Source organism: Lactuca serriola, chromosome 4 (genome assembly GCF_051521515.1).
Source record: "Lactuca serriola cultivar US96UC23 chromosome 4, Lser_US96UC23_V15, whole genome shotgun sequence".
NCBI classification, from domain to species: Eukaryota; Viridiplantae; Streptophyta; class Magnoliopsida; order Asterales; family Asteraceae; genus Lactuca; species Lactuca serriola.
In genome coordinates, this window is record NC_136411.1 from 123,203,868 (window position 1) to 123,275,956 (window position 72,089).

General features: G+C 35.4%; 2 protein-coding genes and 1 pseudogene across 2 annotated transcripts; 2 read left to right on the forward strand and 1 right to left on the reverse strand.

The window, feature by feature from the left end:
* Window positions 1–40,134: 40,134 nt before the first annotated feature.
* LOC145098777 (secreted RxLR effector protein 161 pseudogene) lies at window positions 40,135–40,872 on the forward strand (annotated as a pseudogene).
* Window positions 40,873–55,307: 14,435 nt separating this feature from the next.
* Window positions 55,308–56,082, forward strand: LOC145102456 (snakin-2-like). Its single transcript, XM_079039852.1, has 3 exons — window positions 55,308–55,448; window positions 55,541–55,580; window positions 55,706–56,082. Exons 1-3 carry the CDS (start codon window positions 55,362–55,364, stop codon window positions 55,885–55,887), a joined length of 309 nt encoding a protein of 102 aa, XP_078895978.1. The 5' UTR covers window positions 55,308–55,361; the 3' UTR covers window positions 55,888–56,082.
* Window positions 56,083–62,030: 5,948 nt separating this feature from the next.
* LOC145098778 (COBRA-like protein 1) lies at window positions 62,031–71,806 on the reverse strand. Its single transcript, XM_079036385.1, has 8 exons — window positions 71,675–71,806; window positions 71,143–71,235; window positions 64,037–64,044; window positions 63,842–63,944; window positions 63,308–63,773; window positions 63,054–63,213; window positions 62,649–62,911; window positions 62,031–62,472 (listed from the first exon to the last, which is right to left on the reverse strand). Exons 1-8 carry the CDS (start codon window positions 71,804–71,806, stop codon window positions 62,177–62,179), a joined length of 1,521 nt encoding a protein of 506 aa, XP_078892511.1. The 3' UTR covers window positions 62,031–62,176.
* Between the last annotated feature and the right edge of the window lie 283 nt (window positions 71,807–72,089).

Below are 72,089 nucleotides of genomic sequence, written 5' to 3' on the forward strand. Positions count from 1 at the left end.
TTGATGAGCTGAAATCCTTTGCTCAAGTTGTCCATTATGAAAAAGTGGAGACATGCAATGGAGAAAGAAATCCATTCCCTTGAGGAGAACAGAACGTAGAAGCTCGAGGTGTAACATCTTGTTTTGAGAAGTTTCTTATTTCGGGTTTGTGGGAAATAAATGGATCAATTAAAGTCCCTGGGCTTCAAGGGAATAGGGTTTAGACCGTATTGAATGTTGATAATATTGGTTAGGTGATATAAGCCCATGGTTTGTGTTTAGGAGCTAAGGGATAAAATGTGAAAAGTTATATGCTAGGCTTCTTGCATGGATTATGGTTTTTAGTTCGACATGTTTTATGTCACATCCCAAAAATCATAAAAATTTAAAATTTTCAAAAACAGTCCATTAACCAGAAAGTATTTAAAAAAACCAACTATTTCAAAAGTATAATAATAATCAAAGTATCCCAAGATCCAATATCATAAAAACAGGAAGTTGTGCATGATCATGACTTCGCCTTTCCCCAATCATCTGAAGTACTTGAAACATAAACGTAAATCGTAAGCCAAAGCTTAGTGAGTTCCCCCAAAGTACCACACACAACCATACAAATAACAGCATGCATACATGAGCCTACAACCTGACTGGACCGCCGCACTGGGCCTACAGCCTATTTGGACCGCTCTTTGAGCCTTCAACATCATTGGACCACCGCGTCGGGCCTCCAACCTATCTGGACAACTCTCTGGGACTTCATCCTGACTGGACCACCTTGGAGGCCTTCAGTCTATCCAAATCGCCTTGGGTATTTTGGCCTTTAGCACAAAGCGGGACCGCCTTAACCCAACCGACCGTAACACATCAACATATATCATAATAATCAATAGCCACCGAATATAGGTAGTCCTATAGATCTACCAGTCTAACACATATCCAATAATACATTTAATCATACAGTTCTACCAGTCTAACACGTATCCGTAATAATCAGGTAATCATACAAATCTACTTCATACTCAACATAACATCTATCAATATACCAGGATATCAAATCCAGTAGGCCGGCCTTCGTGCCTTCGACCCACAAGTACAGTGAGGAAAACTCACCTCTCAATCTGAAATGATCCTGGAACAAGATACAACTCTGAATATTAGCTCTGCTGGTGACTTATCTATCTAATAGTGACCAATTCTCAAATACAACTCAAAATACCCCTATGTCAAACTTGGTCAAACCCTTTGTCAAAGGTCAAAGTCAACAGGTCAATTCAGCAATTCGCCATATTGTGGTTAGCTCCGGTCATGCCGTGGTGACTAGAGGACGAAACAGCCGCATGGCAGCCATCCACCACGTCGTGGTGACAGTTCAGACCAGCTTATTCTAATAAGCTCTTAATCCATCAGACCAACCATTCAAACTTCCCATATGGCATTCTCTCATCCAATGAACTATAAAAATTGTTTCTTTATAGACATGCATGTCCAATGCATGTCTAAACTCAAACTAGGTCAAAATAGAGCAGAAGTACCATGATCACATGAAAGACTTCAAAACTCTAAGAAATTCCACATCCAACACTCCTAACCCCAAAGGGACTTTGGAAATGCATAAAGTTGGCAACTTTATGTATTTCCAACACTCCAATAAGTCCCAACACGAAGAAGAAGGCTTAGAAACCTAGATCTATGCACGGAGAACAAAAAAGCATGGAACTTGAGGACTCATAAAAGTCCAGAAGATCCCAACAAGAATATGAGAAGAGTCCCTTGCTGAATCCAAGACAAAATATCTCCTTCTTCTTCTTATTCTAATACCCAATAATCACCACCAAAGGCTCAAAAGGCAAGTTGGAGGTTAGGGCTTGCTTGGAGGCTGAGAGAGTGTGATGGAGTCTGAGGGTGAGCAACCGTTGACATCACATTCATTTAAATAGGGGCGCACACCCCGAATATTAGGGTTTCTCATTTTATCACCACCACACCATGGTTATAGGATGCCATGTTGTGGTGGTCAATAAAAACCCACAATACAAAACGTTCTGCCACGTCGTGGTGATGCTCCACCACGCCATGGACACCCCAATAAAAATTTATACATAAAAGTTGATTAATACTAGGACTGGATGATAAATTTCTCCCCCACTTGAACTAGACTTTGTCCTCGAAGTCTGTTGATGTGAAAAACTCAGGATAATGCTCTCGCAGCTCTACCTTGGGTTCCAAAGTTCACTCAGAATCCTTCCGACGCTGCCACTGAACCTTTACCAAGGGCACCACCTTGTTTCGTAAGGCCTTCGTCTTCCGATCCAAGATCGCCACTAGTCTCTCAATATAATTCACGCGATCATCAAGCTAAATATCTTCCAAAGGAACAACTGTTGATTCAACAACCACACTTCTAAAGCTGCGAAACATGGAAGGTGGTGTGAATCTGACTAAGCTCCTTAGGAAAGTCCAGCTTGTAAGATAACTTGCCAACCCTGGAAATCACTTGAAATGGCCCAATACATCGGGGCCCCAACTTTCCCCTCTTCCAGAAGCATATTACACCCTTGCAGGGTGATACCTTCAGCAAAACCATGTCACTAACCTGGAACTCCCGCTCATATCGACGCTTGTTGGTATAACTCTTCTATCAGATATGAGCTGTCTACAGCCTCTGTCTGATCTGTGAATAAGCTCTATCGTCTAAAGGACTACTTCAGTCCTACCCATAACCGTGTGACCGACCTCTCCCCAACAGACTGGGGTACGACACTTCCTCCTATAGAGAAGCTCAAATGGAAGCGCAACGATACTGGAGTGATAATTGTTGTTGTAAGAAAACTCCGCCAGAGGAAGGTAGGAGTTCCAAATCTCGACGAAATCTATGGAACAAGCCCTCAACATATCCTAAAGTTTATGAATGGCCTTCTCACTCTGGTCTTCAGTCTATGTATGATAAGCAGTGCTAAAATGCAATCTCGTACCCAAATCCATGTGGATCTTCTACTAAAATCGTGAAGTATACCGAACATCCTAGTCTGAAACAATAGAAACTAAAACACCATGCTGGGCGACAATCTTGTGCACATAAACATCACTCTATTTCTCAGCCAACGAGCTCTCACTGATGGCTAAGAAGTGGGCACTCTTGGTTAACCGATCCAGTATCACCTAAATCGTATCAAACCCCTTAGCTGTCAGAGACAACTTAGTGAAGAAATACATGGTGATATGTTCCCATTACCACATGGGAACCTGCAAAGGTTGAAACTTGCCATGCGGCCTCTGTTGCTCGGCTTTGACAATCCAATGGGTCAAACACCGCTCGGCATACTAGGCTATCTCCCATTTCATGAACGACCACCAATAACTAAGTCACAGATCCCGATACATCTTGGTGGCTCCAGGGTGTATCGAAAATCTGGACTTGTGTGCCTACTCCAGCACGACCTTCCTGACCCCACCAAAATCTGGTACTCAAACTCGACCATACCGGGTCAATAATCCACGACCGTCGGTAGAGCACCCGTCAATCTCACCCCTAATTCACTCTTGCTTCCAATTCCCTGTCTTGAATCCCTTCGCCTGAGCCTCTCTAATCATACCCAATAATGGATAATCAATAGAAATCCTCATACAAATGCTCCCAACAGTAGAACTATCCGTCTTGTGGCTCAAAGCATTAGTGATCACATTCGCTTTTCCCCGGGTGGTACATAATCTCGCGGTCATAATCCTTGACCATATCAAGCCACATGTGCTGTCTCATGTTCAAATTCGGTTGATTCATAAGGTACCTCAAAATCTTGTGGTATGTGTAGATGGTACACTGAGCCCGATACAGATAATGTCGTCAAATCTTGAGGGCAACCACTACCGCACCTAACTCCAGATGATGTGTCAGATACTGACCCTCATGCGGCCTTAGTTGTCTGGAAGCATATGAAATGACTCTCCCACGTGGCATAAGCACAACTCTCAAACCACTGATGGAAGCATCATAGTAAAACACAAAATCCTTAACACCCTCATGGAGAGTTAACACTAGGGCCTCATACAACTTCCGTCTCATAGTCTTGAATGCAGCCGCAGCACAGCCCCCCAACGGAAATCCATGCCCTTCCTCGTCAGACTGGTAAGGGGTACCGCGATATTGGAGAAGTCCTAAATAAATCTCAAATAGTACCCTATTAATCCCAAGAAACTCTTAATATCAGATAGGGATTTTGGAACCTCCCACTACATAACAACCTCAACTTTTGGCCGGGTCGACCAAAATCCCGTTCTGGTTAACAAGATGCCCCAAGAACTGGACCTCTCGTAACTAAAACTTACACTTCAAGAACTTGGCAAATAACTGTTCTCTCCTCAAAACTCCCAGAAGATCTCGAAGGTGCTCCCCATGTTGCTCCCTGGTCTTGGAATACACCAAGATAGCATCAATGAAAACAATGACTGATCGATCGAGCATCAGCTAGCACGATTCATCAAGTTTATAAATGCTTCAGACGCATTAGTGAGCCCAAATGGCATCACCACGAACTCGTAATGACCATAAAGAGTCCTAAACATGGTCTTCTCCACGTTCTCCTTCCTAACCTTCATCTGATGATACCCTGACCTCAAGTTGATCTTGGAGAACCAAGATGCACCCTGCAATTGATCAAAGAGGTATTCAATATGTGGAAGTGGGTAACGGTTCTTCACCGTCAACTTGTTCAACTCCCGGTAATCAATGCACATTTGGTGTGAACCATCATTCTTCTCAAAGAACAAACTCGATGCTCCCCATGGTGAACTAGTCGGTCTGATAAATTGCTTGCCCAACAACTCCTAAATTTGTGAGGACAACTCCTTCATCTTAGGTGATGCCAATCGGTATGACGCCTTAGCAATCAGAGCCGCACCTGGAACCAAATCAATCATGAACTCAACCTGCCTCTCAGGAGGCACACTAGGTAACTCATCCAGGAACACATCAACAAACTCTCTAACAACAGGTACATTCGAAACCGAAACCTCCTTCCCAATCCAGGTATCAAACACATGTGCAAGATAGCCCAAACAACCACGATGAATATACTACCGAGCCCTGGCTACGCAACAAAAAGCTGACCCAATCCTAGTACCCTCTCTATAGATAACTAGTTCTCCCCCACTTGGGGTTCGAACTACCACCTGTTGACCCTCGCAGTCAATCATAGACCTAAACTTTTTCAACTAATCCATCCCTACTATCACACACACATACCTCATGGGAATAGGAATCAAATCCATCGGGTAAGGTACCCCCAAAAATCTCCAAGAGACAACCCTGATAAACATTCAATGCAGAAACCCCGTGCTAGTTGGCGATAGAAACCCATAATGGACACTCTAACTCTCCAAGAGTCATACCAAAACCCCTACTGAAGGACTAAGGTAAAAAAGACCGACTCGCACCTGAGTCAAATAACACAAGAGGGGGCAAGGAGTTCTCTAAGAAGCTGCCTAATAGAATCATAAACATAAGCATACAATAAAATAACATACAAAATAATAAATGGAAACACACCAGTAACAACGTCCGACGCCACCCTAGCATCATTTGTAGTGAACTGGAAAGCACGACCTTGAGTATTTTGCAGTGACTGGTGTCTGAACATGCATGGCGGTAAGTAAGGGGCAATGGGACTTCATATAGCCCACCTGCTCGTAATTGTAACAAATCTTGGGAAACAAAGGAAGGGCCTACTGATGGAAATCTCTCGTATAGTCCCCCTTATTTCCATATTTGTGGCAACCAAAAGAAGAAGATCTACAAAACCCATCATGAACCTTGCCACACTTTCCACAAGTGCGACCCCTCGGACCTCCTGATCGCAAAACAACGGATTTAAAATGCTTTATCGCAGGCTAGGACTGACGGAGCTTGACGTTGCTCCCTCATATGCGTCTCAATCTCAATTTCCCACCTCTTTGTGGCACCCTGAAGCACATCAAGAGTACCATAATGTTGGGTGGACATGAACTAGCGGATATCAGTCTTGAGCGTGCTCAAGTATCGAGTCATCTGGTCCTGCTCCGAAGCCACAAACTTAGTACAAAATAAATTCCTCTCAGTGAACATCATAGTAATCTCCGTCACCATCTCAGTCAACTGCCTCAGATCCAGGTACTTCTGGGCCAATCTCTCCCTATCCACCAGGGGTACATACCTCTTACGAAACATCTCTGAGAACTGCTCCCAAGTCACCACAGCCCTCTGCTCATGAGTGTAAGAGCCAGTAACCAATTTCCACTAATCCTTCGCCCCCGACCGAAGAAGTTTCAGGGCACACTTGACCTTCTAGTCATCCAGACAAGAACATGTGAAGAAACAACCCTCCACATTAGACAACCATCCCATCGTCACAATCGGGTCCTTAATCCCATCAAACTTTGGGAGCTTCGTATTGTCGAAGTCCCAGTACTAGAAATATATTTCCCCTCGAATCCTGATAGTAGCAACAATTGCGATAGCTATAGCAGAAACAACCTTAGTAAGAGCAGCACAACAATCGTCAAACAGCTCAATCATGGCGGTCATAATAGACCCAAACAACTCAAGAATCCATCCTCGGATAGTAGTAGCCACCTCAGTGCCAATCATCTCATGTATATGATCATCAGTTAACCCTGGCCTATCCTGGCCACTTGCTCCAGATCCGAATTAGATCCTCTCGTAAATACCATACTGAAAAATACTCCATAATATATCATAAATGCTGCAATTCATACCATAAAACCATCCCGGACAAGCGAAACCCTTGGGGTTTGTGACTTGTTTGCTATACATACGGGTCCTGTGCTTTTAGTAGTACGAACCCATATTACCTTCCACACCTACCCGTGTATCTCTCAAGGAACATCACAACACCTGAACAAATATTCAACTAGAATACGCATACATCCTATCCCCACTTTACCGAGAGTGGCTTATCATTACTTATCTAGTCGGCTATTCACATATACCCATCCATGAAACTTCCACCAACCCTGCAACCACTCGTGTATGCTAATCATACATAACACTAGATCCTATAGACAATAGAATACTTGATTTTACCCTAAGACCATAACCAGAAAAAAGAACAAGAAGTAAGGCCAATTCAAACATTCCCAGGCTATTTAATCTTAGTTATGTACAAATAGGACACACACACTAAGCAACTACAGTAATGATGTCAATTTCATACAAGAAGTCTTCCTAGGCTATCATGCATCATATATCAGAGGATTCTATCATGCAATTCTTGAAGATACCTAGCCTATCACTAGCATATTGTTCTATCATAATCATCATAAGCAATTAATAGTGTGGGTAACTTGGGGTATACTTTCTGCTCTGGCTGATCGTACACATCACGTCCTTCTATGGTTACTTTTGAAAACTATTTTCGAATTTATTTTGAAAACTTTACAAATCCTTAGTTTGATTCTGGATTCACACAAATGCTCAACCAATTCTCTAAAACCATAGCTCTGATACCAACTAGTAACATCCCAAAAATCATATAAATTAAAATTTTTCAAAAACAACCCCATTAACCATAAAGTGTTTACAAAAAAACCATTGTTTCAAAAGTATAATGATAATCATGGTATCCCAAGATCCAATATCATAAAAATAGGAAGATGTGCACGATCACTCCTTCAACTTTCCCTGATCATATGAAGTACATGAAACATAAACTTAAGTCGAAAGCCAAAGCTTAGTGAGTTCCCCCAAAGTACCAAACACAACCTTACAAATAACAACATGCATACCTAAGCCTATAGCCTGACTGGACCTCCATATTGGGCCTATTGCCTATATGTACCGATCTCCAAGCCTACAGCATGCCTGGACCACCGCCCCAGGCCCACAGCCTATCTGGACTGCTCTTCGAGCCTTCGGCCTAACGAAACACCTTGCAGGTCTTCATTCTATCCGGACCGCACTGGGTATCTTGGCCTTCAGCACAAAGCAGGACCGACTCAACCTAATCGGCCAAAACACATCAACATATATCATAACAATCAATAGCCAACAAATATATATAGTCATATAGATCTACCAGTCTAACACATATCTAGTAATACAAGTAATCATAGAGTTCTATCAATATACCAAGATATCAAATCCAATGGTCCGGCATGTGTGCCTTCGACCCACAAGTATAGTGAGTGAAAGTCGCATCTTAGTCTAAAATGATCGCTGAATAGGACACATCTTCGAATATCAGCTCTACTGGTCACTTATCCATCCAATAGTGTCCAATTCTCAAATATAACTCAAAATACCCTAATGTCAAACTTGGTCAAACCCTAGCCAAAGGTTAAAGTCAACAAGTCAACTCAGTCATTCGCCACGTTGTGGTCAGCTCCACCCACACTGTGGCGACTAGAGGACGAAATAGTCGCATGGAATCCATCCACCATGTCGTGGTAACTGTTCAGACCAGCTTATTCTAATAAGTTCTTAATCCATCAAACCAACCATTAAAACTTCCCACAAGGCGTTTTCTCATCCAATAAACTATAAAAATCATTGCTTTATAAACATGGATATCCAATGCATGTGTTAAACTCAAACTAAGTTAAAATAGATCAAAAGGGCCAAGATTACATGCAAGAGTTCAAAACTCTAAGAAATTCCAGATCCAACACTCCTAACCCCAAAGGGACTCTAGGAATCCATAAAGTTGGCAACTTTATGGAATTCCGACACTGCAATAAGTCACAACATGAAGATAAGGCTTAGAAACCTAGATCTATGCACAAAGAACTAAAAGGCATGGAACTTGATGACTTACAAAAGTCCAGCGGATGCCTAACAATAAGATGAGAAGTCTCTCTTGTTGAATCCAAGCCCAACAGTCACCTTCTTCTTCTTCTTCCTTTGATACCCAAAAATCAACGCCAAAGGCTCAAAAGGCAATTTGGAGGATAGGGTTTTCTTATAGGCTGAGGGAGGGTGATGGGGGATGAGTGTGAGTAACCCTAGCCATCACATTCCCTTAAATAGGGGCGCAAAACTCATAGATTAGGGTTTCTCATTTAATCACCACAATGTCGTGGTAATAGACCACCACGCCATGGTGGTCATTAAAAACCCACGATACAAAACGCTCTGCCACGTCCTGGGGATGCTCCACTACGCTGTGGCCTCCCCAATAAAGATTTATACATAAAAGTTGATTAATAACTAGACCGGATGTTACATTTTAAGCCAAAATTAACTAGATAGAAGTGTGGGGCTCGTCAACACCTTTCCATGGATATAAAGATCGTCGAAAATAGAGTTGAAACAACGAAGTTATGGTTGTTTAAAGTTGAGGTGGTTTTGGGTGAAAGTCATGGCCACGGCGTGGGGATTAGTCAGGCCCAAGACCATGATTTTTAGGGTCTTCAACATATTTAATCTTAATGTTCCACATTTTTGGGCATTGTATCAGCCTCTATCATCTCTAGAACCTTTTGGGAGAAACCCTAGCCTCCACCTTCAAGATTTGAACTTCTATTCTCTCCTCCTTCCTATTTTCGATGCTTCTTATGATATTTTGATGGAGTTTGAAAATCAAGAAGGTTCTTTTGATTTCAAGGAAAGATTTTTCAAGTTTGGATCCATCAAAGGCACTACATTTATGGACTATTGTAAGCATAAAGTTCCAAACTTGCTATCTAGTTCTTTAGATCTTGTCATTTGGGGCTTTTGACACTTTAGGTCCATTTTATGGGTGATCTTGGAGTTAAGCAGACTTTAACATCTTTTGATCAGTTTGTTATGTTTATTGGACCCTATGGACTAGGAAAGTTATGATCTTTTTCCTTCCCTTTTGACCATGCAAGTTATCTTGGTCCTTTAATCCATTTTGGTTTATTAAGGTTTAGATCTTGAATGAGTAGAGCATTATTACCGATAAAGTTGGAAAATTTTCTCCCTCTAGGAATTTTGATGATTAATATTTGAAGTGGGAGACTTATACTTAATGGATTAAGTTGGGAAAGATGCATTTTTTAGTCCCTTTGAGACTTAAAGTCTAGATCTTGGTGGTTTCAACCTTCCTAATAGATAAAGTTAGAAACTTTATACATTACGATCCTGGAAAGAATCAAATATGATCTTTGGAACTCTTGAAATCGGAAGAAAATGGATTAACCTCGTTTGAGCTGTTCAAACCAATCCCCGCGGCGTGGCCTTTGGCTTCCATGGCGTGGCGATTGGGGATTAGCGATTATTTTGGCATTTTGTACCCACGACTTGGCAGAGGAAAGCCACGACATGGAGGGTTGTTGATTGGTAATTTTTACTTTTACTTTGCCCATTGAGTTGTAAACGAGTTTGACTTTTGGTCAAACTTGGGTAGAATCAAGTATTTGAATAAGGATTGGTCTCGATTTGGTTTTAGGAAGTTTGGATTGGCTGCGTTGATGCTAAGGTAGTTTTTGGGATTTTGTGGAGTTGTACAGGTGAGTCTCTTCATTGTACTTGTGGGGTCGCAGGCACCAATTCCAGCCCACTGGATTACATTTGTAGGATGATAGTTGTCTTTAAGACACTTGTTGATATGCTTGTATGTGCTTATTTTCTTTGTGAATCATGCTAATATGCATGTATGCTCATGTATGTAGCATGAAATAGACATTGGGGTTTTGATGGACTCAACACAGATACATGTTGTTATATGGAGTCATAATGGACTCGAGGTTGATACGGACCCAGGCATTGTTACCGACTCGACATAACTACATATTCTTATATGGAGTCATTATGGACTCAGGGTTTATACGGACCCGAGGATTGTTATGGACCCGACACAGCTACATCTTGTTATAGTTATATATATATGTGGTATGTAGTATTTTGGGGAGCTCACTAAGCATTGCGCGTACAGTTTATCTTTAAAATTGTTTTCAGGTAATTCTGGTTTCGAAAGGAAGGGCCCGACTTGATCGCACTGCATCCCCTGGAGATTATTCTGCAATGATCATTTATGATTTTACTCTGATGTTTTGAGAACACTTCTACTCTTATCGTCTTTTGGAATAATGAATGAATGGTTTTGACTTAATTAAAAATGAAAATTTTACTCGGTATTTTTGGGACGTTACAAGTTGGTATCAGCACCCTTGTTTGAGGGATTCAGGCACACTCTTGGGTGTGGCTGAACTCAAACCGAGGAATTAATAAAAATTTTGAAAGAAAATAATTTTTCTAAAAATGTTTCCACAAAGAAAAAGGGTGTCATGCGTGCAATCAGCCGAGCTCAAGTACGTATTTCCCAAAATACCCATACATGTCTTATGCTTACTATTTTGGTATGAATATAGGAGAATTGCATGCTAGGTTAGGGATAAGGATCAGCTTAGGATTGCATGATAGAATGCTAGGAGAGATACTTGTATATGCCTAATGATTGAGCTTATGGAACAACATGCTATTATGGATTTCAAATATTGGATAAAATGGCCTGATTTGCAATGCTTTGTAGCCTAAGAGGAACTAGATACTATGTAATATTTGGAATCTATGTTGGTGGAATTGATTGCTAAGTGTATGTTTTAAAAATTGTATACAATTAGGATCATATAGCCCTAAAAGGACTAATTTGGCCTTAAATCCTATTCCTTGTCTGGTTGTGGGCATATTGTAGAATCATTCATTCGACAGTCTATGTTATCCCGTTTTGTGTATAATTTGCATGATTAAGGCAACCGATAGTGTTGTTAGAAGTTCCTAGCATTATAGAATCAAGTTAGTTGGAGGATGCATTTTTATGTTTTGTGGCCTATGGAGTGTTACTGTCCTGCAACTGCTTGCATTGTGCTTTGTGGGACCCATATTGATTTTAGCTAACTATTAAACGAATATGTTAAGTTACATGCAGCAAATGTTAAATAATTCTAGAATGATTGATTAGGCCCTATTGTGAAGCTCTTGTTTGAGTCTAACCGTTGTAGGGTTGGGTCTTTTATTCGAATGTTTATTTAAGTTTTGTTGCATGTAATTGTATTCATGAAGTAGTTAGCTAATATTAGTAGGGGTTCTTCAGCAGCTGATGGCACAATGAGCTGGGAATCTTGGGAGAGCCTAGGAAGTGCCTTAGAGTAATTGGTGCACTGTTTAGCAGTGTGTATTTATTAGGAGCGGGTATATGTGATTGGATCGGACGGTAGTAAACATGAGTAACAACTTAGAGCATTCGGAACGATTCTTGAGGAAAAGTACAGTTAGGTGTGGAAGGTAGTATTGGGCCCGTATTACTAAAAGCACAGGATCCATACTCAAATCAAGGAGGATTTTGGGGATTCTAAGGAGCTGATGGAGGGTAGATTGTATGGTTTGGAACCAAATCATTTCAGTGTATTTCTCTCTTTATCGGTTATCGTTTATGGTTGTTTAGGCTCAAGATGGTTTCGGTGATTGTTTGGGCCTTAGTAACCATCTCAATTTGGGCTTAAATGGCGCAAACCTAGGTGAATTGGTTGATTTTGAGGTCTCTAGGGCCTTTCTCGGGGTAGTTCCAGTTGAGTAACGGGACTCAAGAAGGGAGAGATCGTAACGATTGACACGAGGATTGCAACTAGAGACTGAGTGATTGGCAGATGGATTAGGATGTCACTATCTTCGACAGGGGTTATGTGTTGGATTAATGTCTAAGTCCATAACTATATTTGGTATGTACTTGACCCGACTCGGCATGGTCCATTTGGGTTGCACTTCACCGACACAATTTATATGGTAAGTTTTTTGAGAATAGTATATTTATGATTTATATTAATATATTATAAGTTCTAATATATTAATATGGAATCATATTATTTAATTAGTATTGATCAAGAATTAATTTATAATTAATTAAGTGATCAAAAGGAACTAATTAAATATGGACTCTTAGATATATATGTAGTGGGCCAAGTTCATTTAGGTTGGGCTAAGCTATCATGGATAGTCCATGGAGCTTTAACCCATGGATCCTAGGAAATGAAAGGTCATGGGTATTAGGGTTTAACCCTAATCCTCCACTCTATATAAAGGGTCCTATGGTTCATGAAATTGGGCTAGTGGCTAGTGTGGATACACTAAAGAGGGAAACAACCAATTTCAATAGTGTGAGCCAATTATCCATATTTTCAAAAGGTTTTCCAAGGTGTTTTGGTGATTTGTGATTCCACTTGAGGCTTCCACACTATTGGGGCTAAGCTCTTAAAGCTTGAAGACATCAAGCTACATCAACAGGTATGTCATCTAACTAGAACTTTGTAGTATAGGTTCTTCATAATATGTTAGTTAGGATAAAACCTTGGAATATCTAATATTTTCATGTATAATAGAGAAAACATAAATCCAAGGTTTATAGGGTTGAATTATTTTATTAAAAGATTTATCTAATATTTTCATGTAGTATAGGTTCTTCATAATATTTGAATCATTTGCTATATGAGTTGAATTAGGTCAAATTTAGTAAAAGATAAAATGATATGATTATTTTATTATTTTTAAAAGTTTGATCCTAAGAGTTTTTTTTTTTTTTTTTTTGGGGGGGGGGGGGGGGGCTTTGAAACCTCCATAAGTTATGGATATGAAAAGGTTTTAAAAAAATTGATTCAAAGTTTTTATGGAGTCACAAAATTTGGTGTTAATGTTTTAAAGAATTCCATAACTTATTCTTAAGTTATGGAACATGAAAAGTTTCATCATAAAACAAGCATTTAACTCCATAAGTTATGGATTACCAAAAGTTTTATGTTTTCTTGATTTATGAGTTAGTTTAGATTAATGGAAAAAATTTTGTGTTTTAGTTGTTTTCAATCCTAATTAATCTAGAGGTAGTTCATAAAATGTTTTTGTGTAACTTGTCCTCAAGTTACATAAAATGTCACATTTATGAATCTTAAAACTCATAAAAGTGCCATAGATTACATAAAAAAATGAAGAGTTTTGTTTTCATTAAATAATATTATGACTCCATAACTTGAGGACAAGGTATGGATGTTTAAAAGTCACTTCTTTAAAAGTGTTATTAAAGAATAAGAGGTTCCATAAAAAAATGAAGATTCTTCATTTTAATGAACCACTAAACTCATAAGTTATGAAATGAAAAGTTTTGAATAGTTTCAAAAACTTGTCCTCAAGTTTTGGAATTTGTAAAGTTTTTCCATGAATACTTTAATTCCAAGTTAAGCCCTTAGAATTTTAAAAGTTAAAATTCAACCCTTATACTTCATAATATTATAAGTTAATAATATTTATATATATGTATAAGAGAAAGTCGTCTTACCATTAGTAGGCTGCATTCACGAAGCCGGTCTATAAGGGGGGTATAAGGTTACTGCCTATAAAATGGCAGTTTAATGGGTGTCGACTCTCACCCACCGCTTCCTTGACTGGTGGAGGGTCGTTAGCCGAACAGGTAGGATAAGGACTAGAATTCTCCCTTCATTAAAAGTATTAATGATAAATATAAAGTAACTAAACGTTTTTTATAATTCCCAATCTTAGTTACTTTAGAAAAATATGAATAAGGTGCTAATCCATGAAATTACACTTTGCACTTTGCTTAAGTCGGTTAGTGGAGTGTATGTGGTTAACCGGCACAATAGCTTGATTTAACAAGGTAAGCAAAGGGTAACTTAATGTTTATCATAGTATCGATGGAGTGTGTGTGGTTAACCGGCACATCGATTGAGGGGTAAAAACTTAAGAGTACCAAGTAATTTGCATGGTAACTTTACACCTTGTTTTGTGATCCTCAGCATCCCAGTCACAAAACCTGAAGGGCACACTCGAGATTGAAACATGTCATTGAACATTTCAATGAATCTCAAAAGATCTAGGAGTTTCAAATCCAATTAAAAACCTAATAAATTATTTCGTTTTTCATGGTGGAAATTGGAGAATCGTCATTCACCTACCTTCAAATATTCTATAGCTTGGACTGCGGCATCCCTCTTCCAAGTTATAAAATATTGTGTTGGGTCCTAGCCTTAATATTTCATATTGGGTGTTATTAAGGACTTTAAATCAACTATCTTGAATGTCTCCCAAAAGACGTCTAATTCAGACATCTATGATCTTCCCAAATCTCTTGGAACTTCACTTCCTCCATCTCCTCCAATTATTATCGCTAACCCACAAGTTCAAGGTCACTTAAGCCCTATTGGCAAGCATAGTCTATGTGTGCTCACATCTTGGAGATAAAGTCACATATTGACAAGCCGGGAGAGTTGGGTGTCAAAGTCTTGAGAAAGTTGGATGTTCAATCACTTTCTATGTCACATAGTGAGTTCCTTTGGGACTACTATGGAACAGACTATGACATGACCCTTAATGATCTTATTTATTTGCTTGGTGCTTCTAAATCAGCAATGATTAGGAGGACTAGTAAAGAAAATTTGATTAGAAGATCAACTTCCCACACTACTAGAAAACAGACCTTTAATGACGCGCTTTTTATGACGCACACTGATTAATGATACGAAAAAGGACGTGCTCTTAAAATAGTGTCATCTCTTCAAAAAATTTAAGGATTTACGTCACGCATTATTGCGTGCCCTTAATTTAGTGTCTCAAGAAAAAAAATTAAAAACACGGAGGGCACTTTATCTTAAACGTGCGTCGTCTGTACCTGTCGCTTTATAATTTTAATGAAACGCGCTTTTAGTAGACAAGGGGGGAAACGAAATCCCCAAAATTTTGAAAACCCGCCTCGTTTTTTCTATCTTCTATCTATCTTTCGTCCTTGTAATCCACTCTCTCCTCTAGATCTCTCTTCATTCTCTACCTCCCTTCTCTCTATAAACCCTAAGCCATCGCTACCTCCCTTCTCTCTAGCACGTGCTAGGTTTTCCACCAGCGACCTCAGGCTTGTTAAGTGATACCACCAAATTAATTGTTGTATTTAAATTCAACATTCAGGGCGAAGAGAGATTTCTTGAACGAAATTGATAACATCATCAGTAATCCCAACTGGATCAATCTCTTCAAGATTATCCGCTAGATCAAACTGGAGTAAATTGGAAGCGAATTTAGAAATTTCACTCACTGCTTTATTAGATGATAGCAGAGAGAGACCTGTTATAAAGCTACCACTAATTTCAGCGAGATCGTTCTTTATGCCTGTGTAAGAGGAAGTAGTCGACGGTGAAGCCTCGCCGGAATCATCGGACTGCAGTGGCGGGGTTGAAGAAGAAGATTATTGTGGCGGTGGAGCAAGAAAGGAAGCAGCGTTGAACCTTGCTTTCCTACATGCTCCGATTGTTATGGTTGCACCGATGGTGGTTGTAATGGTTGGGAATGTCTCTAAAAGGCCAACCGGTTCTCTATCCTTTGCAAAGAGACCTTTAGGGGCTCGAATTGCCACCGATAAGACTTTTTTTGGTGGTAGTGTTGGCATGTCGGATCAGGATATCGAACAGCGGTTAGCGGGTGTGTCCGTATTCGCTCTCAGCAATTCTTCGGAGGAATTTGTTGTGGTTTCGGGTCAAAATCCTGTGAAGTCTCTAGAGCTATTCTGTTTCAAGGAAGAAGATGACCAGACACTCCTTGGACAAATGAAATCCATGGATCCTAGAATGCGCCCTGGTTCCAAATCATCACTTCAGTTAGCACTTAGCACCCGGTTTCAGACAGAACAAACGTAGCTTTCCATCATCAACAAAACCCATCTCCGATCTGATCATAAATCTTGCACCAGCGAAAACCCACTCCAACAGGTACTTCTGTTTACCTCTCTCTGGGTTAAATAATTTCATTGGAATTTGGTTCAAAACTAACACCACCGGAGTTCATCTTCTTCCCATTTACGATCCCATATCCCATTGATTTCAACTTGTTTCAAAGAGGAAAACCATAAATTCTACTGTAACACTGGTATCAGATTGGTATCATTTAGCTATTAGAAATGGGATTTGTATTTGAGTAATTTGGGCTTATGGTTAATTGATTCACAGGAAGTGGACATAAAATCAAATCGGGAGTATTCCTTCCTGTGGCGACAAGCAATCCCCGCTTCTATTGAAAACATGGTAAAAAGACGATTTTATCCCTCCTGTTCTTTATCATAGAAAGTGAATATCTGTTTGTTTCTCAGGTATACCACTCTACATTTATCGACGAGGAAGGAATTATGAAAGCTTGTGGGTGCCCTTTACTTCCTTTAAAAAGTCACATAAGAGGACCTGCTCCAGTTTCAGATCAAGGTCAAAACTTTTTGTATCTTCTAATAGTAAATAATAAAATACTAATAAAAGAAATATTATATATTTTTAAAAAGTCACATAAGAGGACCTGCTCCGAGATTCAACAACTTCTCAATATCCTTCTCATTTATGTGCTGAAAGAGATCTAGCTTTAGATGGATCTACATTAAAGGGAGTTGCAGGAGATGTAATTTAAATAAACCTTTTTCAATTTTACTTGAGATAATATATGAAGTTTTTATTATTTTTTAGTTTTTCAGGCTTACTTTATAACGAATATGGAACCAATACAATTTTGGGAGTTCATGTCACTTATTCTTGTAGGTCTTGGTTATGAAAGGTATATTCTTCTTATTGGTTTGTTTTCATGGAAAGATTAAGCTCCACTTTGCCTTTATTTATGATTTTATGTAGTTTGCAGGCCAAGAATCAAGATTCCTGCATCTATGATGATGGCTATTGCATAAATGGTGGAACGTACTTACTTTGTCTGTTAAATCTAACATCTGCCTCAACACCACCATGTACATGCGTATAAAGGTAACTCAATTAGTTTTGTAAATTGTAATTCAGCTTTATCTATCCTTCCTATAGATATTGACTTTTTATGATCATTTAGCTACATGGTCATTGTTTCTAGCATTTGACATGGTTTGATGTGTGATTTTGCCATTATGCAGCTTGTGAAGGGGCAGAAGTGGTTTTCCATATGGTTGCACCTGATTCCTCCATTAATAACTACCAGCTGCATCATTCAATGTTTTTTTAACAGTTGTTTGGCCTAGGAGTAGCTAATATTGTTGGGTCCGTTTTCTCAGCATACCCTGCAACAGGTAAGAAAGGAACAAGTGATATAACTTAATAATAGTAATACATGCTAGGTTTTATAAATATTGAAATTCTTCTAAAAGGACTAGTTTGGAATTAAATATGTTTTATAGGCTCATTTTCAAGGTCAGCAGTTAATAATGAAAGTGAGGCGAAAACCGGTTTGTCAGGATTTGTCATGGGCATTATCATCTGCTCTGCTTTATTATTCATGACACCATTTTCTGAATTTATACCTCAGGTACATATAATACAGTTATTAAAACCTTTTATTTTCTATCTTGACTTCACTTCACCTCTTGTTGACTTTTTTTTTACAGTGTGCTCTAGCAGCCATTGTAGTCTCTGCTGTAATTGGGCTACTAAGTTTCCTTATTTAATATTGTGTAGGACCCATGGATATATATATTTTTGTACACATCCTAAGTTTTAATTATTATTTAATAATAATAATTACAGGTAAAAAGAAAGATAATAAACATAGTTAGTTAATTTCTAAGAGAGTATTAACTTTTGTTTTTGAATTTACATGTACTAAGAACATAATTGATGCTTGTACTAAACTTAATGTGAAGAGGCTTATCTACACAAGTTCTCCTAGTGTGGTTTTTGATGGGATACATGGAATACATAATGGAGAAGAATCATTGTCATACAAGTCCAGATGTGAGTTTGATGATTTGTATTCCCATATTTTATTAAACTTAAAATTGCTTAGTTTTGTAAACTGACATTTTTTATTTTTTTAAAAACTTGAAGTCTTGAAAGTGAAATGATATATATATATATATATATATATATATATATATATATATATATATATGGAATCTGAATGGAAAATAATATGATATTTTATTAGTTTTATTTTGTTTTTTTTTATCTTAATAGGCTTAATGGGTTAAGCACTTAATCCAGAAAGCTACATATACTTGTTTCCTTTTGACTTAATTTGGACATAATGACTTGATGAATTAACCAAAAAAGCCTGCCACATATTTTAGATAGGGGTATTATGGGAAAATCCTACGAATAAAGGGCTTATTAATGGGAGGGGCATTTTGGGTAATTCTTTATATATTTTGTTTGTTGCAACAGAGTATATAAGTGGGTAGAAGGATTGAGGGATGGTTATCTGTCATGATAAAATGAAGATTTTCACTGTCACTGCCTTCTCTGCTATCAGGAATATACATATTTCATGGTCTTTTTTCCTTTTTTAAAGGTAAACATCCATCAATTTTGAATTAACTCTCTCTTTTATCAAATATCATGTTCTTCATTTTAGAGAACATTAATCTCTATTAGTTTTTATTTATTTATTTATCCTGTTATGTGTTGGATTATAGCAGTGAAAGGAGCATTAAAAATAAAAAACGAAAACAAGAATATAATTCTCTCCTTATTATCATATGCCTAATATATTTTGTACTTCAATTTTCAGAAAGATCATCAAGCAATAGATATCCTTTTAACAAAGATCGATATATATATATGAGCTTTTTGCTTTCAAACATTGTTGGGGAAGAAGGTTGAAACTTGCTCTTTGTGAAGGTAATTTTTTTTTCTTAATGTATTATCCTCTATATTCTTGATATTTTCCCACTTATTAAATCTTTTATCAAATTCTCACTTTTGGATATAGAGCTTCATGAGAGAATGCGTGACCTAAATCTTTTATCAAATTCTCACTTTTGGAGGTGGCCATAAGAAAAGGTAAGCAAAGGGTAATTTGGTATTTGTTGTTGTTATTGTGTATTACAATACTTCCATGTATATATGTATAAAGTTTGTTCTTTTTCAGATTTTCCTTTTACCATTGATTTCCTTATTGAGGCATTGTACATTGAAAATGTCAATTCTTACCTTTTGTTCATGTAGGATCCACCAGGAACAGGAAAAACACAAACAATTCTTGGGCTTCTTAGTGCCATATTACATACCAACTGAGTATCTAAGTCTCTTAGTAACTTTGTAAGACATTGATTACTTGAGGGTATTTTTAGTAACATTGTATGAGATTGATTACTTGAGGGTACTTATGGTATATAATATTATATTCTTTTGTTAACATGGTCCTTAGTGCAATGAATTATCTTTATTGTTTATGGTATTTTATTTTGTATTATGAGACTTTTAATGTGTTATTTAATTTGAAAATTAGTAAATCTATCAAAAAAGTATTTTATTCCTATTATGAGAAATTAAATGCAAATTTAATTTAAAAATTAATAAATATATAATTTTTTTAAACATTTAAATTTACGATACGCAAAAATGTGTGTCATTTTCATTTATGACATGGCCTTTCTTGACAGGGGCTTTCTTGATACGCATTGCGTGTCATTAACACGCGCGTCGTAAGGTTACGACACGCGAATGCGTGTCGTCTTCCTTTATGACAGGGCCTTCCTTGATACGCATTGTGTGTCGTAAACGTACGTCGTCTCTCTTTATGACAGGGCCTTACTTGACGCGCATTTGCGCATCGTCTGAGCCTTTTACGACGCGCAATGAGCGTCGTAAAAGGCTGTTTTTATAGTAGTGCCAAACTTCCATGGACATTGACAATGGTACATGGTAAAGGGAATTGGTTACCAAGCTGCCAAATTTACCTGAAAGATCTTCAGGTAAAGTCCACTATCAAATTCTGTTAAGTTTCTATTATGAGATTCTTATTACATGATGTGATTGGGTCACATATTGATGTTTTAAGAATCAAAGAAAAAGTGAAGAAGGAAGTATATGTTGATTCTGATCGCGAAGATGGATTTCGATCGCATGGTTCGGTGATCAGAATTTTGAGCTGTTACTTAGGAGTTATATAATATTGCTTAGGAATAGATAACAACAAGTTTTTCATATGCTTTTCCATTGTAAGGATAAGTTTTCCGCAAAGTTTTAAAATAAAATTTTTGGTTTTATTTATTCTAAGTATCCTTACAATGGCATTTGTAATGTTGTTTATATGATTCCATTGATAGCAATATTGGAAAGTGGATTTGATTCTTTCATTTGTGGTAGTGTCTAAATTTACCAAACAAAGAAAGATTCTCATCACCCAAGTTTCAGTTGGATAGAAACTTGGAATCATACAAGTTGTACAGTATGATGAATGAGAACTTTCAGCTTTGGAAAATTAAGACTAGTTCATTGTTCACATTTATATGTGAGTCAAGTGAAGAACTAAGGGATCGAGTACACATTCTTGTGCACTGATCAAGTCCACCACAAAAGATCTATAAGACTATTCATCATGATTTACTAAAGTTTAGTAAATATGGTTACACTTACAAGTTTAAGTGTAATTCTGATACATTGGAATAATTTCGATGTATGGCATAACGAATGAGAAGAATCAAATTAGGCAGAAGGATAAAAGTTTCTTAAATCTGAAAAGATGGAAGAGTACGTTAGTATAAAGTTGTATGATCATCTTAATGATATAGAAATCATATCACAATTAGTCCTCTAAGGAAATCTTAGTGCATTCTTGTGACTAAGAAGAGGAATCATGAATTGTTGAAATTGTTAAATCAAGAAGAGGAGTCATACTTCGTTCCAAAACAATTCTTAGAGTCATACTCCAAGGTTGTAACTTGAGTGACATATCTTAAAGATAGGCTTATAACACTTGTCAAATGTAATAGTAAAAGTATCCTACTCTTTTACATTTGAAATTGGTAAGTTGTGATGTTTTGGATAAAACAAAGACCAATTAAGACCAATTGTGTTAAGTGTTTATCTTGATAAAGAATCTAAACGATCTCTTGAATATTTCGCAAGTAAGTCATATGTGTCAAGAGGATAGTGGGAGTCGTAAAGATCCTGGAAGAATTTCAAGATCTAATCAAGAATAAAAACCTGTAGTTTAACATTAGCACACGACGTGAGGTTTATAACCTATAGTGTTGACATATTTCTATTTCTATGCCCATTCAAGTTAAAGTTGGCTTTGCACATGAGTTCTTAAAGTTCTCAATTGGTTGCATAACAACTTGGAAGCAAAGGCAGACCCTTGAGCTGCCAGGTGACAAGAAAATAAGATTGAGTTCAGTCCGTATGAGTTTGGATTTGTCATTATCCTTGTCTTGTGACTATGGTTTTGACAATTCACATGGATAAGAACACATACACCATAAAATCTAAGGGTCATAAGGTTTCTCTGCGATTCATGAAAATGATGGTGAGGAAACACTTCCACCAAGTAGATTTGAAGCAGATGGCAAAAGGTCTAAACAATTGAGACTATGATTATGGCATCCCTTTTCATAGTTCTGAAATTGTTTAGACACACATGTGAGCTATCTAAGATAAGGTGTATGATTTTGATAAAGTCTTATCAAGGCAACCTCGTCTCAGAAATCTGAACTTTGGTAAGAAAGTCAAACCTAGTGGGAGCATATGTGTTATTGCTAATAATCATCATCTTAGTGGGAGCATGATAATTATGATAAAGGTTGCAAGTTGGCAATTTTAATTATAGAAAACAAAAGTTTCAATTCGTGGAGTTGCAGGGGTTGAAAAGTTGTTTTGCTATAAATAAGGGAGAGGAAAGTATACTTCATCTCAATTATATAGGCTTAGATTGAGGTTTTAATCATCTTTAGTCAAGGATATATAAGAATTTTGTGTTGGAATGGCTCAACATAAGGAAATTCTATATATGGGTCTATTATTTGCATTCTAAAATTCGATTATGATTACGACATCCATTTTCTTAATCTGAATTATGAGAAATTGGCAAATAGAAATATTGTAGCAAAAGGACTGGTCTAGTATCATGTCTTTATTTCATACATCATGAATTGTGTCCCATATGCTTTGGATATAGGATCGATTGCATGTGCTATAATATTCATCCTTTCTAAAATTTTCCAAATGCATGGGGCATTAAGAAGGGAAAAGGTCTAGAATTGGATATGACTAAAATGATTAAGCAATTGTTGAGGACAATCTAAGGTTTACCAAAGATTGGTTGCTTAGGGACAGTTGGAAGTATAATGTTAATTTTTGGAAGGACCATATTGACATATTCTGAAAAGAGGCAACTCTTGTTCAGAAGTGATATTCAAAATGGGAATATGAGAAGGTGGAAGTTGTTCAATAAATTTGTGTAAGATTAGGAAAATTAATGCAAGAAGGATGTTTCCAAGGAGTTGATCGCCTTTGGAATGCTTTGTAATGTTTGTTTTCATGTCTCTGTGACTTTGTGCATAATCATTGCATGAGAATCAATGCATATAAGTTTAGAATCTAACAGATTTTAGTAAATGGCATGAGTTTGGAATTCTTGCATTTGCAGTAAGGAATTGGGAGTGTGAAATGAGAATCATTGAAATTATGTTCATTTGATCTAAGTTCACAAAGAAAAGGATCATAGACAAACATAGAGTTCATACTTGGTGTATGGCAAAGCTATTGTTTAGAAAAACATAGTGTACATGCTTGGAGCATGGGACACCTAGTGTTTTAATTCAAGTATAAAGTTGATAAAACCGAAACAATGAATAATGAGTAATCATTATGGTGATAAATAGAAAGTGTTTTATTTATATTCATAGGTATTGATACCAAATTAGATTCATTTATTCTTGTGTTTCAGTTTGCATGTTTTGACTTCCATAATAACTAGGTTATTCTTCCAGAATGACTTAGTTATTCAAACCATCCACAGTCGGTCATATGTTGGAAGTAGATATGAATCAAGACTGTCATGGGTTGGCTTGTTGAGGTCCAAGTTGGTGGACAAAGTTGTGCTACAACACTCATGAGTGCTCATAAGTTCTGAGTATTGTATTCAACCCGCGCTCATTGGAATCACTTCATGGATTTTATCACGAGTGATCATGAGATGATAATATCTTATATTCTTCAAACCTAGAGATATGAGTTGTTACTATGACTTGGTTATACATTGATTGCACGAAAATGAATTGGTACCTCGATTTTATAACACGTGCCTTTGTGTATGATTCAACAAGTAGTAGAACAATCCATATGAGTCGAAGTTTATCCATTCCTTTTACCTTCGGGATAAAAGCGATATCTGTGGGCCCCTCGATGATTTAATGATGACACATGTGAGTGATTGGCCAAGCCAGGACTGAATTGATTTGTTCAATTAGTTAGTCGTCATGAATCGGAAATAGGGAAACAACAAATGGAAAGAGATAATGATTTATAATCCATGTCTCAATCCATATGATATCTAGAATGGAGGAATATATGATCCCTTATCTAATGGACAAGTCATTCACAAAGTTCTGAGTTCGACAACGGCTTTAAGAGCTACGATTGCCAGTTAGGTTTTGAAGTCGTACTCAATAATAGTTTTAGACTTATCCAAGTGGGAGACTGTTGGATTAATGTCTAAGCCCATAACTATATTTGGTATGTACTTGACTCGACTCGGCATGGTCCATTTGGGTTGCACTTCACCGACACAATTTATATGGTTAGTCTTTTGAGAATAGTATATTTATGATTTATATGAATATATTATAAGTTCTAATATATTAATATGGAATCATATTATTTAATTAGTATTGATCAAGAATTAATTTATAATTAATTAAGTGATCAAAAGGAACTAATTAAATATGGACTCTTAGATATATATGTAATGGGCCAAGTTCATTTAGGTTCGGCTAAGCTATCATGGATAGTCCATGGAGCTTTAACCCATGGATCCTAGGAAATGAAAGGTCATGGGTATTAGGGTTTAACCCTAATCCTCCACTCTATATAAAGGGTCCTATGGTTCATGAAATTGGGCTAGTGGCTACTGTGGATACACTAAACAGAGAAACAACCAATTTCATAAGTGTGAGCCAAGTATCCATATTATCAAAAGTTTTTCCAAGGTGTTTTGGTGATTAGTGATTCCACTTGAGGCTTCCACACTATTGGGGCTAAGCTCTTAAAGATTGAGGACATCAAGCTACATCAACAGGTATGTTATCTAACTAGAACTTTGTAGTATAGGTCCTTCATAATATGTTAGTTACGATGAAACCTTGGAATATCTAATATTTGCATGTATAATAGAGAAAATATAGATCCAAGGTTTATAGGGTTGCATGTACACCATAGGAGTGTTAGAATGCTCAAAACCCAACATTATGTTCTTCCTATTTTCCATGTTCAGAGGAATGAGAGAGAAAGCATGTGATTATCAGAGTTGGGATGTAGACCCAGCAGGGGGCCAGATGATTGTGGTTTTTGGCGGCAATATGGGAATGTACAAGAGGATTCTTGTTGTATGGTTGACTTGAGATAAGATCAAGGGTCTTATTTCTTTGGATATATGTAGGTCATGTGATATTTGATGGTTTTAGCCTTTTAGGTGATTAGGGAAGGGAATCGAGAGCGACAACTTTTGTTGTCTTTGATGTATCCCAACTATGAGGATGTTTCCCCTCGTATTTATGAATGATTCTCACAAAGAATTGATAGGCAAGGTGTGTGGTAGTTCAATTGTTTCTAGATAGAGAATCAGTGTTATGAATAAACTGTTAGAGTTATTGATTGCGCATCTGCATGGGATTCTTGATGTTAGAGGCGGTTATGATTGGGAGTTTCTAAGGTATCCATCTGAGATTCAGTATCTCTTTGAGTTTACTTGGTCTTTATTTAGAAGATCATCTTGTGATGTGTTATACAATCCATGGGTATGGGATGCTATGTATTTGGTTGATTCGGTTTGAGATTTGGTTTGTTTGCAACATCAGTTAGTGGTAATTCGATCCCTAAGCAGGAGAGAACTAGGTATTCTGCTTGGAGGATCATCGATTTGTTCGAGGTTCAGATTTCGGAAGAAATGGTTCGTAGGAATTTATGATTTGGATATGTGAGGCTTTGGCTCAAGATTTGGTCAAGTCGGGGGTGCGGACCAAGTTGTCATCAGATGTATGTGCTCCAGAATGCATGAGTTGTCTTGCGGTAGGAAGCAGTTGGTCAAGGAGCTCATTGTATCCAGTTGTTCCTTTGAGATGCCGATGCAAGAGGCATTTAGGTCGCTCAGGTTAAGCATCGGTTGTGGATGGATTTGTTAGCTCATTGTATAGATTGATATCTATTGTCTAGGATAGGCAGATGCTGATCGGTTAATCAACTTCAAATTTTGGTATGTATTGATCCACATGGGCTTTGTTCAGTACTGTATTGGATTAGTGAATAAGTTGTCAATTCATTCTTGATCATTGGGCATTTCGTTCATCGTCAATAGCTGAGTTTCTTCAAAAATTTCGAGTTGTGTCAGTGGAAGTCAATGGATGCGTCAACCTATTATCAAAATCTAAACATTGTATCTTTTGGTTTTTGAGTAAGGGTACCCTCAAATATTGATTATGGAAGTATTTTTCATAGCAGACTCGACTTTGGCAGCTATCCTTGGTTACTGGGAGTTCAAATGTCGGAGCAGCGTTGTTTAGTTTTTTAGGCGTGGCTTTGGATGTTCTCATAATCCAATTTTGGCATGTCGTGTCGACAAGGTTGCATTTTGGATTGATTCGACCAGGGTTTTAGCAACATTTCTGATAACTTTGGAAGTTTTATTGAGCTAGTTGCGTAATGGTGGAATATGTTCAGTTTCAGTCGAGGGGTAGGATCTTGTTGAGGATGTTGCTATTAATGATTGAAGTTCGTCATTTCGTTAGATCTACTAGTACTTGATGCTTTGGGTAAGGTTATGAGGAAAAATATTGTAGTTAATCTGGGGTTGGTTATGGGTTCTCTTAAAGGTGTGGATCGTGGTAAGTTCATTAGATATTATCATGAGGGGTGTATGTGGACTGAGTATGTTGGCATGAGAACACTTAGCTCAGGCTATTGGCATGGTTATAATTTGGTTTATAGCTCTTGAATTAGAACAAGAGTGCAACCACCCATCTCATTCAATGGTTGTGTATGACCATGTTGTCGACTAGTTTTGTGTTGGTAATAACATGTGATGTGAAAGGAGTTGTGCGTGATAAAAGGGTATAAGCCATGTTGTGTTTGGTTTTTTTAGAAGGATGTTTATTGGGTTCCTACAAGTCGGTGGGTAATGGTTATGTATATTTAGGTCCCTGAGGTGCTGGTCGTGAGTCTTCAAGCCAATGATGGAATGATGGAAAGATCAGCGTAGTACCATGATCTTATCTTTTTTAATGGTTAGAAGGTGTCACAATGTATCGTGAACCAGTGGTTGTATGATTCATATGGGCGGGACCCAATAGTCATTTGATTGAGACTCTTAGGTCTTGGATCGTTAGTCTTATTGGCATGGTTGGGTGTCAATGCATTTTTGGGAGTTGGGAGTCTCAGTGACCATCTGGTTTGGATCATGTGGATAGTAAAAGTTTGTTGGGGGGGGGGGGGGGGTATTAGTTGTGCATTAAAGTCTCTTTCTGAATGGTTTCATTTGTTGGTCTCTACTTACTTATGGGTTATTATTAGGAAGCGGGGTTACCAAAGATGGGTTTAGGATCTGAAAATTTGGCTCATGAGGATCGTTGATAATGTTTCGAATGAACTGTCAAGTGGTTGTACACCTGAGCTGATGAGGGTTTAGGATGCAACATGAGACTCTTGGATTGACCATCATTATGCCCGTGGGAGCAGCAGGTTGGTGATGACTTGTCAGGAAGTCAAGTGTGTGTTTTAGGATTTTGGGAACAATTATCAGGAAGTCAAGTGTGTGTCCCATATGGGATTAGTTGAAATTCATGATCGGTATGTTTTGAGTTTCAATTATGCATGGTTTGGTGGTGCTCCTAGTCATGGACTAGAGATAGATACGATGAATGGATGATCATCAGTTTTAGGGTATGGTATCTGAAATTTAGACTGATGGGTCCTGATTTTGGGTGCTTATTGATGACTTTAGTTGTAGTTTCAGTTTAGAGAGTTCCGGGTTTGAGTGGTTCTCACTGGAAATTTGGTCTTACAGTAGGGAGGAGAAAGATAGTGGTTATGGTTGAGTATTTTCAAGAATATTAGGTATTTTGTTGGCAACTGTGGGTTTCCAAGTGATCTCTCGATTTTTCTATATAGATGTTTGGATTTCGAAGTGGTTAGAGGGAGCTTATGGATTATGTTGGCGTTGTTTTTAGAGATTCTAACCAAAGCGATTTCGAGGCTGAAATCCAGTTTAAGTGGGGGAGAGATATACCATCTTGTTTTGAGATTCTTATTTCGAGAATAAATGGATAAATAAAAGTCATTGGGCTTCAATGGAATAAGGTTTAGACCATTTTGGATGTTGATAATATTGGTTAGGTGATATAAGCCCTTGGCTTGTGTTTTGGAGCTAAGGGGTAAAATGGGAAAATTTATATGTTAGGCTTCTTGCATGGATTATGATTTTTAGTTGGACATGTTTTAAGCCAATATTAACTATATAGAAGTGTGGGGCTCGTCAATACCTTTCCGTGGATATAAATATCATCGAAAACATAGTTGAAACGAAGAAGTTATGGTTGTTTAAAGTTGAGGTGCTTTTGGGTGAAAGTCGCGGCCACACCGTTGAGATCAGTAAAGCCCAAGACCATGATTTTTAGGGTTTTCAACGTATTTCATCTTAATTTTCTTTATTTTTGGGCATTTTATCAGCCTCCGTCATCTCTAAAACCTATTGGGAGAAACCCTAGCCTCCACCTTCAAGATTTGAACTTCTACTCTCATCTTTTTCCTCTTTTAGATGCTTATTATGATATTTTGATGGAGTTTGAAGATCAAGAAGGTTCTTTTGATTGTAAGGAAATTTGTTTCAAGTTTTTATCCATCAAAGGCACTACATTTCTAGACTATTGTAAGTATAAAGTTCCAAACTTGCTATCTAGTTCATTAGATCTTTTCATTTGGGGTTTTTGACACTCTTGGTCCATTTTGTGGGTGATCTTGGATTTGAGGGGACTCCAACATCTTTTGATCAATTTGTTATGTTTCTTGGACCCCATGGACTAGGAAATTTATGATCTTTTGCCTTCCCTTTTATCCATGCAAGTTATCTTGGTCCTTTAGGCCATTTTGGTGTATTAAAGATTAGATGTTGAATGATTAGGGCATTATTATGGATAAAGTTGGAAACTTTATCCCTCTAGACATCTTTTTGATTCAGATCTGGAAGTGGGAGACTTGGACTTAATGGATTAAGTTGGGAAAGATGTAGTTTTGGGTCCCTTTGAGACTTAAACTCTAGATCTTGGTGGTTTGGACCTTCCTAATAAATAAAGTTAGAAATTATCCATTAAGATCTTGGAAAGAATCAGATATGAGCTTTTGAAATCTTGGAATCCGAAGAAAATGGATTAAGCTTGTTTGAGATGTTCAGACCAGTCCCGACTACATGGCCTTTGGCTGCCACGGCGTGGCGACTTAGGGATTAGCAATTATTTTGGCATTTTGTACCCATGACGTGGCCAAGGAAAGACACGACATGGATGGTTGCTGATTGGCAATTTTGACTTTGTCTTCGACTGTTGACTTGTTAATCAAACTTGGGTAGATTCGAGTATTTGACTAAGGATTAGTCTCGATTTGGATTTAGGAAGTTTAGGTTGGCTGTGTTGATGGTTAGGTAGTTGTTGGGATTCTGTGGAGTAGTTCAGGCGAGTCTCTTCACTGTACTCGTGGGTCAAAGGAACCAATTTCAGCCTACTGGATTATGTTTATAGGATGATAGTTGTCTTTGTGACACTTTCTGATATGCCTATATGTGCTTGTTGTCTTTGTGACTCATGAGAATATGCTTGTATGCTTATGTATGTGGGGTGAAATAGACCCGGGGGTAGCTACGGACCCGACACAGCTACATGTTGTTATATGTACTCATTATGGACTCGAGGTTGATATGGACCAAGGGTTGTTATGGCCCCGACATAGCTACATGTTGTTATATGGAGTCATTATGGACTTAGGGTTGATATGGACTCGAGGGTTGTTACGAACCTGACACCGCTATGTGCTGTTATATTTATATATATGTGGCATGTGGTATTTTGGGGACCTCACTAAGCATTGTGCTTACGGTTTATGTTTAAAATTCTTTTCAGGTAATTCTAGTTTCGAAAGGAAGGGCTCGACTTGATCGCGCTTCATCCCTTGGAGATTATTCCGCAATTATCATTTATGATTTTACTCTGATGTTTTTAGAACACTTTTACTCTTATCGTCTTTCGGAATAATGAATGAATGGTTTGGAATTAATTAAAAATCAAAATTTTACTCAGTATTTTTTGGATGTTACTCGAGGAGTTATGGGAAGGAAAACAAGCTATATACTCCAAATAGGTCTATAAAGTTAAATACAAACTAATTGGAGAAGTTGAACGTTACAAGGTGAGACTAGTCACTAAAGGATTTACTCAAATAAAACTCCAAATAGTCTGTAGGCCGGTGCAGCATCGATTACCATAAAACACTTGCCCCGGTAGCCAAACTCATCACTGTCAGGAGCTTACTTACTATGGGTGTCATGAAAAATTGGATAATACACCAATTACGTGTAAATAATGCCTTCTTGCATGGAGAGATTGATGAAAATGTGTACATGAAGATACCCCAAGGTTTCTGTAAGCAGGAAGAGACGAGAGTGTGAAAACTAAGAAAGTCCTTGTATGGCTTGAAGAAAGCCTCACAAAATTGGTACCAAAAATTCATGGTGACACTAGTTAAAATGGGTTTTAAGCAAACCAAGATGGGTCATTCTCTCTTCATCTACAAAAATCGTAACACTCACATAATGGCTCTTATATATGTTAATGATGTAGTCATTGCAGGAAACAATCTCGAAAATATTCAAAAAACAAAAGACTACATTGATGAAAGGTTTACTATTAAAGATCTCGGGAGTTTAAAGTACTTTCTGGGAATTGAGGTTGCTCGAACTCGAGAAGGACTTGTTCTCACACAAAGAAAATACATTCCAGAATTTCTAGATGATTGTGGGTTACAAGAATGTCAACCGTTCTGTTTCCCAATGGAATAAGGATTAAAATTAGATAAAGACAGTGGTGTACCAAAGGTAGATATGAGTCGATACAAGTTGGACATTCACAATCTCTATGCTCCAACTTGAGGGGGAGTAATTGAATCCTTGATTCTCTCGTGTATATTTGTCCATATATTTCCTTTCCTTATTGTTCGTGTATATATTTTCTTTTCCTTCTGTATTTCTTGTATATATTACTCGCAATTAACAGAATGTTGAACATGTTCTACCAATTCTTTATAACATTGTTAAGTTTGTAAACACCAAATAACTTTCGATGCGATAAACATATAATTCTAAGGGTTATCTAAATCAATCGTGGGATATTATTGATTATGTGATTAACTAACAATCACCCCGACATAGAATTAGACTTACTCCAACCTGATGATATTGACTTCGTCAATTCGATTAGGAATATGGATGTGTATATAAGGCATGTATGGTCCATCTGTTGGCAGCGACTGTATTTTTTTAATTACTAGACCACCCTTGAGATGAGATACAATTATGGTTTTGTGGTTGTCAAGCTTGGTGTTTGTCCTTCAATGATAGTAAATTTCTCATCACTTCAAATGGTTGTTCGTATTCAGCATGAGCTGGCACATGATGCACAACCTCTCTCTCTCTCTCTCTCTCTCTCTCTCTCTCTCTCTCTCTCTTTCTCTCTCTCTCTCTCTCTCTCTCTCTCTCTCTCTCTCTCTCTCTCTCTATATATATATATATATATATATATATATATATATATATATATATATATATATATATATATATATATAATCGTTTGTTGATTCATCAAACGTCATATACGCTACACAAAAATGTCATATACATGCCCATCATGAACAAGTTGTGTTTCGTACCATGTGTCTAGATGACCGACTATAATATGCAATAATTTACAAACTAATTGCTTCCGGTACAACACACCAAATTTCTGTCAGACTAAGTTTTCCCATAAAATCAACTTGCAATGAGAGTAGCATATTGATATGTAACTAGTCGGGTAACAACACTTTGCACAACACGGTCCACCAAAAAAACTACACAATATTCGGAGACATGTTTCTAACGTTGACAAAATAATGGATAATGGACATAACTATCATCAATATCTGCATAACGTCTAGGACATTGGAACAAATATATTTATTATATAATTGTTATGGATAGTGAGCATAACAACATCTAGAACATTGGAAAGAAAAACATATTTGATTAATCCGTAACCTTGAATTGGAAGATAACAAGTTAACCAACCACAAAAATTGATCATTGGTAAAATTTATATCAAAACATGTAATCCGACGTCATATACTACATATAACCAGGGGCGGATTTAGAGGGTTCCGGGATGGCACTGGCAACCCCTAAATTTTCCGGCCGCAGTGGAAAAAATTTCGAAATTTTTTAAAAATTTTATTTTTTCTACTATCGTGCAACCCCTAACCTTCCCGTGCAACCTCTACTATGAAATTCTGCGTCCGCCCCTGCATATAACTGTTGATTCACTTCCATTATCATCCATACAAACAAATGGCTAGAAAATTGATTAAATAAGCTCATTTTGAATAACAAAATGGTGTATACATATTGATAGTAAAACCATCAACCCATATATATAGAAAAAAAAAATCTTAGATGTTTTCGTCCAAAATACTAATCTGCAATGAATGATAGTCCGAAATGTATGATGATTCACTCCAAAATGTATATTTTACTCCAACATATTATATTTCAAATTACTTTATATAATGTCTCAACGGTTTTATGACAATCCAAAATAATCCGACATGCTACATTTCGGTCCTTGTCCAAAGGCGGCTAAGCCCTTTCCAGCAACGTGGAAGAGGATTTTTTATAATTCGTTAAAACTCATTCATTTCATGTTATTACCTTATTTCTAAAGTCATTTTTGTGAAGTATTTTGAGGTCAACTAAACGACTACAATCAGCATAATGCCAACCATGCAGAAGTCCCCACTTCCCACTTCATTAATTGCGATTTCTACTTGATCCCCAAATTCTTTGTACTCCAACTTGCCTTTTCTTTTGTTTCTGCCCTTTTCATTTTCATTATCCTTCTATCTCCATATTTCGTTTGTCCTCTTCTTATAAATCATTATTAAATATAAAGACTAAAACTTTAACTTATACTGTATAATATTTTGCAGCCTTGAATCAAATTGGTTTGGTTTCACAATTCCAAATATTGATTGTCATGATCGATCATTTTTTTGTAGATATCTTTTTTATTTTTTTTGTAAAGATGTTTTGGAAAATATATAACTTTAACGGCTAATTTGTGTTTAGAATAAAATACAGTTTTAGTCCCTATAGTTCGGCCAAAATGGTACTTTTGGTCATAGTATTGATTTTTTGTCATTGGTAGTCCTTGTGGTGGGTTTTGGTAACACCGTTGGTCAGTGAGATTTAACCCCATTTGTTTATTCAGTTAAATATTGAACGTACAACACCTCAAAGCATTAGAAGACCTGGTCCACTTCTATTATTTTATGTTTTTTTATTCTCTGTTTAGTTATTTCCTTAGTCAAAACTGTTTAGAAGTTATTTTCAGTTTCCTAGCTTGTTGATCCATGTTCCTTGTAGTGTCTATAAGACGTGTGATAATTTCCTTTTGTATTCAAGTCTTCAGAGAATAATACACATCAGTTGTGTGTAACCAAAACTTCCTCTGTATTTTGCTTTGCCTAATCTGTTGTGTGCAAGTGTGTGTGTGTGTGTGTCTAATAGGCCCAAGGTTAACAATCTGGTATCAGAGCTTCCAGGTTTATGGCGGAATTACAGGTGGCCGGTGGTGTGAAGAAACTTAATCATCACAATTACAACACATGGTCTACTTGCATAATGTCCTACACGCAAGGTCAAGATCTGTGGGAAGTTGTGAAGGGATCAGAGACGAAACAACCTGAGGCTGAAGACAACAATGGTGTTCTACGTAAGTGGAAGATCAAGGCAGGCAAAGCTCTATTTGTGTTGAAGACAACAGTAGAAGAAGAAGTTCTAGAGCACATAAAGGACGTGCAACACCGAATGAAGCCTAGGAAACTTTGCTTAGTTTGTTTTCTAAGAAGAACGACACAAAACTCCAAATGCTTGAGAATGATCTGTTGTCTGTATCACAAAAGGATTTATCAATTTCTCAATATTTTCATAAGGTGAAAGCTAGGTGCAGGGAAATTGGAGAATTAGATCCTGAAGGTCCGATTGGTGAATCTCGGATGAAAAGAATCATCATTCATGGCTTAAAACCTGAATTCAGGAGTTTTGTGGAAGCGATCCAAGGGTGGCCTACTCAACCGTCCTTAGTAGAGTTTGAAAACTTTTTGACTGCTCAAGAAACCCTAGCCAAGCAGTTAGGGGGAGGTGTTGAGAAGACCACAGAAGAAGCACTGTATGCTGATAGAAGTCGAAACAAGTATAAGGGAGGTTCAAGTCAAAATGTCAAACGTAATGAAGATAAGAATAAAGGGTCTGACTCTGGAAGCAAGAATCGTGATCATGATAAAAGAGATAAGCATAAGGGGCGTTATCACAACAAACGGTCTTCTTTCAAGTGCTATAATTATGGAGAGAAGGGTCATATAGCCAGAAACTGTCCCGCAAGGTCTAATGAAGAAGGAAATACAGCGGCTACTCAAGAAGAAGATGTCTGGGATGCAAAAGCTCTAATAGCCTATATAGATGAAGCCAAAGCATACACAACAACTACTGAAGGTGAACGAAATAAAATAGATGAATGGATCGTTGACTCGGGATGTTCTAATCACATGACAGGAGAAAAGAAAAGATTACAAGATCCAGTCAAATATGAAGGGAGTAGAGTGGTGGTCATTGCTGATAATTCTAAGCTTCCTATTGCTCATATTGGGGATGTAGTCTTCTCACCTGAAGACAACAAGAAGGAGTTAATGTTACCAGGAGTGTATCATGTACCAAGAATGAAAAAGAATCTACTTTCTGTTGCACAGCTCGCCTCTACAGGTCATTATGTTGTCTTTGGACCCAATGATGTTAAGGAATATGACAAATTTGAAACTAAGTCTATACCTGTGTTGAATGGACATCGATCCGAATCCATTTATGTTATGTCAGCTGGAACTGCCTATGTAGAAAAGACCAAGAAGAACCAAACTTCATATTTGTGGCATATGCGACTAAGTCATGTAAGTTATGAAAAACTAGATATGATGATGAAGAAGAAGTTAGTTGCTGGACTGCCACAGTTAGAAGTAAGCAAAGAAATTGTTTGTGTCGGGTGTCAATATGGTAAAGCTCATCAGCAACCGTTTGAGAAGTCTAACTTTCAAGCAAAGCAGCCCTTGGAACTCATACATTCAGATGTCTTTGGACCAGTAAAACAGCCATCCAACAAAGGTTTGAAGTACATGGTAACATTTATTGATGATTACTCTAGATATGTTTGGGTGTATTTTATGAAAGAAAAATCAAAGGTATTCCATAAATTCAAAGATTTCAAGGGAGAAGCAGAAAGAGACTTGAAACATAGCATTATGTGCTTACGATCTGATAATGGTGGTGAATATCTCGCATCTAATTTTGCTGATTATTTGAAGAAGCACAAAATCAAATGTCAACTGACTTGTGCAAATACACCCCAACAAAATGGGGTGTCCGAAAGAAAAAATAGGCACCTGGGTGAAGTTTCTAGAAGCATGATGCATGATAAAAACATACCAGGATGTTTTTGGGCCGAGGCCATGCAAACCGCTGCATATGTAATTAACAGAATTCCTCAGCAGGGTCTAAAGTATGTGTCACCATATGAAAGATTATGGAACAAGAAGCCTAATGTAAGTTACTTCCGTGTGTTCGGTTGTGTGTGTTATGTGTTTGTTCCTAACCACCTACGCAGCAAAATGGAGAAGAAATATGTTCGTTGTATTTTCATAGGCTATGACAAAGAAAGAAAGGGGTGGCGTTGTTGTGAGCCAGAAACTGGAAGGTGCTATGTGTCACGAAATGTTGTTTTTGATGAAAGGTCATCTTGGTGGTCAATCAACCATGAGACTCTACCAGATACTGATGTACTCAAGGGAGAAGTTGAATCATCTAATATTAATTTAATATTAGGTGATGTTCAGACTGTGATAGTAGATGAAGAACCACCAACAACTAGGCAACAACCATGGAAAAGTGGAGTTTTTCAATCCACAAATGCAGATGAACAAGCAACAGAACCCTCAAGCTTGCGTAGGTCTACTCGTTTAAAAAGACCTAATCCAAAGTATGCAAATGCAGCAATCATTGAAGATGAAACAGTTGAGCCTAAAAATTTTGAACAAGCAAGTGTTATGGAAGGATGGATCTTAGCTATGAATCAAGAATACGATGCACTCATGAGAAACCAAACATGGGAGTTAACCCCAAAACCTAGTGATGTGAAACCTATTTCATGTAAATGGCTATACAAAGTGAAACAAAAGGCTGATGGATCAGTAGAGCGACTGAAAGCAAGGTTGGTAGCACGAGGTTTCTCACAGGAATATGGGTTGGATTATGAAGATACCTTCAGTCCACTGGCTAAGCTAACCACTATGTGAGTTATATTGGCTTTGGCATCAAGAAAGAAGTGGAACTTGTGGCAAATGGATGTTAGCAACCCATTTCTTTATGGGGAGTCAGATCGATTTATATACATGGATCAACCATTAGGTTTTGTAAGTGGTACAAATCCTAATCATATATGTAAGCTCAAGAAAGCACTTTATGGTTTAAAACAGTCGCCTAGAGCATGGTTTGGGAAAATAGCTGAATTTCTTGAGTACAATGGCTTTGTTATAACCTCAGCTGATGCAACTTTGTTTGTGAAAAGGAAGGACAGCAAGGTGGCAGTTGTGCTAGTGTATGTGGATGATCTTATCATCACAGGTGATCACACTGAGATGATTTCACAACTGAAAGAGAATCTTTGTATCCATTTTCATATGAAGGATCTGGGAAAACTAAGTCACTTTCTTGGTCTGGAGTTGAGTTATGAAAGCACTGGCATTATTCTACATCAAAAGAAGTACTTTTACTCAAGAAATTTGGAATGTTGAACTATAATGTCACAACTAGAAATTTTGTGCCTTGTAACTACAACACTTAAGCCAAATTATGAATCAAAGACATGAGAGCATGTATGATGCTTACTCTATGACAACATAATTTCAATCAAACACCTCATACAAGCATTTCAAGTAGTCAATAAGAATTGGAAACCCTAGAAGTTCTTGTTTAAGTCCATTTTGGACTAGGACTTCCTTATTGGGCCCAATGGACCAATAAGCTTCCAATTTGACCATCTTGGGCTTAGAACTCTTAAATGGGCTCTAATTGGACCCACTTCCATTTATTTCAATATTTTGGGCCATATTGGGCCTAAAATGAAATAAATTAATTAAATGAACCATATTGGGCCAAAATTAACCTAATTTAGCCCTAATAGGTCATAAAAATCACATTTATAATTATTTGGACCAAAAATCACTCAACATAACCATGAATAAGGCTTAAGCATACAAGGCCCAAAACCCTCTTCCCTTTCCCCTAATTCTCGGCCCAAGGCCAAAAGGAAAAGAGGAAGTTGACTTCTTTCATGACACCTCATCTTTATATGGAAGATATCTAGGTTTTACACTTCAAACATCCATGCCATCACATGTTTTCATGCAAATCAATTCAAAACCTCTCTTCTCCCCTCTCTCTCTTACTCTCGGCCGAATCCAAGCACACACACACACACATTTCACTCACAATTTTCTCAAGAAACTCTCTCATTTCCTCTCCATATTTTCGAGATCTAAGAGGTGTTCAAGGGATTCTTCCATAAAAATCATCATCTAAGGTAAGATATTGCTTAGATCCATAAGCTAGCTATTTCATTCCATTCAAGAATCATCTCTTAATTCATTCAAACTTATGATTTAGCACCTTAGAAGCATCCAAGTTCGAGATCTTCCAAGAAAGGTTGCTAGGGTCGAATTCTTCTCATCTTTTCCTTCCAAAAACCGAAACCACACCCAAGGTGAGCCTCATACCCCCTTTCTTTTGGTTTTTATGAGTGTTTATGGGGGAGAATACAAACAAATGTGTAGATCTATGAGTAAATGTATGCTATGTGTGATTTGATGCATGTTTGTGTGTAATATCATGTGTTGTGATGAATATGTTATCCACAAAGTATCTAAAAACCGAGATCTATAACATGAGGAATGAAATAATCATAACTTAAGCCATTTTACACTAATCAAGTCAAGAAAAATAGTTCATTTGGTTAGGATGAACATATTTGGACATAAAACCCATTTTTGGGCTTAAATTGTCAAAAATACAAAACTAAGGGCCCAAAACGACAAGTTATAATTTCTGGAGGTTAAAAAGGGTCCAAACAGTTTCTATAACAATTTTTCTGAATATCAACATTTTTGAGGGGCTTAAAATGTAAATTTTGAACTTAATGGGCTAAAATGGGCTTTTCAGCCCAATAAGCTTCAATTTGCGAGATTTTTAAATTAGAGGGGCTGGAAATGCAACTTTCTGTAAAACAGGGGATTTCAAGTGTATTAAAACCATTTCAAAGGTCAAAAATGTTTTTCAAATTTAAAAGGGATCAAAAATGCAAAAATTTTCTATTTTGGGCCAAAACTGTAAAACTTGCGAAAATGGGGGTTCCAACCGAGAAAACTTCATTTTGGAAGGACTTAAGCTGTTTGCAAAGTAAATTTGGGCTGACAATGTCTTTTCAATAAGTTATGATGCTAAAGTGTCAAGAAAAATGGTTTAAGGACTAAAATGGAAATTCTTTTATATAAAGGACTAAAAGTGCAAATTTTATCCAAGAAGGGTCGTGAAAAGGTAAAATCTTACATTTAAACAAATAAATCCCTTAAGACAAAATACGAGATCCACGACTACCGGCGAAACGTAATAACAAATACACTTTCAACACCAATATCGTTACCAAACGAATTGATTCGGTCTCGAATCAATAACAAAACAAAAATCAATAAACAATAGTACTTCAAGAAACACGCGAGATCTACGAGGAGTCATTATTCAATCTTTGGGCTTGAAAGTTTCAAATCGTGCTTGTTGGGCCTTGCTAGCCCAATAACATGATCTTTAGGCCCGAAGGGAACGTGCTTACATGTTAATGGGCCTTCTATGACCTAATTCCATGTAAAAGGACTTTCAATAGCTCTATTGTGCTGTTGGGCCCCAAGGGTCCATTGGTACTGCTAGCGAAGTCAAGAAGTCAAATGCGAGTCGGGCCAAGTGCTTTTCGCATTCTCAATAGCCTTGAACAACTTAAGGAAATAAAGGGGGCTTCGTACCCTCCTTTCCCCTCGGTTGTGGGGCTATGTGAAATCGAGTAGACAGATTCGTGGTGTAAATCAAGAGAAGTCAGGGTGGTTGGATTAAGTGAGTAGTACGGACGACGCCTGAAGGATTGTTTGTAATTGGTAGTTATAAACTAGTCATTTTCATTAATGCATGATTATAACGACCCACAACCCATAGTTAATCCAATGTCACCTGGGTAATCAATAACAATCGTTGTATCGGTATAACAATAAATAAGACACGTAATTTTATGTATTGGGGAAGACATCGGGTTTTCCCGGGAAGTTCAACACTTTTACCTAGGTGATGTATACAAAGTTCAACAATTATACATGTTTACAAAAATCGACAAGCATACTTACGGATCTTCACACTTATTTTTTTTACAAACAATACTCTCTTCAGAAAATATCAGATTTTCTGGGTTTTCAAACTTCACAAAAATCGTTTTTCACAACATTACTTATGAACTCACCAACATTTCACATGTTGACGTTTTTCCAAAATAACTTGTATTATCAGGTAACAGGTAAACCGAAGAATAAGTACCAAGTGATGTCATAGTGTTTTGCCTAGATTTATTATCGAACGGTTTATGTTATGGAATTGTAATGTTTAAAATAATCTACTGAATGTAAACAATATCAGTTGTAATATTTCAATGCATGGTGATGAATGATGTTATGATTCATGTATAATCATTGTGATGGTATTCAATTAAGTCACAATAGCCCTCAGACGTTTCTGCCGTCTGGTTCGGGGGTGTGACATGTAAACCCACTGTGACTCCAATGGATACAAATGTCAAGTTGAGCTTGGATGTTGGAAGAGAGCTGGAAGATCCAACAATGTACAGGAAGATAGTTTGTAGTTTAATCTACTTAACCTTAACCAGGCCAGATTTAGCTTTTACTGTGGGTGTTCTCAGCCGTTTTACGCAGAAACCAAGAAAGCCTCATCTGGAGGCTGCTCGAAGGGTGCTGAGATATGTCAAATATACAATGAGTTGTGGTGTCATGTTCAAGAAAGATACAAGCTGCAAATTACAAGGCTATTGTGATGTTGATTATGCAGGAGATGTTGATACTCGAAGGTCCACTACCGGATACATTTTCATGTTGGGATCCAATCCTATATCTTGGGTTAGTAAAAGACAACCAACCGTGTCACTTGCAACCACTGAAGCGGAATACCGTGTTGCAGCCATGGCAGCTCAGGAGTGTGTTTGGTTGGTGCAATTGTTGGAGAATCTTAATCAAGAAGTTGATTATAGCATACCAATGTATTGTGACAATCTCTCATCAATTAAGCTTGCTGAAAATCCCACATTTCATGCAAGGACCAAACATATTGAAATCCACTATCATTTTATTCGAGAAAAGGTGCTTCAAGAAGAACTGGATTTGAGGTATGTTAGAACCACAGAACAGCTTGCAGATTGTCTCACCAAGGGTCTTCCTAGAGCTAGATTGATTGAACTATGTGATGAGATTGGAATGGTGGAAGCAGGTGTTGAGGGGGAGTATTGAACGTACAACACCTCAAAGCATTAGAAGACCTGGTCCACTTCTATTATTTTATGTTTTTTTTATTCTCTGTTTAGTTATTTCCTTAGTCAAAACTGTTTAGAAGTTATTTTCAGTTTCCTAGCTTGTTGATCCACGTTCCTTGTAGTGTCTATAAGGCGTGTGATAATTTCCTTTTGTATTCAAGTCTTCACAGAATAATACACATCAGTTGTGTGTAACCAAAACTTCCTCTGTATTTTGCTTTGCCTAATCTGTTGTGTGCAAGTGTGTGTGTGTGTGTGTGTGTGTCTAATAGGCCCAAGGTTAACATTAAACATATGTGCAAAAACCAATATATATTTCTTTTTAAGTTCTTTGTTTTATTGACAATATCGATAATCTTAAGGAACATTATAGTAAAATAAATAACCCTAAAATGAAGAGACCGATCGTCCATACGCACACACGCTTTCTCTGCCTCTCGTCAATGGAGGCTTCCGTCTTGGCATCTCCAACACGGTAAGCACACACAACATCTACGCCCCTTCTCCAGCCACCACTATGCTCACTCTCTCGGAAAATTGTCTGCACCATAACCACCTATGAGTTTTGATTGCCTCTCGAGTTAGGTGATACCGTGATAGTCATAACCCGTTCCACACATTTATTTTTAGGAAAGAACGCGGTAAGGATATTGTTACGATCCCACTGATTGATCAGTGTGTAAACATGAATTAATGAAGGAATGGTTAAATGACCAATAACGACTATGAGTCAAATACAGAAAGACTTGACAATAAGGTGAGTATCTTATTCCTCGGAGAAAGAGAGGGGTACCTCCAGGCCAAACCTTGTTCGGGAACACAAACGGAGTTAATAAGGTGTAAACATGTTCGTTGATTTATTGATTTCGAGACAAAATCATCCTAAAAGGGATATAATTATAACACCGCTGATGTGAAATGAAATATTTTAACCTCACAATATTAAGATGTCTAAATTATGTCTTTTAGTTAAATACTAGAACATGTGTTCATCATATAGACATGCACAAACACAATTATATATCCATATATGCTGAGTTTCTACTATTCTGTCAACAATATATTTTCATAGTTAAAAAATTATAATATTAAATCAATCTTATGACGAGAACCATAAAGAGGTTGGTGTTGGGCCTTTGTCTATTCATCTTTTAAATAAAGTAGGAACGATTATGTTCTGAAATCAGAAGAGGACAACTATACTTTGAATTGCATAAGGCAATGAATGATTATCCGTAAACCACACATATATTACAAATTCCACTAACGATTTCTACGAGTCTATTAGTGTTTTTTTGGTGAAGGTTGTGAGTTGTGACTTGTGAAACCTGTTTGCTATTTACATTAACAAATAAATGACTGATTAAAGATTGCTTATTTTATTTAAAGGTGTGTTTGGTAGAATTGCCAAGTGTATTTAGCATGGCGAATGCAATAATTGTAGGACATTTATCTTGAAAAAGTGATTTTTAGCGATTAAACAAAGAAAATCGAATAAAGAGGATAATTATAACGCTTTCCATTTTTTTATTCTAACAAATCCACAATGACAACCATAATATAAGAATGTTAAGAATTCTCAATATTCTTCTTTCCCGTAATTATATATTATATATAATTATATATGTATATACTATATACTAGATGACAACCATAATTATATAATTATATATGTATATACTAGATTTAATACTCATGTATTACATGGATTAATTAAAAAAATTAAATATAAAGGTCTAAATATTTAAGATTTTGGATTTATAAAAAAAAAATAAGAAAAATAATGACTTATTAAAATTGATTTTTTTTTTTAATTTTTTAAATTTAAATAAATAAACAAATGAACTTTAATTTGAAAATTTTGAAATAAGAATGTAAGTCCATTAAAGAAATTCATATTTGTTTATTATTATATTTATTGTAATTATTACATTAAAGTATTATATGAAATTTATTAAAATAGAAAACCCATAAAATGACATGTTCAAAAGAAATTAATTCAAAATAACCACAAAATTACATTGGCAAATTGAATGAGAGTGTGAAATGTGGCAAAAAAAACTTTCATTTATTAGAGTATAGTTTATAATCAACTTTAATATTAAAAAATCAAAATTATTAATCAATTATTTTAAATAAATTATTACTTAATAAATATTTTTTAGTTATATAAAATTATAATCATTGATTTAAATAAATATACGAAGTTATATAACCTTATAATGTATATTAATTTTATTTTATTTTTTAATATAATTTTATTAATTTAATATAATTAAACTGAAAATATTTAAAATTTGAAATTTAAAATGGAAAATTATTATTAATTTAATGTAATTAGAATGAGAAATTTAAAATTGATAATTAATAGGTTGACAAGTGACATGATAGGTTACGAGTTTTGTACCATGACATAGTACTTTTCAAAAATATTTACAAATGTATTGTAGTTTCAAATATAATTACTAAAACATGGTATTTTAGTATTTATCACCATTTAATTTAAGCGAAATGTAAATAATATCGTGTGACTTTCTATAATTAATTTACTAACAATTTAAACTATTTTTAGAATAAAAATTAGTTATAGATTGTATCTATCTACCGTTATTTTTATATATTAATTATTTTTTATTTTTATTATATAAATTTGAAAAAAAAATCATATATTTATTATATTATTTTTTGTTGTTTAAATGGTTCATAGGTTTGCTCTAAGTAATTAATAAAATCACCTAAAGTTGTTAAAAACATTTATTATATTATTTTTTGTTGTTTAAATCGTTCATAGGTTTGCTCGAATATTAAAGACATTATTTATTTTCTTAATTATTATAATGTAAATCGTATATTTAATTTTTGGATAAAAAAACATCTGATTTCTATTTACACCAATAGTTCATATTTTCCTTGTCCATTGTAATCTTAATTCAAATTTAGTTTTTAGTTTACAATCTTGTTTGTATTTCCTTCACTAATGGTTGCAAAACAAGTAACGTCAATTGCAAAAACTAGTGCACATACCTTGAAATCTTATAATCGGGCAAAAAGAATATTTGAGATGGTTACTCAAAAAGACAAAATATACAAGTAGTTGAATTGAAGAAAAAAATTACATCATACTAAGTGAGATGTATATTAAGATCTTTGTCCATAATACGCAATAATAATAATAATAATAATAATAATAATAATAATAATAATAATACTTAATTGATTAACGACCTTTTGTCAAAAATTTGTTGGATTTTCACTATTTTAGTTTTGTTATTTCTTTGTATATGCTTTTATTCAAAAAAAAAAAGTTAGAAAATAAAAAATCAGATGTTATTTTATCAAAAATTAATTTGACATTTACAATAAAATGATTAAAAAAAATAGCATCTTGAGTATTTGTAACTTGATTTAAGCTTAAAATTGTTTTTATTAATTACTCGAGTAAACCTGCTCCTAGTTAAAAAAAAAAAAAGATTTAAATAATGATATGTTATTTTTTTTCTTTCACTTTTATATTATAATTAAAAATAAAAACAATTAATATATAAAAGTTACGATAGATGTATCATGGATATTATCTATAGTTTAAATTGTAAGTAAATTCATTATAAAAAGTGGCGTGATGTTTACTTATATATCACTTAAATTAATCGGTAGAAGTGGTAAATATCAAAATACTATGTTTTGCTAATTATATTTGAAACTACTATATATTTGTAAATACTTTTAAAAAGTATTATGTTTTAGTACAAAACTCGATAGGTTACATATAATATTAATGAGAAGTTGTAATAATATTACACTTGTCAACAGGAGAATAAACATATTCATTTATTAGAATAGGGATATATATATATATATATATATATATATATATATATATATATATATATATATATATATATATATCAAGTTTGTAGAAATCGTTCGGCGTAAGCTAATCAGTGAACTGAGGTCAAGGGATTAACCGGCTAGGCGATGATTAATCGGGGACCATTAATTATTAAAAAATTAATAAATATAACATTAATCCTAAGAATATAAGTAAACAAGTTAACAAGTTAATAAATATAACATTAATCCTAAGAATTAAAAAAATAATCACACAATTAAACTAACTAATCTCTTTTTTTTTGTTAAAGAAGTGAACAGGGACCATCAACTATGTTCTTATTAGCAGCAAAACTAACAATCCTGAAGATGGGTAATACAACATCTGAACATGAGCCATGTTGAATGTCAATTATTGGCTCCCTTTTTGACCAATGCCAAAGGAAATATTGTAAAATCCGACAACCACAACCACGCATAGTTTCTGGAGGACAACCTGCCCAAGAAGACAAACTTAGTAAACCTACATCAAGAATACAACAAACAACCTAAAATCAATGAAGTTGTGAATCGAGCAATTCCATTCTTCTTTCACACAAGCATTTAATCGAGCACATGGTATGCATCGACGCTTCTAACATTGTTTTGATTCAACAACTATGTTGCTAATTCCAATTCTCCAACCTCGATAGATTCAATTAGTTTGGAATTGACATCGATAGATTCCAATTTGTCCTAATTCCAATTGATATCGAATACATTCATACAGATTTCAACTCCTGTGAATTTATTGAAAATCGATTTCAGATACACAATCATTACCTGATGTTGTTGTAGACAAGTTTGATGATGGCATGCGAAGGAGACTGCAACGTGCGACGGTGACACAGGTAGAAAAGAAGGCAGTGTGTGATGGTGGCCTGCGACAACAAGGATCTTGGAGGTTCAATGGTGATAGAGCACAAGTCTCGGAGGTTTAATGGCGACAAAGATGGAGCAGGGGTCATAGGTCAAAGAGGAGCATAAGTCTTGGAATTAATCGATTATGATGTACACGTCTTGGAATTGATCGATTGCAATTGTTGGGTTTAGACATGCTAGAGTTTTGAAGGCAACGTAGGTTGATGGAAATGGGGCAGGGGGCAGAAGGAAAATGAAAAGAATGATGAAGGCAACGCATGGAAGAGAAAATAAGCTTCAGCATCCCACATCGCCAACGGGAGCATTCTATGAGGGCAAATTAGTTCTATAAAAAGGGGCATATATCTATTCACTTAAGAAAACCCAAGCCAAGTATATTTTAGGCAAGCGGCTCCTTTGAGTTGGCTGGTTTGAGCCATTTTGGTCCGATTTTGGGTCTGAGTTGGGCCGAATTAGTCCGATTTGGACCGTCCTTGACCGATGTTGAACAAGACCGATTAATTAACCCTCTAACATCTATTCGTAGGCGGTTGGAGGCCGCCAAGCGCCTAGGCGCCGATTAATTGGCCGCCCAGACTGATTTTTGCAACATTGCTACTTAATCAATCACAAGTCAGAAACCTTTGAAAAGTTCAAAGAGTTTAAACAAGAAGTGGAGAATCAGTTGGGCATGAAAATCAAGATGCTTCGATCCGATCGAGGAGGAGAGTACCTAAGTCTTAAGTTTCACGACTATCTTAAGGAATGCAGAATCGTTTAGCAATTGACGCCACCTAGGACACCGCAGTTGAACGATGTAGCTGAGAGGCGTAATCGAACCTTGTTGGACATGGTTCGTTCCATGATGAGTCATGCTTCACTACCTATCTCATTTTGGGGGTACGCCTTAGAGACTGCCGCCCATATCCTTAACTTAGTCCCTACAAAGAAGGTTGTCAAAACACCTCACAAGATGTGGATAGGGAAGGCTCCCTCGTTGGTACATATAAAGGTTTGGGGTTGCGAGGCTTTCGTAAGATGAGAGACTCACGACAAGCTCGAACTTCGTAGTGAGCGGTGTATTTTCATCGACTACCTGCAGAAATCCTTTCCATATCTCTTCTATAGACTGAGTGACAATGTTGTCTTCGTTGCGAGGAGAGGGGTTTTCCGAGAGCAAGAACTCATAAGCCAAGGGGACAGTGGGAGGCAAATCGATCTTGAAGAGATTCAAGAACCGAGCGATGAAGGAACCTCTAATGCTGGTGCTCAACTCGAGGAGGAAACTCCGGTTAAACCGATTAACGAGTCATTACCTCTTAGATGTTCCGAAAGAGTTAGAGTTCAACCCCAATTATATGGTTTTCATATTACTACAAAAGGGACACGTATATTAGTGATAGTATAATAATAAATTTGGACGAACCTAACAGCTATAAGGAAACCATGGCAGGCCCGGAGTCTGTGAAATGGAAAAAGGTGATCGACAACGAGATTCAGTCCATGTACGACAACCAAGTTTGGAATTTGGTTGACCATGTGCCCGGACGTAAGACCGTCGGGTGCAAGTGGATCTTCAAGAAGAAGACCGACATGGATGGGAATGTGCACACATATAAGGCGCGAATGGTCGCGAAGGGTTTCACTCAAACTCCTGGAGTTGACTATGATGAAACCTTCTCACCGGTTGCCAAAATAAAGTCTATTAGGGTGATGTTGGCCATTGTTGCATTTCATGATTATGAAATATGGCAAATGGATGTCAAAATTGCTTTCCTTAATGGGAAGTTGGCTGAGGATGTTTACAGGGCTCAGCCAGAGGGTTTTGTCAATGCGAAGCATCTCAATAGGGTGTGCAAGCTTAAGAAGTCCATTTATGGACTTAAGCAAGTGTCTCGCAGATGGAATCTTTGCTTCGATGAGAAAGTTAAAGAGTTTGGATTTTTACGAATCGAGGATGAATCGTGTGTATATATCAAAGCCAGTGGGAGTATAGTTAGCTTCCTCGTACTGTATGTCGATGACATACTACTCATAGGAAACGACATCCCGACACTACAGGAGGTTAAGTACTGGCTCGGGAAGTGCTTCGCTATGAAGGACCTCGGAGAGGCTTCCTATATTTTGGGAATAAGAATAGTAAGAGACAGAAGTAAGAGACTAATAGGACTTAGTCAGAATACTTACTTGGACAAGGTACTAAAACGTTTTAGTATGGAGAACTCAAAGAAGGGAGAGTTACCGCTCTAAAGTAATGCCAAGTTGAGTAAGACTCAATGCCCGAGTACCGAAGTCGAGATAGCAGAAATGAGTCGGGTACCATACGCTTTCGCAGTTGGCTCGATTATGTATGCTATGACTTGTACTCGCCCTGATGTGCCTTCGCTTTGAGCATGGTCAGTAGATATCAAGGGAACTCTGGCAAAGCGCATTGGACCCCAGTCAAGAACATTCTTAAGTACCTTCGGAGGACCAAGGAATGGTTTCTAGTCCTCAGAGGGAGTGATGACTTAAAGGTGTGAGGGTATAGTGACACCAGTTTTCAGACCGACAGAGACAACTACCATTCGCAGTCGGGCTAGGTCTTTACCCTTAATGGAGGAGTAGTGACTTGGAAAGTTCCAAGCAAGAGACAGTAGCTGATTCAACGTGTGAATCAGAGTATATTGCAGCAAACGAAGCGTCAAAGGAGGCGATATGGTTGAAGAACTTCAGCGGTTGCCTTGACCAAGGAACCGAGGGATCACAGCAGATCTCGATATATCGACAGAAAATATAATTTTATTCAACATCAGGTGGAAGAAGGACTCCTCGTGGTAAAGAGGTATCGTCAGAGGATAACCCAACAGATCCACTTACGAATGGACTGAGCAGGGTTAAGCACTTGCTGCACGCTAGGAGCATCGGGCTGAAGGACGATATTAGTTTAGATTAGATAGTTTAGAAACATGTAATAGATAAACTATAATTAACATTTGATGATTAAATAAAAGGGTATTATTTATTAGTAATGTTACTATCTTATGTTAATTATTTACCTATGGTTTCATTTTGCATGTTTTGACTTCCGGAATAATAAGAATTATTTGAACCGTCCACAGTCGTTCATATGTTGGAAGTAGGTATGAATGAAGACTGTCATGAATAGGTGTGTAGATTGTCTAAAATGTATTATACATAGCAAAAGTTTGCTACAACATTCATGAGTGCTTATGAGTTTGATTTGAGCATTGGAATAAACCCTCGCTTGCTGGAATCACTTCATGGAATTTATCTCGAGTGATTGCAAGACGATAATATCATATGGTCTTAAAACCTAGATATATGGTTTATTATTTGGTAATTGGTTATGCAATGATAATGCGAAAACGCATCAGTAACTTGATGTTATAAAACGCATTGTTGTGTATGATTTGGTTAGTGAATAATAAATGCATATAAGTCGAAATTTATATGTTCCTTTTATCCTAAGAGGATAAAAGCGATATCAAGACCCCTCAATGATTTGTTTTGACTTATGTGTCGGGACCGGTCAGGACTGAATTGATGTGTTTAATTAAGTTCTATGTCAAACGAACCAAATATCGAGAAACAAACTGCTGGACAATAAGTATGACTATGTTCCATGTAATTGTTCGCTCGATATCTAGAATAAAGGACTATACGATCACTTATCTAAAGGACATGTTGTTGATAAGATCAGATTTCGACAACGTCTTTGAGAGCTACGATTGCTAATCGAATTGTGCTTACATTTATAGTTACTAGACTTATCCAAGTGGGAGACTATTGGATTAGTGTCTAAGCCCGTAACTATATTTGGTAAGTACTTGACCCGGTTGTGCATGGTCCTTTTGGGTTGCCTTCACCAAAGCAACATGATAGGATGATTTATAAATAAAGAGGTTATTATGATTTATTAATATATTATATGATTAATATATTAAAGGAGAAATCATATAGTTTAATTAATATTAGACAAGAATTAATTAAGAATTAATTTTGTGGCTAAAAGAGATTAATTAAATAAAGGGGACTGGAACTGTCAATTGTGTGATAGTTGGTTTTGGGATGTAGACCCTTATGGATTATAAGGTGGACGAAATTAAGGTATATGGACTCCTTGAATTCGTCGAAGCCTATTCTAGAAGGATCCTTGGACTGCTTAAGGCCTAAGTTATCCAATTAGGGTTTCAGGCTGTAACCCTAGCAGCTTAAGTATTTAAAGACCCCAAGGGCTACAGAAATCGGCTACCAGAAACCCTAAGGAGTTCCTAGAGCCGATCTTGTGCCTACAACCTCTCTCTCCAAATCATCCTCTTTCCTCTTGGTGTTTGTAAGCCATTAGAGGAGTGACATTTGTGACTCTAAGCTCCAAGGATAACAAGATTCAAACTTCCAAGAAGAGGTAATAATCTAGATCTATTTTGTAATGTCAATTTCAAATTGTATACCATAGATCTAGGGTTTGCAAGTCTTGGATGAAAAGCATGTTCATTAGAGAAACCTAGATCCAAGCATTAGGGTTTGCATGTGCACATAGGAATGTTTTTATGGCTCAAACCCATCAATAAGTAGTTAGTTGATGTCCATATTCCCTACCTCGGTCACGATTCTTAATTCCTTGGAGGCTTTGATGGCTAAATTTTTATGGGGTGCAGACTTGGATGAGAGATGTATGCATTATGTTAGATGAGATTGAGTTCTTGCTTCTATAGAAGTTGAAGGTTTGGGACCGGGAAGCTTATTTTCTTTTAATAGATCTATGATTTTTCATTGGTGTTGGTGGTTCTTCCACTCTCCATATTTGATGTGGGTTCGGGTTGTTAAAGCCCTTTATGGCATGGATGGGAATTGTTCTTTGATGGTCCTGAGGAGAGCTTGCTCAGGTCCTTGGAATGGCATTACTTGGATGTTGGATTAAATTCATGACCGTGAGCTTGATCTTTATACATTTTGTCCTATTTGGGTGGGGGATCGCGCATTTACTTCCTTTTGGCATGATGCATGGAAGGGAGATCTACCCATTGCAGTTCCTTTTCATAGGATTTATGTGTTGGGTAATCATAGCCATGTTTTGATTAGAGATCAGGTCTTAGTTGGTTAGGGAATGGAGATTCTCAAATATGCCCCTAGAGGTCATATTTAGCAGACTCAATGGGATAGTTTTTATCTTTTGTTGCAGGATCTCCAGTTGGACTCTTCTCCTGATAGACTGGGATGGCTACTTCATGCCTCAGATAACTTTTTTGTTTCCTTGGCTCGATCTTTTCTCGATAGTGATTTTCTTTCCACCGAGGGGGGGGATAGAGACTATATGGAATAATTGGGTTCCTAATAACTCAATATTCTTATCTGGAGGTTATACTTGCAGAGTGTACCCACCAAAGAGAGACTTTCGTATGGAGGGATTATAGTGGAGTCGATATTGTGTCCTGTTTGTTCTCAGGCAGTTAAGACTAATGATCATCTCTTTGAAAAATTTATTGATTTACAGACTTATGGAGTTGTATCATTATTTGGTGGGGTGTTTGAATTCCTGTTCAAGTGTTGGTGTAGTCTTTACTTTCTTGGTCCGATTCTGTCTTATTGAGAGGAGGCCAATGAAAGGCTTTTGATGCGGCGGTTTTAACTACATTTTGGTGTCTTTGAATTTTTTTTGTATTTTTATTCTTTTTAGAATGGTTCTCCCTAGGAAATCCTTACTTTTCGATGTTATTATTGATAGGGAGTTTTTTTGTATTTCTAATAGTTGTAGTAAAACTAAGCTTGGTTGGAGTTCTTGGCTTTATAATCCTGCTTTAGCTTCATCTTTGTATTAATGTGTTCTTTCTAGCTTCTTGCTATTTTTTAATATCTTCCTATCGTTCCAGAAAAAGTGTACTTGATTCTTCACTGATGCATACGTCACACACTCGACCACGTACTTAGCAACATCGAGTTTCATTGTTGGCCACCAATAGTGTGGTTTCAAATCCATATACATCTTAGTGTTGCCTTGATGAATAGAGTACATGGTTTTTTGAGACTTTTCCATGAGAAGATCCCTCATACCACCCATCTTTGGAACCCAAATTATGTTCTAGAATACTTTCAACCCTTAGTTGTTCATTCCAAACACTAACGTCTTCCCTAGACGTTCTTCTTTTCAAGTTATCTCCTCCTAAGGCATCAGTTTGAGCCTTCTTGATATTTTCCACAATTTTCGAGACAATTTCAATTCTTAACGCTCTTGGCTTTTTCCTTTCTAGGTTTATTTTCCTATTCAAATCATCTGCTACAACATTTTCTTTACCATCGTGGTAAAGTATTTCAAAGTCATAGTCTTTGAGTAATTCTAGACAACGTCTTTGTCTCATGTTCAACTCTTTATGATCAAAGAGATACTAAAGGCTCTTATGATCAGTGAAAGTGCACACTTCAAACCATAAAGACAATGGCGCAATATCTTTAATGAGAAAATTACCACCGCTAACTCCAAATCATGAGTGGGGTAGTTCTGTTCGTGGATTTTCAGTTGGCGTGATGCATATGCTATTAATTTATCTCTTTGGGTTAGAACACATCCCAACCCAACTCCAAATGCATAATTGTAAATTGTAAAGTCTTCAACTCCATCATGTAAAGAAAGGATCGGTGCTTCACACAACAGTTTCTTTAGTTTATTAAAAGATTCTTCATGATTCTCATTCCATGAATAGGTAGCCTCTTTATGGGTCAAGGCTGTCATTGGATCAACTATTGAAGAAAATCCTTGGAAAAACCTTCTGTAGTATCTAGCTAATCTAAAAAAACTATGAATCTCAATGGGACTTTTTGGTCTTTCCCCACTTCATCATTGCTTCAATCTTTGATGGGTCAAATTTTATGCCTTCTTGGTTAACTACATGACCCAACAATTGAACCTGTCGGATAAAAAAATCACATTTGAAGAACTTTACATACAACTTCTCTTTCTTTAGAATTTCTATTACTTCGGGCAAGTATTTGCCATGCTCTTGCTTTTTCTTTAGGTATATTAGAATATCGTCGATGAACACTATAACAAACCTATCGAGGAAAGGTTTACTATCCAATAACACAGGTAGTCCTATAGATCTAGCAGTCGAACCACCTAATCAGTAAACACATAACTCAACATATTAGCAACACATAACAAACCATGATATCTAATCTAATGGGCCGACCTTAGTGCCTTCGACCCATAAGTATAGTGAGGAAAACTCACCTCTCAATCCGATCAATTAGCTGAATATGTCTCTGCTCCGAATATCAGCTCTACCAATAACCTATTTATCAAATAGTGACTAATCTCAATTACAACTCAAAATACCCAAAATACCCTTAGGTCAAACAAAGTCAAAAGTCAACCGAGTCAACTCATCTCGAGAACGCATAACATCTAGAATGGATATATAGCGTTCTGGATGCATTTCGTTCCTGGAGAACGCTTAACGTTATACAACCGTTCCTTTTTTCTTCCATTAAGAGCTTAATCCTTAAGCTCTTTTGCTCAAATTCTAGATCTAGCCCTAAAATAACGTCTTTGACCATAAAGTTTCCAACTTTATGGTCTTGCATGACTAATAAGGGCCTAACAACAAAAACCCTTACTCATTAACTCATTAAGACACTAAAACTCATGCATGGAGGGAAACTAACAATCAAGATTGCATTTTTATGACCTTAGACACTCCAAAACGTCTGGAAGGTCAATCCATTTGGGTCTAGAGCATGACATACTCAAGAAAACCATTATTTGGGACAAAAGCTCATAATATCATCATACAACCTAGATCTAATCAAATAAGCCTCAGGGTATGAACTTTATACCTTCCAGAGATGTAGGAGGGTGCAAAACTTCAAGATCCAAATGTTGTTCCAAGCTTCTAAGTGGTTCTCTTCTCCTTCTCCTTCCTCTATGAAGACCAAAACACACACCAAAGGCTCAAGAATGCTCAAAATGAATATGGTTTGCAAAGAGGTCGAAATGGGGCTGGAGGCTGACGAAAGAAAGAAGAATTGGGGTTTAAGGATGCTTAAATATGGTCCAAACCCTACAAATTATTGTTTTAGTCCTGGTCGAGAACACATTGCGTTCAACATGGACACATAGCGTCCAGAACGACATGTGTTCCTAATGGACGCATAGCGTTCTCCTGTTTATGCATTTTTCTCAAATGCTACAAAGGACCCATTTTGCCAACATTTCTCATATCAATAGTATAAATGGAATACCTGAAAATCAAGATGTTACACAACAATAGTATAACATCTGAACATGGCATTATATTCGTGAAGGCATTCTCCAAAACACTTGTGATTTGAAAAAAAAAACATTCATATTGAAATATTTTTTTGTATAAGCTAACACTACAAGTTGTTTGTGAATGAATGTTTTAACCTATTGGTATATTGTAAATTAAACTCTTAGTTGGTGTTTTAAATTGTGAATATTTCATAACTTTCTTATCATTTAATCTCTTTATTATAATAAAAGAATAGTTTATTCTTATTTTGTCATTTTTTATTAGGTCTCCTAATTAATATCATGTCGTTTGTCAACCTATTGATTCCCCATTTCAGATTTCAAATTTTAAATTTCTCACTCAAATTGCATTAAATTAATAACATTAAAATAAAATTAATAAAAATTATAAAGTGATATAATTTTATGTATTTATTTAAATCAACGATTCTAGTTTTATATAACTAAAAAAATATCTCTTAATTAATAATTTATTTAAAATAATTAATTAATAATTTTAAATTTTATTATCAAAATTTAATTAATTTTGTAATCGTTATTTTTACATTTTATAAACTAATGGTTTATACGTGATATTCTATATGTGCTTATGTAATACTTAATTGGGGAACATGGTAGTAAGTACCAAAAACTTTTTTTTTTCAAAATTTCTTAAAAAAACCTTTATGGACCGTGTTTATCCCGACTCTAATATCTACCAAAAGTTAACATATTTCGTACAAAAAAATATTTCATTTTAATATATTTCGTACATTTCATTATTAAATAGCAAGTCGATGAGTGTGATTGATTTGTATATTGGTTTGGGTTTGACTAAACAGTAGAATTGGCATAATGCCAACGATGCATAAGTCCCCACTTCCCACATTATTAATTGCCATTTCTAGCTTCCTTACCAAATACTAATCATCCTATATATGCCTTTCCTTTGTTTCTTCCTTTTCCATTTTCTAATCATCCTATTTTCATATTTAATTCGTCTTTACTTTAATACATCGTTATTACAGATGGATTAATGATGATCACTACATGTTTCAATCTTAAAATAATCTATTTGGATGATATAAATCTTTTATAAAGATTATAATTTAAATGCTTAATTGTATCAAATTTTTTATGACAAATAGAAACATATTGATTGGTTTAATTTGGTATTACTAATAGAAATCATAAACCAAATCGAACCCCAACTTATACAAGCCAAGATTGAACAATTACTTATGAAACCCAAATCAAACATCTTAATTTCTATTAATTTTTGTCAAGAATCACATGAATGCATCAATATGTCATATGTATATGATATAATTAAAAATGTAAATAGCAAATACGATGGTTACGCATTAAAAAAACAAGTTGTATCATTCATATCCCCCCTCTTCTTTTCTCCCTCTTTGATGCCTATAAATACAAGTAGAAACCTTGGTTCATTTCATACTCAAATAAACACTTAAACACTACAACAAAAAATGGGAATCTCCAAAGCTTTTGTTGTTTCATTTCTTCTTTCTCTATTTCTCCTCCAACTTGTCCAATCCTTCCAACCCAATCAACTCGTAATATTTTTCTCTTATTTTGTTTTTCCATTTATAATACTTGTTAAAATAAAAAGTTTCACCTTTCCTAAACCAATCTTTTTTTGTTACAGGATAATACTAGTACTAACGAGTACCCATCCACCAAGATTGGTAAGTATATATTGCTTCTATTAACAAACATATTTTCAATTCTCAAAATAAATATTACATATGTTTTTTTTTCTTAATTTGAGTATACACTTTGAGTAAGAAAGGATGATTTGTGTAAATTGTAGATTGTAAAGGGTCATGTGCAGCAAGGTGCAAACTATCAAAGAGGCCTAACCTATGCAACAGGGCTTGCGGGACATGTTGTGGAAGGTGCAACTGTGTGCCTCCGGGCACATCGGGCAACTACGAGTCATGTGCTTGCTATGCTAATATGACCACCCGAGGCAACAAGAAGAAGTGCCCTTAAAGAATTCCCCCAAAAGATTAAAACTTTTTATTAATTATTCGTGAACCATCCATGCTAATAAAAGTTCATATCTTGTATTTCTTTCTTATGTCTATTTTCTGAAGTTTTCTTTTCTTGTGTTACTAAATATTTAGTGATTCTCTTTGTACACATGAGTGAAGTTTGGTTATGGTTATATTCATCGTGATTACTAAATACTGAGACATATAGTGATATATGCAATCATGCCATTTTCATTTTAGAAATAATGAATTTTGTTGAGAAACCAACAAGGTTTTAAAAGAAATTACAAAGAAACAAAAATTGTATATAAGGTTTTTAACCAATAAGCCCATTAAATATGCTTTTTACCGTATCTACTTGTGACAAAAATATAAGAATGCAAAAGAATATTGGTGTAAAGTTCATCCTTCCTTGGCTTGTTATTATGAAACAAAATGACATTCCAAAATGACCACGCCAACCAACGAACAACAAGAACAACTACATTTATCCATGTCCTTTGGATCACAATGAGCCGAGTTCGGTCGTCCAAATAAATCCACTCCTTAGCTAGAGTAAATGGAGAAGGAACATTCTCATATCTCCAAACCAAATGAAATGTAGCGAAAAGATGATCTAAAGTTTCACACTTTTGTCACAAATAGACATAAAAGCGAATCAACATATATACATCTCTCATTTAGACCAACCTTTAAAATTAGTCAAGATTACTGAAACATCCTAAAACATTAGCTTTTTAGGCACCAAATTATTCCAACATGTTAAAGTTCCTCCCCAATCCAACATGCAAGTATCAATCATGTGTCGACCCATAGGAACCAAGTAAACACTAGATTTATCAAACTCCAAAACTCATTTATCATTTGTATCCTTTTGAGAAAAACCAAAACTCATTTATCATTTGTATCCTTTTGAGAAAAATCAAGAAGACATACTTGAATGTCAATAAGCTGCATTTCCTCCTCCCCGTTCTCTTAGGATACATTGCCAATTACACCCAACCTCCTATGGACAACCATTTCTTTAACCAAACAATATTTAACAAGTCACTACTACACAATAGACCTTCACTCATGAAAATTACCCACGGAAAAAATCCCTTGGTAATTACCCACACATTTGCCATGGATTTTCCACGACTCAAAAAACCTTAATTTACAAAGTACTTCACACAGATTACACACGAATTACCCACAAAAACAAATATAATCGTTGATTTAAACAAATTCGTGACCTTATAATATGTTTTTTATTCTAATGTTGTTAATTCAATGTAATTAGAGTGAAAATTTTAAAATAAAGAATCAATATGTTTACATATGACATGACATTAATTAGGAGATCTAACAGATGACATAAAACAAAAGAAGAATAACATATTATTTTATTAGAATACGGAGTATATTAAAACTTAGTTTGTTGTTGATATGAGCTAGTCATTCAATTGCGTTCATAAAATTAAAACGGTAAGACATTTTCCAAAAACATGTCAACAATAATATTATAACAACTTTAACTTGTATATATCATACAAAAAGCAGGGTCGGTCCTAGACAATTTGAGGCCCGGGGCAAAAAAAAATGGGGCCCTCATATTGTTTTTTTTTTTTCTTTTTTTGTAAAAGAGGGTGGCACCACCGAAATTTTTATTAATTAAAAAAATAATACAATTGAAGGCTGGGGACTTCCCACCTATGGAAAGAAAAGACTTCGGGACAGGCCCCGTAAGCCAAACAACCTAACAACTATTAATACAAAACAACAAAATAAAAAGCCAAAAAATGCTTTGAATACTAATACATAAACATATCAAACAAAAACTAAAGAAATTTACATTTACGAGCTTTTTTAGATGCAAAGTCATCAATTATAGAATCAAGTTAAATATTATCTAACAAATCTTTTTCAATGCATAACATAGCCAAACCATTTAATCTTTCTTGTGACATTGATGATCTCAAATAAGTTTTTAATAATTTTAGTTTTGAGAAATTTCTTTCTACTGATGCTACAGTAACATGTATGGTTAATAAGATTCTATATGCAATACAAACATTTGGATAACAATCTTTATTTTTGGCAAACTCTAAAATTTCAACCGATGACATAACAACATTTGGCAAAGTCTTTTGTAATACTTTAAGTTCCGTCAAAAATTCATTTAAATCCACATCACATAAGTTATTATGAGTAAACTTATTTACAAAAATAGCACAACTCTTTTTAAGTTCAAAATCATCTAATCACTTTAACGTTTTTGAATCATATAAAAATCCAAAAATGTTTTCAAAGTTTGTTAGTTGCTCAAATCTACTTTGTAATGATGCAATTGCCACGTCAACAATATATATAAAATATTCGATTCTAAATGATTCTTCGGGTTATAGTCATTCATCTTCACAATTAATTTCATCAAATTGTTTTTTTTTCTAATAATTAGGCGTTTTTTTGGAATATAGGTTCAACATTCATATCCGATGCAATGACTTTAGCATTATAAATACTAAGGGTGTAACCTTAATTTCTATAATTTTTAAAAAATGTCATCATATTTTTTAATAGATCAATTGTGGTATCAATACACATAGTTTTGGTTTGCATTTTTTTTTTACTAACTTTATTTATAACAAATAAAATATCATACCAAATTACCATACCAAGTAAAAATTCATGACTTTCAATAGCATTAACTAAACTTTCAGCTTCACTTTTAGACTTTGCATTATCACATGATAAACATAATTCTATCAAGGCATCCCTTATATGAGGAGCTTGAAAGCTAATAGCTTTGCCACTTTTTATTCGACTCTCCCAACGTGTATTAGATAAAATTTTACCGTTAAGTTAGAGACTTTATCAAGTAATATTGACCATCTTTTGGTTGAACTTGAAAATAATACAAGAATGCGTTGCAAAACTCCAAAAAAAGAAATGGCTTTAGCACAAGAATGAGTCACATCACTAACTGTGAGGTTAAGACTATGACAAACACATGACATAAACAATGCTTTTGGATTAATTTCAAGTAATCGTTTTTGAACACCTTGGTGTTTTCCTTTCATGTTAGAACCATTATCATAACCATGTCCTTTTACATCATCAATATTAAGACCATAAGATTTAATTGCATTTAATAACTCATTAAAAAGTCCTAAGCCCGATGTATTTTCTACTATTAAAAATTCTAAAAAAAAATCTTCAACTTTTATTTTATTATTAGACATGTTCACACATCGAATAACAATAGTCATTTGTTCTTGATGGCTAACATCGGGGGTGCAATCAAGGATAACAGAAAAATATTTTGATTCTTTTATAATATTAATTATAGAATTTCTGACATTATTAACTAAAATAGAAATGATTTCATTTTGAATTTTGTGCCCTAAATAATGAATATGAGTTTGATGATTTTCTATGTGTCTAACATGCTCTTGCATTATAACATCAAATTATGTCATCATTTGAATTGCTCCCAAAAAATTACCATTAGATTCTTGAAAAAGTTTTTCGTTACAACCTCGAAAAGCCAAATTATATTTTGCCAAATATTTGATGACAACAATTATTCTTTTTAAAATTTGCCTCCAACGTTCTTTTTCAGTTAAAACTTTATTTTGTAAATCTTTATCAATTGTTTTATGATTATCCAATCTTGCTATTAGTTCATCCCACGAATCCATACAAAAAAGATGTTGGGAACTATTTTCATGCTCTTTAAGTCTATCAAATAAATGTTTCCAATCATTAAATCCATCATTTGCTAAAGAAATTTTATTAACATAATTATTAGGTTTAAACAATTTACAACAAAAACAAAACACTTTATCAATTTTTTTGAGTAAATTAGCCATTTTCGATCACTCATCTCACAATTACTTAACTTTCTAGTATAAGAAGCATAAGAAAAATGTTTAGATAGATTATCTTTAGGATACACAAAATTTGATTTTCTTATTGTCCCTTTTTCAATCAAAATATCTCTTAAGTTATTATCAAGATTATCCCAATTACTAGGATCATATATATCTAAAGGCGGAATAAATAGTTCATTGTTATCATTCATGACATTTTCATTTTCATTCTCATTTGAAATATTAACATTTTCATTATTGACATTAACATCTTCATTATCAATATCAACATTTTCATTTGAAACTTTATCTTGCTCATTAAAAACAGTTTCATGTGTGAAATTATCTTGTTCATTTACTTGTACATCAGCATAATTTTTTTTTTAAACTTATGCATAGACCCTTTTTGAGTTTCATTATCTTGTTTAATTTTTTGTTTTTTCTTTCGTTTTTCACTTCCTGACATATACTTTCTTGGATGCATATTCAATAGAGTGATAAAGGGCAGCCAACAAGCAAACAGATAACAATTAACAAATAATAAAAGAAGAGTTTTTTTTTGTACCTACTGTTGACTGCCAATGATGCTAAATTGCTATTTGCTAATGTTGTGAGCCTCTGAATAACCTCTAAGCAATTGTCAATCAAAAAAGTCACACTGCCCCACAGTTGCAACAAAAATTTATGAAGTTAAAAAAAAAAAAAGAAATCAAATTAAAAAGATTAGCATTAAACAGCTGAAATTAAGCAAATGAATAAAAAGAATATCTCTAAATTAACCGGGAGGTTACTTACAGATTTACACGGATTCACAATCACACAATCAGATTATCAGAAGGTCATATTCATATTCCTGGATTATCAGATTCTACAAGACTACAACAGTCTACATAGCATAAAATTGTGAAGATCAGATATTCAGATTCACAAAAAAAAATAGAAAAATAAGAAATTCTATTGCTAAAAAGTAAAACTTACAGAAAAAAGAAATAAGAACCGAAGAAGAATCACAATCGGCGATTCTGGTGGGATGAAAATTGGAAATCAGTAAGAATCGTGAAGGAGAAGCCCTAAACAGTCGAATACACTAACTCAGTTGACTGTTGAATGTCGATTTTAGAATCAAAATCACTAAATCAGATGCCATAATTGGCTAAATCCGAAATCAAAAAAGAGGAACTGGATTGGCGAATTCCGAAATCAAAAAAGATGAACTGGAGAAGAAATAAGAGATCAATATAATTGAAATTGAAGAAGTAATAGAAGAAATCTGACTATTTGAGACCGTTGCTTACTTAGAATCCGGAGAAAATGTTTGGTTTCTCCATAGAAATTGATTGTTTCGTTGAAGATTAACTGCGCCCAGTGTTCTAAAAGGCGCGCCATGGCATGAGGCGTGGCTTCGCCGTTACGAAAAGCCTCATAACGTTGCTGTTAGGCGTGGCGCGTAGCAAGGCGTGATATGGCGTGCCATGGCGCATTATGGCGCATGTTTTTTCGTTTGAGACACGGTTTTTTGCTCTTTGTTATGTCTTTTCTAATTGGAGATACAAGTATTGTGGTTTTTGTTAACTTTTTGTTATTAGTTATTGATCTAACACTTCTAAAAAGTAGTTATATTAAATATTAATTTATATTTATGTGGTAATATAATTTTAAATTAATACAAAATCGTCGCCTTACATCACGTCTTGAATAACGTCATGGCTCGTTAAGCTTGAGGCTTAGCCTTGCCGTCACGCCACGCCTCACGCCATTTAGAACCTTGATTGCGCCTTGCCGCCTTGGAAGTCGGACATCTCTCGCACGCTAACTCCTAGTCTCCCAGTCGATAGTCGATACATCTTTCCATCTTCCCGCTTTCTTCCGCTTTCTTTTTGGGTGGACAGTGGACCTTTGATAACAGACTAGAGTATTGGGCTTGAGTAATGGTCTATTTCTATATAATTAATATAATAAATATAAAATGGGGTCCTATGGCATTCGGAAGCCAAGGGCAGTCGTCCAGTTTGCCCGGCCGGCCCTGCAAAAAAGAGTCATACCAATGTGGCAAACCATTCTACCAAATACCAAGTTACCAACTCACAAGTAAAAGGCCTACTATCCACTTCAAATACATATCCACAAATTGACAAAAATGGGCCTTAAAAATGACACAATAATACACGTTTAGCAAACGTTATTACAAAATACAAACCTCTAAAGTAATCCAATGTACTTCAAGGCAAACATGTTCTTTGAAATGTATAAAATAAAATAATTACATAACAAAAAGCCCTAAATGCTCCGCAAAGTTTGACCCGGCATTTTAACACCGTATTTGCTTTTTTCTCAAAAATAACTTCTATTTAACAGAAACGAAGGGGAAAAAAATGGAAAGAAAACTATGTTTTGCTAGAAAAATAACATTTTTGTAGAAACTCGATAATTGTATTAAAATTTTACTAGTTTAAAGTTAAGGTATACTATTAAGAGGATCATTAAGCTACCGAAAGGCCTACATGTAGAAGTACCACTTGGAAGCATAGGGAAAGTGTCCGGAGATGGCATAACACAATTTTCACCCGCAAAGTAGACAGTTCTTGGCAATGCCCAACCATTGTGCAATGTGAATGTTTTATGGTCCTTGGCCAAAAGTATCTCAGTGGAGACGGACCCCACCTGATCCTTGTCAGCATTTAAAAGATTCGTGTTGTAGTAGTCTAGACCCCAAAACAAGGCTACATCATCTACATTATCAATTACAAATAATTCAATTTTCATAAATGGTGGCCATAAGAGTTCATGGTGTTAAATTCGTTAAAATTAAAATGATGCTAAGAACGAATAATTTTGAACAAAACTATTGAAATCATATAACTAATTAGCATTTGAAAAACTATATGAAAGAATGTTGTTAGTTTACCTGGGATCCCAGGCGTATGGAGTAAAGTATTGTTAAAACTATACGTTGTTGTAGATTGAGAGAAACCAGGATGATGAACAACGAGGTTCCAATTAGTATAATTTCTGTTATAATTTAGATTTGTAACTGTAAGTTTCACCCTCCAATGATCCATATAGTTGGTTTTTATATGCCAGTGGACACGTAGAGGACACATATGATCCGTACACCTCAACGTGTCTGAATTACCAACGAATTCTGTCTCAAGTGAATTACTAGAACCACTGCTCATCACACAAAACGTAAATTACATACTCTTCGATATATATGATAAGATATATGTAGAGTCGTTGGTTTATTCTCTCATACCATGTTAAAAACTAAAAATGTCAAAAGTAGTTATATATATAAGTTATAATAACACACCTAATGCATGATGATGTTGCCTTGTCTGCTGGTCTGCACCCGCAACTACATTGAGGGCATGTCGTGATTTGCGGACTATAAAATGTTGAGAGTGAAACGCAACATACTGGCGTTTTGTTAGCCAGATAACTAGAATATGTGCATGTTGATTTCCATGTTTCTGTAAATATCAAAAATAATAACATACTTTTATTTATTTGTGTAATATAACTTCTTAGTTGATCAATTAATTCATTATTAGAGTGACGTCTTACTAAAAACTTCTTCTTCTCTTCTTCCACCAACTACAAGAGCAACAGATGGAGGAGTTTCTTCGGTAGGGCTACAAGTGTACCCTGGTCCAGGTGCCTGTAAAGTAAGATTTACAGGCATCCGAGGCATCTGTAATGAAGAATTTCCTTGTAAGTTACCAACAACCATGTCAAATGAAGAAGATGATTGTTGTGGGTTAATAGCCGAGGCGGCAAGAACACCACCACGACAACAGTTTTCCGGCGAGTTTGGTGGCTGAGTACCGGACATCAGATCAACTATCTCCGGTGTAGACATGCAGCAATGTGGTACTTCTTCTTCTTTAATAACAGAGCAGTTGCCTCTATGTGTTGCAATAGCACCGGATATTGACCAGATGATCTCGTTGTTGACCCATGTGAACCCTAATTTCCAACCAGGGTTGTCTACATGACGATATTGATAGTAGTTTTGGATACTTACCCTTGCCTACAATACCCATAAAATTTATTAATTTTATATAAAGATATGGAAAATTATTTTGTAATAATACCAACCACATAGCCATCGTGTGTCCATTGAATTATGTCGAATGTTACTGTAATGTTACCGTTTGGATCCAACGGGTCATAACAATCTGTAGTGAGATCATAAGCATAGCTGATTAATTAGTATAAAAAAGAATAACGGAGATTAAATTTCTAAATTCTACCTTACGAACAAGATCAAAAGGAAGTAAGATAGATATATACCAGTGAAACTGCAAACATTAAATAGTAACATCAATATCATTGAAAAACACCATCGAGCTTCCATTTTTTCAGTAGCAGTTAAGTTAAGAAGAAAGAAAGTTGCAATGGAATGAGACAAATAAGGTATAATGAGATGACAAAATATATACATCCTATAATGGTATCTAAAAAAGTCATCAGCCAAAGTTATACATGCCAAAATTGTTGGCTTAAAAATATGCCAAAATCATTGTAAACTTCACCAGATAACTGAAGACAAAAGATCCATAGTAATAAGCAGCTGATTAACGACAGTTTTTTTTTCTTTCTGCTAAATGATTATGCTTCTTTTTTGGTCTCCCAGTCTCCATCATAAATAGAATCATATTGTTGTTATCAATTGACATGTTAAAAACAATTTACCTTTTATTGCTTTTACCGATGATCAACCTGTATATTTGAAATCCGAAAGCATTTCTAGGATAAAAGACTTACGGCATTCCTGGAATCTATTTAAACAATTAGAATATACCGATAAAAACAAGAGTTTTTGATGCTTATTTAATTCAATCCAATTCAAGATTCATGATAATTTTTTCTTTTTTGAAAAGTTGATTTCGTTCTTGGACTTTACCCTGAGAACTTAGTGCATGATGGAATTAACCGACAAAAAAATGAAAAACAACCAACTTATTTAATCACCTCCGGCTAACTCTGACTGGGTGTTGTAAATTGGCTTCTTGGCGAAGAACTGGTGAGGTCTCCAATAGCTGTTGCTGTCGTCGAGGTTGACGACGGATGGAGTACGTAGAAGATTAAGGATAGAAATAAAGCATATTAAACAAAACCCAGCCTAGCCATCACAGCAGCCCAAAACCCTAACCTGGTCAACGTTTGGAAAACCCAAACCCGTTTAAAAACAGGCCTCAGGCACATCCTATATATCACCCACTAAAGACCCGTCAGGCGTAAGCTTCTTTGTCTGGGCTCGGCTACTAATGGCATTGAGTCTCAAAGCCCAATAGCCCATACATGTTTTGATTTTTCTTTCTTCTTTTTTGTGTGTTTAATTGTCACTATAGTTAATTTACTTATGTAGTTCAGTAGGATTTTACTTTTATTTCTATAACGCACAAACAAAAGAAATAGAAAAATGAGAGATTATAATAAACAAATAAATAGAAATATATTACTTGCATTTTAGGTCATTGTAGTCGACAAGAAATGTAACTATCATATACACTTTATGCTTGTTGAACATGAAAACGAATGCTACCAAAGGGCTTCTAGCCCAGCAGTATCAGGTGGTGCCCTCCCTCTTTGAGGTCGGGGGTTCAAGTCCCGTTGTGGACATAGGTGGAATTATGTGTTAGTTTATGAGTAGATTATAATATTTGTATTTGCCGGTTCAAAAAAAAAAAAAAAAAACGAATGCTCTTATTAAATATAAATGTCAAAATATATAAGAACTTTGAATTTATAAGAAAATAAGAAAAATAAGGAATTATTATAATAAAATGTTTTTATCTTTTAAATTTTAAAAAATAGTTTAAATAAATAAAAAAACTAATGAGCTTTAATTTTGGCAAATTTGAAGTTAAAAGGTAAATTAATTAAATAAATTGATATCAATTTATTACTATATTTATTACCGTTATTACATTAAAATATTATATGAAATTTAATAAAATAGAAAAACTAATAAAATAACATGTGGAAAAAAAATTAATTCAAAATAACCACAAAATGACATTTGGCAAATTGAATAAGAGTGACAAATGGCAAAAATTAAAGAGGATATATATATATATATATATATATATATATATATATATATATATATATATATACACACACACACACAGAGAGAGAGTTCATTTGAGAAAAAATGTTAAGAATAAGGAATCAATCTCAATCATACATTCATTTTACTGCAAAACACGTAGACATACCGATGGAAATGGATAAGGGATACACGTGTGTTTTAAAACCAAACATGTTTCCTTAATTTATAATAATCATTACCTTAATATATAAAAATATATAGTTTTTTTAGTAATTTTTAAGGAGCTATTTTAATCGAAAAATTATTTTAAATATATAAAAAGTCGTAATTTTTTATTTTCTATAACTAGATATCCATATTGATATGCTTTTCAGATAGAATGATTTTTTTTTATAATTCCAGCTCTTGTTATTCATAAGTGAATAAAAATGTATCAGATTTTTATTACAGTATATTTATTATCCATTAATAAATAAAACGTATACTTCAGTTTTTTTTTTTTTTTTTTTTTTTTTTTTTTTTTTTTTTTTACAGTTTAGGTATCATTTATATATGAATATAACATGTAATAAAGTTTTCTTACATAAAATATATTTTTTTATATCATATTTCGTCATATGTTATATTCATATATAAATAAAACGTGTATTAACCATCATCACATGTAATATTAATATATGAATAAAATATTTATCATATTTTTGTTACAATTAATTTGTTATTCATATATGAATAAGTAGTATGTTAATAAAAGATGTAGTGTTTTGAAAATTCGAACTCATTATTCATATATGAATAATAAATGAATTATAACAAAATTCTGATAAATGTGTTATTCATATATGACTATAACTTGTGATAAGAGTTAATACATGTTTCCATCATATATGAATGATAGTTAAACTGTAATAAAATTAAACATACTTTTTATTCATAAGAGATTAACGAATGTAATACAAAAAATCTGATGCAATTTTATTCATTTATGAATAACGAGAAGTGAAACTATAAAAAAATAAAAAAATTATTTTTCTTAAAACTATATCAATATGATGTCTATTTATAGAGAAGACTAAACTGCACAAATGGTCCCTATGGTTTGCTCAAAATTGCCACTTTGATCCAAAAAAGTTTGGACTAGCACCACAGGTCCAAAGTTTTCATTTTGTTGCGAGTTCGGTCCATAGCACTTTAAAAATTCTTCAAATGACGGATTTGCCCTTTCTATTTGTTTTTTCCTTTTCTTTTTTTTTTCCTTTATTGTTTAATTACAAAGGGACCCACCCTCTCTTTCTCTCTCTCTCTCTCTCTCTCTCTCTCTCTCTCTCTCTCTCTCTCTCTCTCGGCACCACCACACGTTTTTGATTTAGGGACTTTAACGACTTGCTTCAAGAATTTTAAATGCCAAATGATGGCTTAAACATAAATTTGTGAAGCCAAATTACTGAAAATTAATGAACATAAATAAGAACTACAAGTTGCAACATGGAAAGATCATTCAAACAAAAGATCAGACACTTGGTGGGCATCAACCATACTTTGCATAAGAAGATGCAACAAGAACGATCTTCACATGAGAAAGAAGATAATAATTATGCTTGTCAAACACTCGATTCATAAAACATAGATTAACTCACACACTTCAATAACATGTCATTGAGTTGAACCCACCAGACAAATCGATTTTGTATCAAAAATTAAAACCAATATTCTCAAACTCATAGGGTACACCCAAAACCTGCGACTTAAGTAGGTGTGTGTGAGTGAGTTTTATGTGAAGACAAGCAAACAAAGATTATGATTATCAAGCTTACCAGAACTTTGATCTTGATCCCGATCTCCACCTACCCCCTTTCTCTCTCAATTTTAGGAAATTAAGAAAATTGAATCGGTGCACCATTCTATCTACATTTTCTTATAGATAAAACTGGGAGAGGAGTGGTAATTGTAGTTCGATTGAGAACCAATTTTACAATCAGAAGGAGATGTCGTTTCTTTGAAGATTTCATAGTAGATTCCTCAAACCCACTAGCCACCAATGAACAGAGGTACCCCATTGTTGATGTGAATCAAGTCGATTCAGCCAACAAAGTGCTAAATTGGATGAAAAATCAAAGGGTTTGTAATACCCTGATCCTCAGGTATTGATAATGATATTTTGGTTTGGATTTTTGAAGGACCTACTCGGCGAGTTGGCTTCCCTACTCATCGAGTAGTAGCGGGTTTGGACGCGGGGGTTTAATGATCTACTCGCCAAGTCCATTATGGTACTCGACGAGAAGATGCTGGCAGATGAAACCCTAGATTCCAGGGCCTTGCACCCTATTTAAAGAGTCATTAGCCTCCCTTGGCCTCCCCTTTACAGCTCTATACCTTCCCTCAAGTGTATGACCCCATTCCAAGCTTAGATTTGCTAGTTTAGGGCCTTAAAGCCTTGCATGCACGTAAAGTTTGCAACTTTACGTGGAAAGGATGCCTCAGGAGCCTAGATCTGTAGTTTGGAAGCTTTGCATGGCTCAAAAAGGGTCTGTATGGCTTGAGATCTGAAAGGACTCGGCGAGTCACAGGGGGTGACTCCGCGAGTCATTTGAAGGCAGGCATGGACTCGACAAGTTGGATGAACAACTCGGAGAGCCCGATGAATTTTGCCATGAACTCGATGAGTTGGATGAACAACTCGGCGAGTCGGATGAAGGTTACCTAGAACTCGGCGAGTTGAAGGAATAGTCGAGTAAGATTTCCTAATGGTTGGATGTTCATAGACGTGTCGAGTGTCAAGCAAAGGAACTCGACGAATGACCTTAGATTATCAATCAAGACTGTATGAACTCGACGAGTCGCCTCGATGACTCGGCGAGTAGATGATATTCTGGGAAACTTGGCGAGTCACTAGTTGTACTCGGTGAGTTAAGGTCAACATGGACCGTTGGCTTGACCTTGGTTGTAGTTGACCAGGATGGACTTTGGGGAAATGACTGGATATTGTATGACACTTTTTAGGCAGTTGCATGGAGCAGCCCGTGGGGTACTTTTGGTCGCAAAGTGTCAGTTCAGCATTCGTGACAGGTGAGTCTTCTCACCATGCCCATGGGTCTAAGGCACCAAGGTCGGCCCATTATGTGTTTATGACATATGTGGTAGATATTCTGTGTGTTGTTATGTGATTGCATGTTATGTATGAAGACCCCGGGGGGAGCCCGTGGCATTGGATGTAAGACCATGTGGGGTAGCCCATGGCAGTCCTAGGTGAAGACCATGTGGGGTAGCCCATGGCATTGGATATAAGGCCATGTGGGGGAGCCCATGGCAGTCCTAGGCAAAGACCATGTGGGGTAGCCCATGGCACTTTCACAGGTTTCATGTATGCATGGCTTATGTGATATATATGTAGCTTTTATAGCTAACAGGATATATGATATGTGGTTTGTGTGTGTGTGGTATGCTGTGGGAAACTCACTAAGTATTTCGCTTACAGGTTGTTGATTGTTTCAGGTACTTCAGAGCCGAAGGGCAAAGGCAAGGCGTGATGACGTGGCGTGCACTCTACCTCTCTTTTTGTGTGATGGGACTATCTGATGTTTTCAAAAGTATAATGAAATTGTAATAATTGTGATTTGGGAAACAAATGGTTTGGAAACTATGAATTATGGGAATTGTTTGAGTAATTAAAAATGAAAAAAAAAATTATCCGATAAAAATTGGGACGTTACAGGGTTTTTACAAGGGGGTTCATTGTAGAAGACGATGAACAGTACTTGCCTCAATCAGGCATGCTCAGACCTTGTCCCTCACTAGCTTCGTTTTTTCCATATCTCTATTCTTCCATGGATTCAGAAAAAAGAAGGAGAACAGTAATGAAATCGTTGCTTGTTGGGTTTGGGTTACAAGGAGGAAGGGATTGTATGTTCTTGATTATATGTGTTAATGTGTGCATACATATACGTTCTTGATTGTGTATGTATATTCTCTCTTAGGAGCAAAACAATCATTCATCAGATTTTATATATGTTTTTGAGGAAGAACACGATCAAGGGAGAGAGAGAGAGAGAGAGAGAGAGAGAGAGAGAAGGGGAGAGAGAGAGAGAGAGAGAAGGTGGGAACCTTTATAATTAAATAATAAAATAATAATAAAGGAAAAAAAGAAAAGGAAAAAATAAATAGAAATGGGAAATCCGTCATTTAAAGAATTTTTAAAGTGCTTTGGACCGAACTCGCAGCAAAATGAAAACTTTGGACCTGTGGTGCTAGTCTAAACTTTTTTAGACCAAAGTGACAATTTTGAGCAAACCATAGTGACCATTTGTGTAGTTTAGTCTATAGAGAATAAAAAATTATGAATTTTGATATATTTAAAAAAGTTTTCTGAAACAAATAATTCCTTAAAAATTAAAGCAAAGAAAAAAAAAATGTTTTTATATATATTAAGATAAAAATTAACATAATTTAAGGAGACATGTTTGGTTGGAAAACACATGTGTATTCATTTTCTTTCCACCAGTAGAATGGAATGTTTTGCAACAAAAATAAATGATTAATTGAGAATTATTCTTCCATTCCCAAACCATTTTATTTTCTCAATTGAACTTATATATATATATATATATATATTGCCACATGTCATACTCTCATTCAATTTGCCAAATGTCATTTTGTGGTTAGTTTGAATTAATTTTTTTCCCACATGTCATTTTATGAGTTTTTCTATTTTATTAAATTATAAATAATATTTTAATAAAATAATTACAATAAATGTAGTAGTTTCTTTTCTTTATTTAAATTTAAAAGATAAAAAAATTTCCATTATAATAATTCATTGTTTTTCTTATTTTCTTATAAATTCAAAGTTCTCAAATATTTTGAGTTTTTGACATTTGTATTTGACTTTTTATTTAAATTAACTCATGTAATACATGGGTCTCACAACTAGTGATGTTATAATAAAAGAACAATGAAAGTACAATGTTGTAATAGCAATAATAAAATAGGACACGACAAATGTTAAAAGTACAGGTAAAAATACATTAAATTTAATTCAAGCAGCCACTCATAATAAGGTAATGCCTACGAGGATATGTTTGAAATGCTAAAAATAAATCATATAGTGCAACTTTAACATAACCAAAAAGGTTCAGTATTGCCAACTTTCTGTAAAACCTTCGGAGATATAGAAGAAAAATGCTACTAATCAAAGGTCATCCATTGATGTTGAGCTTAATAAGTTTTGGACAAAAACGACCTAAAACGCACAAAGATCCATTAGTAGCTTAAAAGCTCTTTTTGAGGTCAACTTCCTCTATATGTCATAATAGTTATTTATAATGGTCTCGATAGCATAATCAACCAGTTGTGGCTTATCATACCAGAGGATCAAACCGTTTAAGTTTTTTAAATTGGGAGCAAGAGAAAGCACCAAGTTGTCATGTTGTTTTTGCACCTACAAAAAAAGATTATATGTAAGAGTGTTGAAGTTATAATCAGAAGCGAATGAAGGAATAAAGGATAAGATAGAGGAGGTACCAAGAGAATAAATATGAGAAAGTCTCAAACAAACATCACAATAAAGAGGAAGGTTTCTTAATTAGGATAATGACAGAAGAAATGTCAAAATAGTAATTTCACGATACTTAACAGATAAATATAATAGAGTTGGTATAATAATGATTCTTTTGCAAAAAAAAAAAACAAAAAAAAAACAAAACAAAAAAAAACAAAAAAAAACAAAACAAAACAAAACAAAACAAACAAAAAGAAATAAATTCAGAGTCGGCTTTCAACTTTAGCTAAACCACAGGGTCCATTTCTTTAATTAAGGAAAGAAGAGTGGCTAATTCCAACATGGAGTATTCCTAATTCAAGAAAAATTGAATGAAAACTCTCGGGTATCCTTTTGAAACTATCGTCTTTTTACCAAAAGTAGCCTCTTTCAATGCTTTAAGCTTTTCATTGGCAATAGCAATTACATAAGAAGCAACTTCTTTTGCATTTGTGGCTTTTATGGAAGTCATTTATAACTTCATTACATGCTTCACCGATCTGAGATAATAAAAGCTTTTCTGCTTAATATAGAGATGAACAACTTTATATTTCCAAAATCCGGTTCTCTATCTGATATATATGCCTCAATGAATCTTCGTATAATTTACTCATATTTCTTTTTAAAAATGAAAGTGAAAACCCCAGTTTAGTATAAGATATGGAATTCAATATCAATATCATCAATCAATTATAAAGAGTTGAAGTCTAAACCGAGATACAACAAATAACAGATTGGCAAATTGTGTTTCTATA

Bases quoted from the DNA above. Each gene is read 5' to 3' on its own strand.
- LOC145102456 (XM_079039852.1), top strand. From the start codon at position 55,362: ATGGGAATCTCCAAAGCTTTTGTTGTTTCATTTCTTCTTTCTCTATTT. The intron at 55,449-55,540 runs GTAATATTTTTC...TTTTTGTTACAG, and splicing joins CCTTCCAACCCAATCAACTC to GATAATACTAGTACTAACGA. The intron at 55,581-55,705 runs GTAAGTATATAT...TGTAAATTGTAG, and splicing joins GTACCCATCCACCAAGATTG to ATTGTAAAGGGTCATGTGCA.
- LOC145098778 (XM_079036385.1), bottom strand. From the start codon at position 71,806: ATGACTTCCATAAAAGCCACAAATGCAAAAGAAGTTGCTTCTTATGTA. The intron at 63,774-63,841 runs GTTGGTATTATT...TGGGTATTGTAG, and splicing joins GGACACACGATGGCTATGTG to GCAAGGGTAAGTATCCAAAA. The intron at 62,473-62,648 runs GTAAACTAACAA...TTGATAATGTAG, and splicing joins CCATACGCCTGGGATCCCAG to ATGATGTAGCCTTGTTTTGG.